Raw genomic sequence first — 72089 nt, 5'->3', positions numbered from 1 at the left:
GGCTCAGAGAGTACACTGACATAACTACATTGATCAGTCTACTTACATGGTCAACATGTGGTCTATACTTTATCCAGTGGGACAAACAAGAACAAAGAGATGTGGAGTGAAAATGTGCACTAAAGGCATATAAAAGTCATGAAGTTTTAATGATAAGCTGTGCTGGGTGAGATTTCTTTGATTGATCTGATTTTTGTTAAGGGTTGATGTCTCCTGATTTTTGCTCTGATGGTTCCTGAGGGGAGGCTGGACATTTCAGGCACTCTAATATTATTACAATATATTTCAGAAATAATGTTAACAGCTTGCTAAGGGCTAGCTGTATTGCAACAAGACAGTCTATAGCCATGTTAGCACTACTGTTATAAAGAAGACATAAAGAATACGGCAAAGATACATTTGGACACACTGGATGACAGCAAACTCCAGGTGGTTGATGACGTGCAAATTGAGCAGTGTTTGGTTTTGCTTTGCCCATTTTCAACAATCAGGGCAGCTCACAAACATTCATTTGAGATGAGAAATAGGCAATACAGTAACAGAATCTTGATTTGTGTCTCATGGTGCTTCTGAATTGGCTGTCCTAAGCCCAGTCATGATTTTGCTGTGAATTAAACTCAGATCTGTATGCCTTTATATTTTGCCTAGCCAGAAGTAGTCAACTTCCTAGTCAGTAGATAGCTACCTAAACATCTGCATAAAAAAAAAACAGGCAGGCAGAAACTACAGAATAAATGGAACTAAAGAATCATCGATACACATGGCTTTGATTGGTTCTTTTGATTGGTTTCTCCCATATGACGCATGAAACTACTAAGATTAGGAAAAAGCCAATAAATGATAGTTGTTAATATATATTAACCACAATTGATGAATATGTTCTATGTTGTACATAGTTTCCTCTTTTATTATAAATTAATATTATTATTATCATCTTTTTTATCTTTGATCATCATGTGAGTGAAGTCGTCGGGTGAGTTGATTGATCAATAAATACACATACATGGAGTTTACAGTTGAGTACAGATGAAAATAGCCATACTCATACAGACAGCATGTTTTCCATAAATATTTTAGCTGTTTTTCTTGTTTTGAATCAGTTCCCACATGTCCTACTAAGACACATCTAAACTCACTGAAACATAAAGCCATCTGGCTCCATCTGATCCACATCAGAACGGACCGATCTGATGCCATTTAGACAGATGTACAATGGTGCAGATCAGACGAGGAACCCAAACAACATGTCAGGGTCATTGCACAGGGAAACACAGCGGGCAGCAGTGGCCTCAGGGATACAGATGCCAGCTTGTGATGGCAAGGTCATGACTTAAATCCTCAGATCCACTGGGGGGAAAAATCTGGACCATGAAAAGTGGATGAGGGAAGCCTCCCCTCCCTGAGAAACTAATGGCATCTTTCCCCTGAGTGAAATATACACAAGAATAACTGGCAGAGCTGTTCTCTGGACAGCAGAACACAACTGTAGGCCGTCAGCTTTTACCTTTTACACATGAAAACAATGAGGATGCCATGGTGGAATATTAGGGCCACTGTTTGGGCAAAATGTATGAGATTTCAAGAATAAATAATTAATCATATTTAGAACTAGAAGAGTGCACTCATCACATTTTTTAGAGCCTAAATGTGCTCGAAAGCTGGCACATACATCAGTCTTGGTGAAAAATTACATATTTTATGAGTCTTGCATATTGACATGACAAAAATGGCTTAGTAGTGCCCCCTAAAAAGTTTCTACAAAGTATACAAAGTAGGTATGAAAATCAGCAGGCACTCGTATCATGTCCAGACATACAAAAAAGTTTCTTGGAACAACAGCCTAATCCCAACAGGAAGTCAACTGTGAATTTACTGTGCAGTTTTTAAACAGTTTTTTTTTTCAGGCATTGTATTTTAACAAACTGATGTTTCAGAATTGATTGGATCAAAATCACTCCTCATCCCACAACAGCAGCTACTGGAGAAAGGAAGTTACGCTGAACTCTTTCCTGTGTTCCAAAACACATAAAAATTCAGAGCCTTGTTGAACAGCTCATGTCCGGTGATGAGGCTGCCGCCATCGAACTTCCTAACACACACATAGGTTTGAGGGCCCAATCATCACTGCTTGCAGCTTTAATTATTATTATATTTTCATATTTTCTCTTGGTAACTGGAACAGATTACAAGTAAATTTATTTTGTAATTTAACTACATATTACCAGTTACTTTCCAACACTACTAATATCCTCTTAGACATTTATGTGAAATTTTGTCATAATTAGCTTATGAAGTCTTGAGTTATGGCCAAAAATGCTTTTTGTGAAGTCGGTGACCTTTTACCAACAAAATCAAATAATTTAATCCTTTTGTCCAATGGACATTTGTGCCCAATTTGAAGAAAGTCCCACAAGGCGTCCTTGAGATTCATGTTCACAAGAATGAGATGGACATAAGGGCATGGTGACCTTCCACCACCAAATCAAATAAGTTTATCTTTGAAGCCAAGTGAACGTTTGTGCCACGTCCGAAGACATGCCCTCATGGTTATGAGGTTGAGCCGTTTGTTGGGGCTGTTATCACCAATTCCAGTAATCTGTCCCCATAACACATAAAATGTAGAAAATCAAACAGGAGTTTGGCAGAATGGCAGAGTTACAAAGAACTTCTGTGTTTGAAGAATAAAGTAACTGGTGAGAACCAGAACATACTGTGCATGAAGGAAAAAAAGGGGACAATGTATTAATTAGTCCAGAGATTCAACAGAGATTCATTTAACTGGAGTTAACTGATCGATAATATCTCAGGTTTCAGGTGTAGAGAGAAGGATGGACATGCCTTCATTTAATCATTTGAAAACAGCCTCTGTCAATTCAAAGCCTTCCATTGATTCAGATATAACAGGATGAGGAAGAGGAGAATAGAGGTAGAGATCAGTTGAAAGAAGTTTTCAGAAAAATCTGTGCTGGTAAAACAAACAAAAGAGAGCAGAGAGGAACTGAGCCAAAGACAAATACTAAACAAAAGAAAAAAGAGCACTCAGAAGACTCAGACGTGAAGTTGAAAGTGGTTGGTGTATTTTAGGCAGCACACCAGAGGACTTCCAGGTCACTGCGTTTGTGAGGTGGCGTGAGTGTGATGAGAGATGAAGGTGAAGTAATAAAGTAGCTTCCCTGCTGCTGTCTGCAGGAGTGATACCTCCAGATTGATGTCAGCGTCCCAGAGAGGTTTCACGTCAGAGGTCAAATGTTGTTCATACACTAGTGTACAGTAAAAGTTCAGCTTAATTCAGTGTCCAAGCTCCAGAGACGCTGTCGCTGCAGAGATTATTTATGTATTAAATCATTCAACAAAACTGCAGGTTTTGTGAGACAAGAACTCTTGCAAACTGTTACAGACATATTGTTCAAAATGAAAGCTTCATGGCTATTACTGGTTTTATAGAGCTACATATCACAGCATAAATACTTGTGAAAACCTGTGTGACGTCTACACTGCCTGCATTTTGTGGTGATACAGTTTGAATTATACAGTACACAAGACATATTACAGATCACTCCACAACCACATGAATATTAGTATATAAAAAATGTGCATTATGCTACAATATATATAAATACATAGTGAAATACAGAAAAAGAAAGAGAAATTTAACAAAATTTAAAAGAAAACACTACAATATAACAACAGTAAATAATAATGCTGAGAAATGGGATCTATAAATGTGTTAAATTTCAAGTATAGTATAGATAACAATATTAGTTGAAAAGTACAGTATTAATGTTTGAGTATACTAGAGTAATACAGTTGAGCTGCAATGATTAGTCGATCAATTGATTATTTGTCAACTATAAAATTAGTCACCAACTATCTTGATAATTAATTACTCGTTTTGAGTCATTTTTGAGGAAAATGTGTTAATTTTTTCTCATTCCAGCTTCTCAGATGTGAATATTTTCTGGTTTCTTTACTCCTTTAACTGAACATGTTTGGGTTGTGGACAAAACAAGAGATTGAGTACATCATCTTGGGCTTTGGGAAACACTGACCAATATTTTTCACCATTTTTTGGCATTTTATGGACCAAACAGCTAATCAATTAGTTGAGAAAATTATCAACTGATTAATTGATAACGACTATAATACTGTAATACTGTTGTTGCAGCCCTGGTTGGATGATTGCACAGAGTTTTACAGTTTGCAATAATAAAGTGATAGTTCCCCCGAAAATGAAAATTCAGTTATTATCTACTCACGCTCACGCTGATTGAAGCCCAGGTTTATGTTTTTAGTCCACAAAAGTCTGCTGGAGTTTCACAGGAAAACAGTGTTGGACAATCTCCCAAACAATGGAAGTGAATGGTGACCAGTTTTCAAATGTAAAAAACATCAGAATAAAAACATAAATGGCCTCCATACTGCTCATCTGGTGTAATCCAAGTCTCCCAACATCCCAACATGCCAAGCTGACACAAAAAAAATATTTACACCATGTTTTTAGTCTGAATCTTCACTGTAGATCCTTAGCTAGATCCTTGCCTGTGGGTGTTATTATGAGAGTGCATGGTTGGTTGTTGTGTCAGCCCTGTAATGAACTGGTGATCTGTCCTGGTTATACACCACCTCTCACCCAATGTCACCTGGGATAGACTCCAACCCCCATGACCCTGCAAAGGATAAGCTGTTATAGATAATGAATGAATGGATAAATTATGGGGTTAGAGCTGCTGACAGGGGTGAAATAAACGGCCAATCTATTGACCCAGAAGGGCCGAAGAACCACCATAATGAGATTTAAAATTTAATACTGTCATATTTTCACTTGAGTATTTCATGTGTTGAGTGTCAAGGTTATGTCAATTTCAACCTGCGCACTTTGGAAAATTATTTCTTTATTATTTGGGCACAGCAGGCGGCCACAAAACAGCCAACATCAGCCAGGTTTTCTGCAGAATACCAAATTATATCAGAAATAGGCCTAACATTATTTAAAGGGATAGTTCACTCAAAAATGAAAATTCAGTCATTATCTACTCATCCTTATACTGACTGAAGGTCAGGTTCAGTTTTTCAGTCCACAAAACTCTGCTGGAGTTTCACAAGAAAACAGTGTTGCAGAATCTTCCAAACAATGGAAGTGAATGGTGACCAGGTTTCTGATGGAAACAAACAACTGGAAAGAACCATAAAACACCTCCATACTGCCCGTCAGGCATAATTCAAGTCCCAACATGCAGTTCAAATGCTCACACACTGTGACACCACACACACATCCAGTTCAGATGGTGTGCATGTGCACATGAACATGGCTCTAAGCTAAGAATCTTCAGTGAAGATTTATGCTAAAAACAAACTGTAAGTGACAACTTTTAAGTCAACTTGGGATGTCAGGGCTTTAGGAGACTTGGATTACACCAGATGAGCAGTATGGAGGCTTTTTTTTCAGTTGTTTATTATGTTTGAAAACTGGTCACCATTCACTTATATTGTTAAGGAGATTCTACAACAATGGGAACAAGGCTCCAGTGTTTTGCTGACTAACCCCGCATTTACACCAGGCACGGCTGCGCCGCGGCACACAGGGAAATAGAACCCATTCTAGTCAATGCTGTAATTTACACCAGAAGCGCCGCAGAGCATCTCAGCAGTGTCCCAGAAGCGGCTCGGCGCTCCGTGGAGAATACGCAGTGAGTCTATTTTCGACAGATGGCGCGTCAATTGGCACAGAGCAGGTCGAATGGGCAGGAAGTCAGGCACGGAAAACAGGGGAGAATCCGCATGATTTTCAAAATAAAAGACCCCATGTAGACTCACGATCATAAAGACAGACAGGAAATAAACAATTTAACTACGTAGCCTGCTTATCCATGGTAGAAGCACAAAGAGCAAGGAAAGAGGACTTAATCAACAAAATCAGAGCAAATAACATAATCAGACGGGCAAAACACTCCGCTGCTGAAACGCTTCTGAAACGCTGCTGGTGTAAATTGAAGTAGTGTGCATGATGGAGCAAAACCGCGGCACAGCCGTTCCGCGGCGCAGGCGCGCCTGGTGTAAATCCTGGGTAACAAAATAAACCTTAAATCAGCATGAGGGTGAGTAGATAATGACTGGATTTTCATTTTTGGGTGAACTCTCCCTTTAATGCATATGTAAAAACTTACAAGTCTTACATGAAGCTATGCTTTGAAGTAAATGCTAATGTAACTGTGCTCAGATGCTCATAATGCTAATGCTAACACGGTGATGTTGAGCAGATAAAATGTTTATACCATGTCCATCGTCTTAGTTTAGCATATTATAATGATTAAAAAATTTGCTAAGTAGCACAAAACACAAACCACAGTTCCAAACTACTGGCTGTATTAAGATTCTGAACCTATGGTAGTACTGGACTGAATGTTGGGACAATTCCTCCTGCACAAGATATGCATGTGTTTCAAATTTAATGGCAATCCATCCAACAGTAGCTGAGACATTTCACTCCAAACTACAAATAACAAACTCATGGTGCTGCTCACTGTAGACCATGAATGCTTGTATGAAGTTGCATGGCTATCCATCCAATAATTTTTGAGACATCTCAGTGTGGACCACAGTAGTCAACTGACCGGCCGACATAAAATTTGGCTCCAAAAACTAATTACTTTGTTCCTTGGCCTGATTCTCCAAAAACATGGACTAAAAACAACCCCCCTCAGTGAAGGTAAAACAGGCTGACCTAATTTTAGCACTGAGTTTTTTAAGTAACAAAAAACTGCTCTAAAGCACATCTATCCATTAGGTTGAATCATTAAATTTAATACTATTTTACATGTAAGATATAAAGGAGGTCTGAGATTCAGCATGATGATAAAGTCCAATAAAATTTATGAAATCCAGGAAAAAATTTCTTTGATAAACACTGGTCATGTCACAGACATATGGACTGAATCACCATGACATCATGTTAACAACAACAGACACTTACAGGTACTAAACTGACAGTGGAAATAAGTAAAATTGACAAACTTGTTTATTTCTGCTGTGCTTATTTGATGTATTGTGTTGCTTTATTAGTGTCTTTGATAACCACTTAACAGAAACAGTCTCATTTCCCGGTTGGATTAACTCAGCCTGAAATATCCAGGTGGACTTCATAGACCAAATGATGGTAGTCTCCCAGTTGTGTCCTCACTTGGTTTATTTCATGTGCAACATCTGGGCCTGGCTGCAGTGTATGTAGCATAGTGACACCAAGTTTCCTTTGGTTTGTGTCTGCCACACACACACACACAATCCTGTTGACATGTAGTTTTGTCTCTATGCTAATTAGAATGTGTGGAGCCCAGCCCTTTATTGGCTCTAGCTGGGGAGGCGTGGCTTCCTTCACCTTCTTCCTCCTGGATATGCCTCCTGCCTATTGATTGGTACAGTCTCAGTCAACTCCACCAATCCCTGGGATGCAGCTGAACAGGAGCACCACTACATATACTCGGTGAGACTGTTACTCAGGGCAACTTATGTACAGCTTGCCAGACGTGCCTCTCGTCATTGTTTTGTGAATCTTAATGAGAGTAATTTTGTGGTAAACGAGGCATTACAAGTCTGGGCCTGATCTTATACCCAGCACAAAGTGAATGGCAGGTGGTGCTGGTGACATTCCAGTGCAGGTCACTTTTGCCACATCTGCAAGGTAGAAAATTAACTTGTGCCTTGTCTATGCACCCACGAGTGGGAGGTTTAAAAATGAAGGCACATTTGGTATCATGTGCATGGCACATTGGAGTCAAAACCACTTGTGCCACAAACCTGCTAAAAACCAACCATAAAGTCTGTGGTGCAATCGGTCTGTCTGCACAAGATAGAAAATGGCACATTTGGTCGAGGTGCACACATGTCTCCAAAATCACCAAACACCTTTCACCTTTATGTTAAACAGCATGTTTGTCTCTAAAATTATTCTTACTAATAAGGAATAAGGAATTATTATTGTAGTTATAAAACCTAATAAATCTCAACAGACTTGCAAAGTGCGCTGTGTGATCATAGCTGTCAGATTGTCTTTAACAGCTCAGTCAGTATGACAGCTGGAGCAGCTGTAGGGTTTATTTGGATCCAGAAAACAAGGATTAAACAATTGTGATCTATAACATACAAAATGAAAGGGACGTTATATCTGAGCATGACACCGGCCCGACCCAGGGAGAAGAAAGTCTGTCTGCGTCTGTCCGAGCCTGATGCTGGTTGGATAACCTGTGCGTAACCCATGTGTAATTCTTCCTTCAAATTTCAGAAACACTTTTGGATAGTTTTCTCCATCCACAGTAGTATTAATGGGATGGAAGAGTGAGGATGGGAGGAGGAGATGAGTGTAGCAGCAGTTGACTGCACTATGAGCCTTCCCAGACTGGCCACGAAGCTGCGCCTCAATTCGGCTCCACCCACTCCTCACTGATGCACTCCAGGCAAGTGTTCTTAAAGGTGATGAGAGCTGACTTTCTGATTGGATTATTGCATGTTCAGACTGTAACATACTCATGAATTAATCAAGACACTTGGTCACAGCTGAAAGGTGTATCATGCTGTGCGCAGGAGTGCAGGGGCGGAAGAGGGCAGGATACCCCTGTGCTCTCGGTGCAAGAAGGCAAAGGTGGATTTGGACACACCTTGAATAAATTAAAACCACTGAGCCTTGCACTTTGAACTTGAGCTTTAGATCAGAGTAAGATAGGGCCCTCTGTGTTGTCTGCTCTACAGCATGGATTCTGCTCAGTTGCTCTGATACACTCTGGGTTTGATGTCATTGTGTTGTGTTGTGATCAATGCAAAAAATTATTAAATACATAGATTGTAATCAGATTTGAGCAGCCACAATCACATTTCAAACCACCTGCAAATGCTTCTTGAATCAAATCTGCCAAAATTTGCTGTCCAAAGTCTCTAAAATCAATCTGGATACAATCTGAGTATGCCAAATACAGATTTGGCAGTAGTAGTATTCTGGCAGTAGTACATGTTCTATGACATCTATGCAACTGCTATGTGCTGGTGTTGCATAAAATCAAAATATTGATGGGAAAGCAGTGTCAGTGTCTTGTAGCTTTCAGTTAGACTGGAACACTCAAATGTAACCTGTCAGTGAAATCCATCAGCTCCAGATAGCATATCTGCTTTGCACATCTGTTTCAGCCCATAAAATGTGGAGAATGTGCTGTTAAATGCTCAGTTTAATGGGTTTTTTTCTGTAGACTGGTGAGTCACAGAGCTGCTGGTGGAGTGGCACTGACATTTATGGCGTGATTCAGGTGGAGAGAGAGCCAGATAGAAAAATCTAAAGCTGGACAGCAGACTGCATTGAGTTAAGTCTCATCTCACATTATGAGATGTTCTAGTGATGGGTGACTAAGGCCTATGCAGACAGACATAAGTGGCATTTTTCTTGTCTGAGTTTATTGAGTTATGTGTTTTCTTGCCTTTTTGTTCCTTTGAGTTTGTTTGCTTGATTCTTACATTTTCTCTATTTGCGTGAGTTTTTAAATATGTGTAGTAGGACTGTGTACATCTGTGTACAAAGCCTATGTGTTTTTGTGTATATTAATCATGGCTACCTGTGTTTCTCTCCACTGGTGTGCAGCCATTTGTGTAAAGATGTTTTGTGTGTGTGCGTCTCAGTGTGTCCATGTATGACCCTGTTGTGTGTGTTTATTTCACTGTGTGCACATGACTGTCAGTTTGCTGGCACTGCAAAACATGTCATGTGTGCCCAGGAAATCAGAGTAATTCTACTGTCTGACTCATTTAACACACATTAGTCAGTAGGTTGTGTTGTCAGCCATGAGAGGAGAGAAGGCAATGCCAGCAGTGAGACAGCTGCACAACTGACTGATTGTTGGTTTCTCCGTCAGACTGGTTCGAAAATACATTTGAGATATGTATTCTGGTAGGTGCGATTCTGATTTAATTAATTATCCATCGTTGTCTATATCCCAGACAGAAAGCTTTCCAGCTAGAATTCAGTGCAGATATCAGGAGACTGAGGAATATGTTGTGTAGTTAGCTAGACTGGCTCTGACCACAGGTAAATAACATATCAGGCTATTAGCACCTCTAAGGCTCATTAATTAAATGAAGTTTACTAAGATTCAGGAACAAGACCACACCACTCTATCACAAACCCAATCACCCAATCATCGTTGCTAAATCAACCACCCGCTCCTCTCTAGCCAACCACCCTTGCATACCTATATGACAGTGGTGGACAAAGTACTGAACCCCAGTACTTGAGTCAAAGTATAGATACTCCTGGTCAAATATTACTCAACTACAAGTGAAAGTTGCTCAGTCAAAATTTTACTTGAGTTAAAGTACTAGAGTACTTGGATTTAAAAATACTTAAGTAATAATAATAATAATAATACTTAATACTTAAGTATTCAGAAGTACATGTTTTTTAAAAATACTTAAGTATTCAAAAGTACAAATTACAAAGTACATTTTCTAATATCAATACATGCTGTATTGTTTTCATGATGCATTTACAGAACCTTGTAACTCTCTGAAACCATCTAATGATGCACTGATGCATGTAGAACCACTCTCCTACACAAAGTCTATAGAAACACATATAAAAACTTCAACAACAATCAAAAACAAAAAGGACAGCTGTTGTCATTTTCTGATGTAACTGTATTAAAATCACATCATGAAAATTAGATTGAAGCCAACTGTAAGGAGTTCTCCAAGTCTGTTAAATAACTGAGATTTCTTTCTGTCTTCAGAGGCAGTATATACATGAATTATGCTGTATTTCCCCCCCGATAAAAACAATCCAACTTTAAAAGCTACCTGGAATAATGAATAATTATAATAACATCTTGAGATTTAATTTTGTCTTTCTCCTGCCGTCACCATTACTGCTTTTTGTTTGAATGAAAGAGCGAGAGCTTGCTTGTGCTTGAGCGCCTGGATATATTTCCATTTTTACATCAGTCCCATTTGAGAGGAGCTACTGTGATTGGTTTCCTTTTGTGAGGAACACAGCATGTGACCAATTGCATTTTAGAAAAGAAAAAAAACACCAACAGCTGACTTCAAAGCTCAGTCGAAAAGTAACAACAACCTTCCTATAAATGTAGTTGAGTCAAAAGTACAATATTTGTCTTTGAAATGTAGTGGAGTGAAAGTAATAAGTTTCCAAAAAAACAAATACTCGAGTAAAGTACAGATACTCAAAAAATTTACTTAAGTACAGTACTCAAGTAAATGTACTTCACTACTGTCCACCACTGCTACACTCTAAAATCTAATAGGTATGCTTACTTAAATCATAATAGTGTACTTTACTTATCTGTCCCTATCCTGCTGATTTAACTCATGGAATGTAAGTATGTACTCATTTTTCCTTAAGGAGGTTTAAAACTAAGTTCATTTGAGTAAACTGGACTTGTAACATTCTGTTCCTGGAATGAACACAGAGGCTCAGCAGAGCACTTGTGCAGTAGAGCAGTACAAGAGAAGTTTCCAGAAAGCCGTGGACAAAAACTTGGGAAGAAAACATTTTCTGGGTCTCTTGGTAAGTTGTTCAAAGTCTTTCAATTGTCAGCTATAATTTCATTACTTACAACTACATTTTTGGCAGGACATTTTTTTCTGAACATAGGTATTACAAGCATATCTGGAGATAACTAGGCTAATGCTATTGTTAGCTAACATTAGCCAAGGCAGCTAACTAAAACCGCCATTATCATGTCATTCACATGATAATTTATAGTTCGCTATAGCACATAAATGATGTGATCATGATGCAAATGCTAATTTGAAGCAAAATTACAAAATAAAAGAGGTTATGGTTATTTGGCGGCAGTAGCATGACACTGTATTTCTCGAGACGTGAAGACCAGACAGGCAGGCTGGCTGACCGACCGATCTCTTCTTGACCGGCAGAGCTGCAAACACCCCGCGGGTGAAAGCGGAGCGGCTGGTTTATGGTCCAGCCCAGTCTCTCCTCTCCTGTCTCACACACTCTCTTCTCTCCTCCAAAGGAGTGAGAAGACAAGAGCAAGAGAAAAGCAGCGAAAGTGAGTCAATGTGCCATAGCTTGTGCTAATATATAAATTGTAATGTACAATTAAATTATAATGTAGCTTAAACATGATGATGCTGCAAATCATAATTGATTACCCCTACCATAACTCTTTCATTTTGTTATTCTGCTTCAAAGTAGCATTTACAAATTTGGTAAATGAATTTGGGCAGAGCATGCAGGGCAGAATGACCACAGCCAGAACCAACTAAGGAACAACCTGACTTACATGTGTATTGCGCAGAACTGTTTAGCTGTGGTCATTCTGGATCTCAGAATGAGCAAAAATGCCAATAAGAGATGCCCTGCTTGCTCTGCCAAAATTCAGTGACCTCAAATGTCTTCAGATAAAGTATTTGAGCCATTTTTGATGGCATTTTTGTGACCTTTTTTTTTTTTTTTTTTTTTTTTACAGCTTGACGACAGACAACCAACACAGTGGACATGTAAGTTTTGCATCTTCACATGTGAAAAGAGAGGGCAATTACTTAAACATTATAGATTGAAACATGGTAGATACACAAGAACATCACCATTACCATGTGTTCATAAAGAGTGCTCCTGCACATTCAAGTCTTTTAATGCTCTTAAGGTACATCTATCAAGAGCACACTCCCAGATTGATGATCATTGTGATGCCACAAAAAAATGTGTTCCGATGTCAGCTTTGTGACTTCAATGAGCCATTTGTAGCCATTTTTCACACTTACGGACACATATCTGGATGCACCAAAAAGTACAGTGCCCTTACAAGGATTGTAATTTTGAAACCTGCGTTTACACTATATTTAATGCCCACAAAGCAGGAACCATGATGGCAGACAGATACAACTACTTTAGTCCAGTTTGAAATCAGGTGGGTCTACACAAGCAATAAGCAATCAGAAAAATTAAGAGGGGTGGCCCAGTTAATAACATAAATAATACCACTGAAATGTCCAGGGTGCCACATATAATTTGCAGAATTTGGTATGTTGAAGGTTTTGCACTATGAAGCCAAAGTTTTCAAATTAGTTTTTAACCTTCCTTTATATCTGCAGGACACTGATACCATTGCAGATGTCACACAAGTTCCTGTTGGGGTATTGACTGTTATACCTGAAGACAGACAGCAGCCATGTCCACATGCCCTGCACCTTGAACCCTCCAGCACTGCTATCATACTGGAAGGTAATATCGTCGTGGATGACATTGGAAGCCACGCAGAAGCTTTTTGTGTTACATTTGGACTAATATACGCTCTTCAGAGACTTCAGATAAAGAACACCTTTGACTTCATTCAGAGGGTGATGCTCAACCTGGGTTTAGGTAACCTGAGACCAAAACTTCACAGCTTGAAAAATGCTCTTTTGCAAGTCTTAAGTAATGTCAGAGCAAGTTTCTACATTTGTTTAGAAAGATTTGCTTATAAAAGATTATTTACATATTTGTTTGTATGGTGAAATTTCATTTGTTTCCACAAACAGTGGCCTTGGCTTAAGATGCACAGAATTACATTTTGTTCAAATAAAAGCCTGCAAACTTATCATTCTTAATTCTGCTTACTTGATTTTTTTAGTGCAATCGGTTTCCTAGATTCTACTGAGTAAACACAACTGTTCAGATAAGTCAGACTAACTTGGCTTACTTGAGTTGGTAACACTTAGAAAAATTAAGCTCATTATACTTGCTATTTTTAAGTTTAAATAACTTCAAAATTAAGTAAATGCAATTAGATTTAAAGTAAACTTAACAAGTAGATATGAAGTAAGCTTAACTTAAGACTATTAGTTATATTTACTTACCTTTTTTAGTGCAATCGGTTTCCTAGATACTTTTAATTAAGCTCAACTTGTCACAATTTAGAGTGTTTCAAGTTAGTTGCAGTGTTTTTCCTATGTTTCTAGAGGCAATGAGGCATAGGCTGTTATTTCACTAAAACTATGCAATATACATGCATATTCACATAATTTTGGATTAATACAGTATAAATACAACAATAACAATAATAATTAGAAGAATTTGAATTGTGACTTTCTCAACCTCTCATTTAAACATATCAGTACTTGTTTATAACATTTGTATATATACACACAAATTCAATACAATATGCATAAATATAAAATATATAACTTTTATAACCTTGCTGTCTTTCACAAACTGGATAGTCAAACTGAATAAAAGCACAAACACATTTAAATAATACATGATTTCTATATCATTTAATTATTTTTTACTTTATTATTATTATTTTTTGGGCTTTTTCCTTTTAGATAGGTACAGCTGAAGATATGACATTCCTGTAATATCTTCAGCTGTAGGGGGTAGAGAGAGGGGGAATGACATGCAGCAAATGGGTCACAGGTGGGAATCGAACCAGCGAGCGCTGCAGAGGACCAATACCCTCAGTACATGGGGTGACATGTACAACTGAGCTATGGGAGCACCCCTATTTTTTACTTTATTATTAGCACTACAAGTAATAAAGGGCAGATTATGAACCAGCACCATGGAGCAAATTCGTGGCCCCCTTTTAACCTTGAGCACCTGCCCCTCCAAAGTTCTCTGCACAGCCCTGCCTATTACATTTTAGAGTGTGAAACTCCAGCAGTGTTTTGTGAACTAAAAACCTAAACCTGATCCTCAGTCAGCATGAGGGAAATGACTGAATCTGAAACATGTCTTTGGACATAACCCAAGAATTCTTACAGCCATTATGAAAATATTTCACACAAATGTCTAATAGGATGCAAGCAGTGCTGGAGAGTAACTACTTACATGTAACTAGTTAGTTAGTGTTGGTAGGTATCTGTACTCTACTGAGTGCATCCTTCTAGTTTATGATAAAACAGCCATCACTCAGTCAGAGTCAGAGTAGCAAAAATGCTGACTTTTGTAGGCAAAACAAACAAATGGCTGCTTAAATAAAAGGCAGTTGGACTAAAGCCCAACTTACCAAAGACACAGTGGTTCATGGACCTTGACATGTGGACAGGAATCAGCTTTCCTGATGTTGATATGGACCTGATGTCAACACTGTGGAAACCCACAAAGTAAAGAAGGCAAACAGAAGTGGTCACTTGGTCACAACATTACTTCAAGTCGGGATCTTCTGGCAAGATTAAATAGCCGAGGACACCAGAGGATATTGTGATTGTATGTAGACAGATCTGTACAGATATTTTTATTTTATGACATTATTGGAGACACATGGTCTCATGCAGCAGCGTTGAGCATGCATAATGCATGATTGTTGCACAGAATATAAATTAAAGATGTTAAATTTTTAATTCATAAGTAACATGAGTCAGTATACTATCTAACTTAAAAATCCAACATACCTGGCGTTGAATGACAACTGCAGATCCACCTGTCAGTGCCTGGAATCCAGTGTCTGTGCTTTTTGTATTTTTTGTGGCATTTAAGCTGAAAGCCAACACTGCCACTCAATTGTCTGTTAGCCACTCAGCAAAAATAAATTGCTTACTTCAGCTTTAAATGTTTCTGACTTTGGTGATTGCTTCTAAGTATAAGCTTTGAGACTTTGTTGCAGTCAGTATGTAATAATCACAATATCAGATTTTGAACAAGAACTTGACATTTTCAGGTGAAACAAATGTGTAAACTAGAATGAGAAATGGATGGTGAGTAGACCAGTAGAGAAAACACGGGTCACAGCAGTCAGATAATAACCCCACTTACTGCTTACAGTTTCTTTGCAGACAACAAATGTTTTTGTTGCCATCAATTGGAAGAGAGGGACTCAATTACCAACCATCTTTGAGATGTTGGGGTGTATGTGGGGATAACTGCAGACAATGATCAACACAACCTCTCAGCTCTCCAGAGTACAAGGTCTTTGCTAAAGTTTCAAAAGTCAATCTTATGGGGGGTAAATAGAACCAGCGCTACAACTGGGCCTGTATTTATTACAATTAATACAATTAATCCTTTCAGTCATTTTTCCAAGTGTCTTAATTGTAAGGATCTACTGCTTTTCTTTGTCATTTTTGATAGTTAATGAAGAGTCTTAGTGTTTTGAGCTGGAGACATTCTTTGTGTTCATGTATGCGTTCACTTCTGAGGATTCGCTCAACCATTGCTCCAAATGGACACAGGATACATGAGGCAGCCATGATGCATATGAATGTGTAGGAGTGCATATGCAAACACGTAGTCATAAGCAAGTTAATGGACAAAAGAAGCACAAAACACCACTTTTTTAAAAAATATTGTTTTGACATTTTATAAATTATTAATCAATTAATCATGAAAATAATCTGCATATTAATTGATAATGAAAATAACTGTTTGTTGAAGCCCTACTTTAGAGAGTTAGGGATAGGGAACTGCCTTTTGGTTAAAGTGACCACATTACTAAAATGAAAAAAAAAAGAAAGAAAAACTTCATGTAGTTTGACTATGGTAACTGCTGTACTGGAATTAACTATGGTACATGCCAACTGTCAGAAAATCACAGTTCATAGTAGCATGGTGAAGTTATGTTAAACGAGGGAGCACTCTAAAGAAAATAGTAAAACTACAATGATTCAACACATATACATACAAGACAGAGAAGACAGACAATTAACACTAACACCATGGACAGCTACAGCTGGAAACAGACCTCCAAAAACAGTGACTGTCCCTGTGAAAAGGGGACATCTGGTTATCCTTTATCCAAATAGCAGATTGTGGCTCTTGCATATGTTTACTATCTAAAAAGTATAGGCCTACTATGAATTACACTCTCATATTGCAATAAAAGTAATAAACTGTTTCACTATATACAGCAGGTGACTCTTTGTAAATTTAGTTTGAGATGAAATAAAATATTTTTTTATTAGTTCCACAATGGGGAAAATTGTTACAGCAACAAAGTGGATAAAAAAATATAAAGAGGGATCAATAATATATATATATATATATATATATATATATATATATATATATATATATATATATATATATATATATATATATACATATATAAAATAAAATATAAAAAATATAAGCAAGAGAAAATATTTTTAAAATGAACAATTTAAACAGAGGAAATGTAAATAGAAAGATAAAATAGGAACAATATAATCAGATGAAATATATAAAAATAAAAACAGTGTAGACAATATAACAAGAGTCAGCAGTTGGATGAACACCTTTGTGTATAGGGCAGATTCATATTGCACATAGAATGATGATAATACACCTGCTTAATCTGTTTAGTTTAGTTTAATTTAGTTAAGTTTACTTAAGTGTACTGTTCACTTTTCCTTGCTCAGAGAAAACTACAGGCTGTACCTGTGTTTTCATTTTTTGGCTTTTGTCGTCATCTAGTGGATATCAAGCATGATAACAAGTGTACACCAAGTGCTCCGTGATTGGCGCGATTTGCGATGTGCTTATCTCTGATTGGCTGGTAAAATTTCCGCCATATATTAAAATCTTCCGTGTGGAAACACACACGTCTTAAAGCTTCCTCTATGTCGTCACATCTGAAGTTTATAAGATAACTGGATTTTTTGTACCGCTAAGATTTTGTACTTTATACATATATTATTTCACAAATACTACAGTGATAAAAATACGTTCTCCTCGGTTCAGGAAGTGTGGTGATACTCGTTGGAATTGTGTTGTTTGAGTCCGGAGGATAATAGTAAACGGACCGGCTCGATTTATGGAGTTCGGAGTAAGAATTTTGTTGTGAGAGTTTCTCTACGAAGCTTTTTGAACAACATGGGGAGTTTTAGAGTATTTGTGAGCACGTCAGTGGTATTCGTGGTGTTGGAGTTGTGTCTGGTGAACTGTGATATAACGGACGGAAACACAGAACATCTGAAGAGAGAACACTCGTTAATGAAACCTTACCAAGGTAACATGGCTCTGTTAGCTCGTTAGCTAACCTGATGTTCTCATCACTCCTTTTATCTTTCAGTGCGTTTAGAAGTTAGTTAGCAACGTTTTCACCTTCTTGGCTAATTAATGTATTTGACTGTGTTATTATTGGCCACTTATACGAACTAATTTATCAGTAGTTGTTAAATGTATTTCCAAATACATGTAATATAAGCAGTCAGGGGTGTGTCACATAAAAAGTTAATGAAATACCTTTTTAGCTAAAACATAGAATCTTAATTTATCCAAAAGTCCAAAAACGTGTATAAATGTGTAAATTCCTTCGTCATAAACGTGCTGCCGGACCTGTTTACATTTCCTGCATGTAATATTAGAAAGCCAATCTTAACTGGGCTAAAATGTCGTTTTTAAGATTTATCTACGACACACACTATTAGACATTGTTTTATGTTTTGTTTTGGACCATACAAGTGAGTTTGCATGTTTCAATTAACTTACTGTGAATTTGTTCGTTTCCATGCACAATAGTATCCTGGCTATGATTGTTTTCAACAGCGATTAATCTGTTGAATATTTTCTCAATTAATTGATTATTAATCGAGCGTTTTGGTCTGTAAAGATATTCAAAGTGGACTAAAGAAACCTGAAATTATTCACATTTGAGAAGCTGAAATCAGAGAATTTGCACATTTTCATTAAAACACGACTCATCAATTATCACGTTAGTTGGTGACTAGTTTAACAGATTAATCATTGTGGCTCTATGGATTTTATTTGTTTTTTGGCATATTCTGTTTAGGGCTGCTTGATAGAGTTAAAAAAAATTATATTGCAATTATTTAGACAGGTACTGAGATTGTGATATGATTGAAAATTATTTTAATTATCAAAACGTTGTGACATTTGTTGGGGTTTGTACCAACCAGACATCTGGAGAACAAGATTTGTAGGTCACAACATCTCTGCAGCTCTACAGTATTTCATTATTATACTGTTTTGTCACATTTTTAGTTTTATGTTATTTGGATATTGTACTTGGTCATATTATTTTGATTACATTTCAATCAGTTGTGCAGACCTAACATAAACATATACTTTTGTCATACTAACATTGCTGGACCTGTTTATATTCCCTGCATGTGATTAGAGCTGCACAATTTGGTAAAAACAACAACAACAAAAAAGATTGTGATTATTTTAACTGAAATTATGATTGTGATACGATTAGTGGAAATAATCAGTTTTGCATTACACTTTTCATGTTCACTAAAACAAATAAAATAAAATCGTGATGATGTGATGGTTATTGAGGTCTGAACCAAAAAAACATGTTTTCTTTCATCCAGAGAACAAGATTTTTGGGCCACTTCATCTCTGCATCACTACAGCACTGCATTATAATGCTGTTTTCTTACACATTTTCCTTTTTCAAAAAATTGTGATTTGATTCTGCGATTTGGTTATTGCACGTGGCCATATTGCAATTTTATTGCAATTCCAATTAATTGTGCAGCCCTATGTGTGATAACTCCAATTCCAAAAATATGGGGATGCTGTGTAAAACATGCATAAAAACAGAATGCAGTCCAATTAAGAATGAGTGTATATGGACAAAAAACTATAAAATATTTCAGTTTAAGAATTTAATATCTTGTCTTTGTTCTGTATTCATTTGAATATAGGTTTAAAAGTATTTGCAAACCATTGCAGTCTGTTTTTATTAATCTTTTACTCAGCACCCCAACTTTTTTTGGAATTGGCATGGTATTAGAAAGTCAAACTTTGATCAGCTAAATGTAAATTTTAAGATTTAGCTACACACACTGTGGGACATTGTTGTGGTTTGCTTTTCAGATTTGGACCATATAAGTGATTTTGCATGTTTCAGGCAATTTACTACAGAAGAGTGTGTTTACATGCCAACTAGTATCCTGGATATAATTTGGGTTTTGGAGTATTATGGTTATGTTTTCTGCATGTTAACAACTTTTAAGATAAGACCATATCCTGGTTGTAAAAACCCGGATATACTACCTGGAGTACTCCAATAAAAACCAGAATACTGTGATATGTAAACATGGATTTCTGAGCCATCTCATAGTGGTTGAGATGGTGAGAAATCAAGATCCACCTGCAGGCAGATCATCAGAAACCTGGATGCTCTTATGATCATTTATACAGGGTCACAGTATGTATAACCAAGTTTTTCATGTTGCATGCAAACACCATATCTTGAGTATGATCAAAAGCAGAACAAGGCCCAAAACCAGGATACTAATGCACATGTTAACACAGTCAAAAACCATTTTGCATACCATATTGTTGTCTTATAGAGATGTGAATGCATTTTCAATGCTCTTTCAGGCATTAGTTGCTTTTCCTCAATTTCCATGTAATTTGACATTGTGCATGCCATTAGACATGGACACACATGTCCACTGTCAGGGATTACACAAGTTAGCTTTAAAAGTAAGGTAAAGGCTTTTCATACTATAGAGAAATGAATGGAATCCAGTGGATGCCTAAACAGTAGGAAATATACACCTGAGCAGCTTTTGCATACATTTAAAAATTCTCATCAAAAACATTAAGTAGCCTGTAGATTATGTGCTGTTAGGGAGCTGCTGGCTACTGGTATGGTCTTTTAATTTCTGATAAATTAATGGATCTATTTTCCCTTTTTTAAGATAATCTAAGCTCACCATGTTAATCACTGATTGTACTCAGTTTTTTGTTGTTAGCAAAACCTTGAAAAATGAATCTGAGACAGAGGTTGCAGAGCCTGTAAAGCAAGTTTATCACTGCACTCAATCAAATTCTGTGCTGCAGGTGCCTCAAGGTGTTACAGTTAAATAGGTCGAGGAATGCAGCATGTACTGCAAGAATGTAATTTGCATTGCATTGAGTTATGAGTCAAATTATCTGTAATTCACGGTGACAAAATGTGCAACATTAAATCAACACACTTGCGAGCCCTCAGGAAAGGAAAGTGTTTGCTCAGGGTGTGAGCAAAACGGTGCAGGTGAAGGAAAATGTCAGGAACTTGCCGGTGTTCATTCTTCAACAAAAGTCAGTAATTGTTGAGTAACTGTCTTGTTCTACAACATGTTTTACAAGGTGTGCCTCTTTGCTCACATGAGCCCACCTGAAATCAAAAAAGGCCAGGTGCTTTGAAAGCAGTTTGGTGTGATAATGTTTACACAAGAAAACAACAGAGCACACTGTGAATGAGCGTTCTCCTGTAAACCTTTCACCTGTTTGTCTTTCAGGTGTTGGCAGCAGCCCTACTAGTCAATGGGACTTCTGGGGAAGCACGTTGGTGACAAGCTCATATGTCCGACTCACTCCAGATGAGAGAAGCAAACAGGGATCCATCTGGAATACTGTGGTAAGGAACAAATGCGAACATAGCTCATATCTCCAGTCTGACTAGGATATAATGTCATTTATACCAAAGTCTTCCATGAGATTCATCTAAAGCCATGTCTACTCTGTCCAGCTGTCTTTAAACTGTTTAGCCTCATGCAGTTAAATTAGGTTGTTTCTCGTTGGTATTTGTTAGTTCTGTGTTGGGGAGAGATTGTCATTATCACAATACGTACATTTTCCCCAGGTCATGTTTAATTTTGATTGATGAATGTGATGAAATGTGTACTTTCATAACTGATAAACTTGTATTTTGTCATTTGCGAAGTATATTCATTCTGCTGGACTGAAATGTCTATGTATGTGGTGTGTAATTATTTCATGATGCTGACATAGAAAATAAATATTTTTCTGTTTCTGTTCTACAGCCTTGTCACCTGAAGGACTGGGAAATGCATGTGCAGTTTAAAGTTCATGGGTCAGGAAAGAAGAATCTCCATGGTGACGGTATTGCTATCTGGTACACAAAGGACAGACTGCATCCAGGTAATGTTGGCTTTGGTTCTTTACTGCTGACTGAATTAGTACCTTTGGAGAATAAACGCACCCAGCTTGATCTCACTTCATACTTCTCCCATCCTACTGTTGAAGTTTAGATTTACCCAGAGAGCAGTACTTTGCTGTAGCTGCTGCTTTTTTCTCTAAACCACTGCTCTCTTGCGACATTTAAATGAACAACAATACAAAATAATAATAATGATAATAATAATAAGGTTGCATTTCCTGCTATTTCATCACAATAAAAGCCTTCCAGTAGTATAGTGGTTGAAATCTTACACATCGAATGCTACAGTGAGGCTGCTGTCTGTTAGATGGATGTAACCACAGCCACTAAAGTCTTGGAACAATGACTGAAAAGCCGTCACTTTCGCCTCGTTCGAGTGAAATCCTGTAGGCACATTTCGTGTAAATGGAAAACAGGGCACGCTTGTCATCATAGAAACAGGTCATAAAATTGTCATTTTTACTGCAACTTGGGGAACACTTGCAGCCCTCTTTTCTCTCACAGCTCACCTCACTGGTGAAGCAGCTCCAGTGTTTGCCTTTGTCAGTACCAAAGCCTTTAGTGTTGATAGTTTATTACTTGTAATATGTAACAAATCTGATTAGAGTTGCAAATTTGTTAAGAAGTGTTTATTAAAATAATTAAAGGGATAGTTCATCCGAAAATGAAAATTCAGTCACTGTTTACTCACTCTCATGCTGATTTAGAGTCCGGTTTATTGTGTTAGTCCACAAAACACTGCTGGAGTTTCACAGGAAAACAGTGTTGCAAAATCTCCCAAACAATGGAAGTGAATGGTGACCAGCTTTCAAATGTAAAAAAAAAACACCTGTAAAAAAAAAAAAAAAGCATAAAATGCCTCCATACTGCTCATCTTGTTTAATCCAAGTCTCCTAAAGTCCCAACACACCATTTGCACACCATCACACCACACACACAGTTCAGACAGAGTGTACATGAACGTGGATCCAAGCTAAAGATCTACAGTGAAGATTCAGACTAAAAACATACTCAGCTTGGCATGCTGGGGCTTTAGGAGACTTGGATATATGTGGATATAATTAAACTATCTCTGCCTCCTCTCTGTCTCTGGGCCAGCCAGGCCTGATGATGCTGTCTCCATCCTCCAGACACAAAGGCTGTAGGAGGAAATGTTTGTACTTTACCTTGAGACCAAACAGTCTGACATAGAATTGGAGTAGAATGATCTAAATGTGACATAGGAAAAGTATACATTACAATATCTATGTTCAATACTCCTCAACAAGAGGATACATTCAGAATTAGGTGGCAGTTGCACAGTGATTCACTTTGTGTTGCTCTTCCATTCTCCTTGATTGAGCTTCAGTAAATGCTTCTGCATAATACATCAGGGTTTCCTGAAACATCTTCAATCACGAATTGAACAGCTCACAAGATTTCCTTCATAGTCATCGCTTGACTCTGAAATAAGACCACAATATGACAGCTCTGGTTTTTCCTGCTGGCAGAGTACTGTCCAAATCCAAAACAAAAAAACAATTAAATTATGAAATCACAAAATCTCCTACAGTTTTAAAATGTATGTATGTATGCGAGCACAAGTGACCTGACTTTGCTTTTTGGTGAAAAAATGTCTTCTTACTTTGTGCCTTTGTAGCTTTTTGCTCCTCACTTCCTGTTTGACACATGGAAAAAAAAGATTAAAAAAATTTGTCTTCTCATAATTGCAAATGTTAGATTATGGTAAATCAGAAAAAATCCACAGATCACTGAAATGCTTAGAAAACGGAGTCTCATGCTCGCTCCATCAGAAAGCTTTGTGCCATCTTGTCCAGATGTTTGTTCACCATCTCAGCTTGCTGTCATCACTGCTGACCACAGAAACATGTCTGGAGTTGTCTGCTCACGTCTCACCTCATCTGCCTCCATCCTAGGCCCTGTGTTTGGAAACCAAGATCAGTTTCTTGGCCTGGCTATTTTTTTGGATACCTTCCGCAATGACCTCCATGGGATGGATGTAAGTGTGTTGTGTGTGTGTGTGTGTGTGGCTCGAGGCGATTGACCAGCTTGTTTCTTTGCAGGGCCTGTGTTTTCCAACAATGCTCTCTTCCACGGGCTGGCCGTGTTTATAGATACTTACTCTAACGATGATGCGACGGATGTGAGTGGTGGCTCAGGTTTTCCTCATCAGCATGCTGTCTCAGTGCAATTTTTTTTTCCTTTTTCTTCACTTTAAATGGGCATGTTGTCAGAACTTCTTAAGTATGTTATCAGTTTAAAAAAACACAGAATTTATTTTGTCATATTTTCTCATTATTTGTTTCTACAGAAAAAAAGTCAGTTAACCACTCAAGTTCATGAGCATGATGGCTCTCTGGCAGTAATTGTGCTGTTTGAACATTTCTAAATGTCTTTAAAGGAGGTTGTTTTATTTAATCAGAACTTGTTTTGTGAAATATGCTACATTCACATTGCAGCTGAAAGTGTTCCAAGCTAAAATCAGGACAACATGGCCTCTAAAAAAAGGACCTTAAAAGCATAGTTCACCCAAAAATGTAAATTCAGTCATTATCTACTCACCGTCACGCCAGTTGAAGGTCGGGTTCAGTTTTGTAGTCCACAAAACACTGCTGGAGTTTCACAGGAAAACAGTGTTGCAGAATCTCCCAAACAGTGGAAGTGAATGGTGACCAGCTTTCAAATGTAAAAAAAACAACTGGGAAAAAAAATATATAAATGCATCCATACTGCATGTCTGGCATAAGCCAAGTCTCTTAAAGCTCCAACATGCCGTTTGCACACTGTCACACTACACACACAGCCAGTTCAGACAGTGTGCATGTAAACGTGGCTCCAAGCTCAGGTTCTACAGTGAAGATTCAGGCTAAAAATATTCTGTAAATAACATTTTTTAGTCAACTTGGCAAGTTAGGCCTTCAGGAAACTTGGATTACACCAGAAGAGCAGTATGGATGCATTTTATGTTTTTATTCTGTTGTTTTTTTACATTTGAAAACTGGTCACCATTTCTGGGTGAACTATCCCTTTAAGTCCAGGCTAAAAAAATTGTTCACCCATACAGGTCTTCTGGGTAGTGTCTGGATAATGATAATGGGGTTTGCAGTGCATGTGTGAAAGGGCTTTAAGTAACTAATGGAAACAGTTTTTGTCAGAGAAAGTGATGCAGCCGGCAGAAGCTAAACTAAACTACAGTGTAGTCCTTTTCAGGCAACAGTGCACCGTCAAAGTAAGATCACTAAAAGTGCCTGTTTTTGTCATTGACAGGCTCAGATTGTTATTCTAAGTGTCTGACAACATTATGAAAAGGATCACTACAGAGATGGACCTTTTTATTGAAGAATAAGATAATGATAACCACATTAGATGTGAAAATATTCTGGCTCCAAACGCCATTTAATCACCGCTGCTTCTCTGATGTCCAACCTCCTTCTTGCTCATCTCCTGATATTTTCACATATTATTTGATGATTAAAGGGTTTATTTCACCAAACCAGAGTTGGTGATTGTCAGAAATAAAGACAAGCAAAGCAAGATTTATTTTGTTTCTGTCGAGTCTGGATGAAGATGAGAATGATGATGATGATGATGATGATGATAAAATTGCTGTTTCTGTCAAGGAAGTAACAATCTGAGCCTGTCTGTGGCAAAAACAAGCACTTGTATGCACATGTATTTTGACTGTGTGCAATGGACCATAAGAATTAGATTGCTGTCTGCTCCTTGTGGAATACTGGACCAATTAAAAAATGCTCTCTCTACTTGTCACAAACATGGAAAAATCCAGGTTAAAAACACAAAACTTACCCTTTAAATTGAATGATTATTATATGCACTGTGACCCACAGTGCAGTTATGTATGGGAAATGTATTGATGTTCAAGTTTTGTTCTCAACATTAATTCAAAACATCCAATATGACCACCAGTTGATCCTAAAAATGCCTGCAGTGTGGAGGTAGCCTTTGTGTGGACAGTAAACATGATATGTATCATGTGGGCTTTTTATTTCATTTTCTGTTTTATTTCGACCATCATTTTTATTTAAGAATATGTGTATGTATATGTGTTTTTTTTTTTTTAAAGATTTATTTATTGATTCTTTGCTTCCTGTAACCAGCGTTCCTTCCCGTACATTTCGGCCATGGTGAACAACGGCTCTGTGAGTTACGACCACGGCAAAGATGGCCGATCATCAGAGCTAGGAGGCTGCTCGGCTGAAATCAGAAACAGAGAGCATGACACGTACCTCGCCATTCGTTACTCCAAAGGAAGACTCACTGTATGTAGAGAAACTCTTCTGTATAATACATGATTTCTCTTAATTTTGCTCAATTGGGTGAAGAATTTCTGAGCTGTTCAGGACCAAACTGACGCACTATACTGTTTAAATATAGACTGCTTGGACAAAAACAAGTCACACACTCACTCACAATATTTCGTTGGACTGCTTTTAGCTTTGATTATGGCACACATTCTCCATGGCATCATTTCTATAATCTTATGCAACGTCACAACATTTATTTCTGTCCAGAGTTGTATTAATTTTTCTCCAATATCTTGTATTGATGATGGGAGAGTTGGACCGCTGTGTAAAATCTTCTCCAGCACATCCCAAAGATTTTCAGTGGGGTTCAGGCCTGGACTCTGTGGTGTCCAAACTTGTATGAAAATGATGTCTCATGCTCCCTGAACCACTCTTTCACTATTTGAGCCCCATGAATCCTGACATTGTCATCTTGGAATATGTCCGTGTCATCAGGGAAGAAAAAAATCCATTGATGTAAAAACCTGTTCATTCAGTATATTCAGGAAGTGAGCTGACATCATTTTTTGGGCTGAACCTTGACCTGAGCAACTGAAGCAACCCCAGATCATAACACTGCCCCCACAGGCTTGTACAGTAGGAACTAGGCATGATGGCAGCATCACTTCATCTGCCTCTCTTCTTACTCTGATGCCTCCATCACTCTGGAACAGGGTAAATCTGGACTCATCAGATCACATGACTTTTTTCCATCACTCCACAGTCCAATCTTTATGTTCTGTAGCAAATTGAAACATTTTTTTGATTACCCTGAGTGATAAGTGGTTTTCTTAAGGCTCCACAGCTGTTAGTCCCAATCCCTTGAGGTCTCTTCACATTGTGTGTGTGGCGAAATAAACCCAATAGTGAAAGTAAGAGCATTTCCAAACATTTAAGTGATCTCTGATCACGATCATTCAAGATTTTTCCTGACCACATTTCTTCCTTGAAGATGATGGTTCACCACTATCCTTCCAGGTTTTAATAATGTGTTGGACAGTTCTTAATCCAACTTTAGTATTTCCATCAGTCTCCTCAGTTCTTTTCTTTGCTTGATGCAGGCCAATAATTTGTTTCTTCTGAAACAGAGTAACATCTTTTCCTCGACCACAGGATGTGTCTTCTGACGTGGTTGTTTAAGAAATGAGAAGCTCCTCACTGCATCAGTTAGGGTTCAATAACTTGTTACCAACTGAAACATATGAATCACTGCAGTAATTATCCAATGGAAAGATCTTAACTGTTTGATTAGTTAAATCCAGGTGGTGACTTATTTTTGACCAGGCAGTATATAACCCAGACATAACTGAGTGATTATAAAATCACTTGTGTTCTTTGGCTTAATACTCAGGATGTAAGAGTCCAACTTGTTGCAGTGCTGTATTGTATTACTCACATCCAGTGTATATACTCCAGGTGATGGTTGATGTGGATGACAAGAATGAGTGGAAGGAGTGCATCGACATTGGAGGTGTTCGTCTTCCTACTGGATATTTCTTCGGTGCCTCAGCAGCTACAGGAGATCTGTCTGGTAGGTCAGAGCTTGAAAGCTGCACACTAAAAAAAACTAAAGTAAAAAAGTCATAATATTCACTTCAGAAGTTTTGAAAAACTGAACAATTTATTTTTTCATATTTGTTGATCTATTTGTTTTAAACTCTATGTAATCAAGTTTAAACCATTTTAAAGTGAAAACGTGTCATTACATTCCTTAACAATGTATTGTATAATGTATTCTTTACAAAGCTTTATATAAAAATATTTAAATATTATTACAGATTATGATCAATTTTCTAATACTTTAAGTTTGTATATTATTTTCCAGATAACCATGACATCATCTCTATGAAGCTCTACCAGCTGATGGTGGAACACACTCCTGAGGAGGAGAACCTGGACTGGACCAAGATCGAGCCCAGTGTCAGCCTCCTCAAGTCCCCTAAAGGTAAATTAAAGTTGCAGGAAATTTGGTTTAGAATTGCTACTCTTTCCACGTCTGCATATAGGAAACGTGATGTACTTTACTGGTGTCACGCTCACCCACGAGACAGATTTTGTTATACCATCATTACTGTGATAAATGTTTCAGTATATAAAATAAACATGCTTTACAGGGACATGCTGGTAAAGGGCTGCTAAGGATTAATATTCTTGACAAAAATGAGACATTTTCAACCTCTGGACCTGAAGGTAAAACCTCAGCTACCGTCAAAACACACTGGTCATATTCCAACACTAAATGCAACAAGGAGAAATGTGGGTTCAGCCTGACATGTAGTGTGTTATATTGTGGTTTTAATAGTTGCTGAGGCAGAAATACAACATTTATGTTAATCAGCTTTAGACTGAACAACTTGAGCTTCACTGCAGCTGCAGAGTTGATCACCTGTGATCTGTCGCTGTCAGACTGAACAGCCTCATGGAAGTCATATTTTACTTGTCTTCATATTATAATGTAACTAAATTGAATAAAGCAGGTTGTTTGATGTTTTCCTTCTGTTAAGCTGAGACAGTCAGAACCAACTGGTGTGCGAGTCCAGCAGTAGTCTGCACCACACATGTCAGATAAAGTCGGCCTAATAAGACCAGTGTTCTTGCAGGATTGCAAGCTGATGTGGGACATGATGTTACTTTTTGTAGAACTTCATTCTGCAGCAGCTCAGCTGATTTTGTTGTTAAAGCCCTTCTGCTGTGTCGGTTCTGTGTATCTGCTGCTGTCGTATGTAAATGTACTTCTAGACCTGCCCTGTGCTACACGACTATTGTACCTATATTTATATACGTAGGGTTTTCTACCAAATAAATGCAGTTGAGATGCCTAATCCAGCCCTTGTCTAACTGGGGGCAGACTGCTCCTCACAGAATACCTCTGGTCTTCTCCTGGTTCTCTGGTCCACACCAGGGTTCACACAAATGAACTGGACTAATTGGGCAAAGGGACTATGGTCTGTTTTAACTGGACCAAATGAAGCAGGTGTGAAAACGCCTCGTCTGATGTTTAAAGTTGCCCTTTAAACATCAGATATAATAACTAAAAATCACAATCATAAAATATGTCTGTGGTTGGAAGGGGAAAATGGAAGAAGTTAAAGAAATACTCCAGCCATAATATCTGTTTTATAAATTCATATTCTCAGCCCTATAGGTTTGAAAGTTTTGTTTTTTTTTTACCATAACTGTCATGCACTGTTGGTATCAGATATTCTTTTTCATCATATTGTTACTCATTAATTTATTTTACTCCGTCACAAGCATGTTCCCTGGAACCTGAGACAAAACTGAAAATGGTATAATAAAATGGCAAATGAGCTGAACAGCAATTCTGAACTGAACTTGAAAGTGAACAAGGACTTTCTTCTCACTTCACAGACAACATTGACGATCCTACTGGAAACTTCCGAGGCACGCCCCTCACTGGCTGGAAGGTCTTCCTGCTCCTGCTGTGTGCACTGCTGGGAATTGTAGTGTGTGCTGTGGTGGGAGCTGTAGTTTTCCAGAAGAGACAGGAGAGAAACAAAAGGTTTTACTGAGGAGAGAAAAGAGAATCTTATCAGAGAGGTGTTTGCTGTGGAATGAACTGTTTCCAGATGACAGATTAAGCACATCCAATGTGAATTTTTTCTAACGATTGTACAAATGTTTATATCTTTGAAGCACTGCGTTGGGAGTGAATTATAGTAACTTGTGATGTTGGTTGGACGGTGCAGAACTAGTGGCAACTGATCAATGCTGTTTTTGTTCTCCTTGTCTCTATGTGATCATTCATCGCAGGGTTAGAATAGGCTGACTGTCTTAAGCAAGCTCTTCTTAGCAAACTGTGGTCAAACAGGTGTCTCCAGTCCTTCTTGCATTTTTTCTGCTGCAGATGTGATGCTACAAAATGGTAAACTTTGGTACCAAATGGTAATTTAGATTTGTATTTTTGTTTTCCACTCTTTTTTTTATCAGATTATTTATTTGAAGACGATAGTAGATTCACACACACAGAAAAACAACATCATGATGTAACTGTGGCCACTACAGGAGCCATCTAAATTAAAATCAAGTGTATTATCCTATGTTTTAAGCCTTGGAAAGAGTGCAGAGTTGTTTTCATTTATTTTATCCTCTGTCACTGTTGCTCTCATCCAGACCTATAGAAAGGCCAATTTTGCCCATGAACAATTTTAAAAACTAATTGAAATTGATTTACATCACTCTCTCCAAGCATATGTTCGAGAAGACAAACTATGGAAAGGGTGTTCTTGTTTGTATACAACAGTATTGAGTAGCTGATTATTCTGCAGTTTGTCACTTTTCTGTCACAGCTCAGCATCAAAGCTCACCTGTTAGTGCTATTATGTGTTTGTCCATGAATTATTTTTATTTTTCTCTTTTGTTTTAATCTGCTGAAACTGAAAATGGTTTCATTTAGCCTGAAACACAGACCACTATGGCCGCAACTGACGACTATTTAATCCATCACGTTGGTTCTGGGTTAATCATTTAGTCAGAAAATTTTGAAAAATACCCAACACAGTTTCCCAAAGCCTAGGTTGACATATATACACATTCACACCCAAGAATATTAATATTTGAGAAGCTGGAAACAGAAAATTGTTGGCATAAATGATATGATGCTAAATTCTTTAGTAATTTTTATTTTTAACTGACTCGTCAACTTACCATTTCAGCTCTACAGTCTACTAACAGAACAGTTTCATACATATTTAAGAAATAAAACCAGGAAAAAGAGCAGAGGCTTTATTTCACAAGATTATTTGGGGGAGGGTTTGCCTTTATTTGATAGGTGATAGTTAAAGATATGACAGGAAAGCTGGTAGAGAGAGAGGAGATGACATTCAGCAACTGGGCCGAGGGTGGGAGTTGAACTGGCAGCTGCTGCACCAACTGAGCTACAGGAAGACTCCTTCACACAGCACATATGATCAGACTGACTCAGTGTGACTGTTGTGAAGGCAGTCATTTACCAGCTGAATTGATCGTGAAATGAGATGCGTGGGGGTCTGGGGGTCTGCTCAACCTGTAACACTTTTTGTTTAATTGAACAAATAATTACTGCAGACCACATGGCCAGGAAATGTAAAACTTTACAAACTGGCAGAATGTTGAATCACTACTGTACATATAGAGTAGCAAATCGATTGGAAAATGTTATAATTACACATTCTTAACTGAAACTGTATTTATTGTCATTTATTATGCCCTCCAAAGCAGAGGTGTGCAACCTGCGGCTCTGGCCCCCATATGGCTTTTTTGACCCTGTGCAGTGGCTCCCTGTGGCTTTGACATAATGAATGGTTCTTATTTTCACTTATCTCTATTGCAGGCCTAAAGTGATTCCTATATTCTCCAACTGTGAAAATGTATCACTGATGCACCGAATGAAAAGAAAGTTATAACATTTTGACAACTGAAATGTGTCTATAGCTCGTCACCTTTTCCTCTAAATTGTGCATGTAGCTAGTCTTACGTCTGTCTGGACTAGCTATAGATGCCAAATCCAAAAAAGACTAAGAAAAAAACAAAATATAACATTTGAGGCTCCAGACAGATTTCTCCCACCTTTTTGGTCTCTTGATACTGAAGGTTACTGACCCCTGCTCTGAAGTCTGATAAATATCAACGGCACTTTGTGAAGCTCTTACTACTTCACATAACTCTTCCATAGTTGAATACAGCGGGATGAAGCCACTTGAAAGACTACAATGCATGAGTGGACGGGTCTTGAAAACTCACCGACCTCAATCCTTTATGCTGAAATGTTTTCTTTATGTTTTTCTCTTTTCCCTGCAGGGAATTTCTTTTGAGCATCATTTTGAAGTTTCATCCAGAATATGCCTTTGTTATTTTTCAAGTGTTTGTTTTTGATTAATGATACTAAACTGTGCTAAAAACTTGATCATTCAAATAAATTCTTCGGTATAATGGATAAGAGAATCATTAATTGCTACATAAAACAAAGTGAGATTTTAATAATGCCGTGCTAATTATGTAGCTCTTTCAAACTTGCAGAAGATTTGAACCTTAAAGTCCATGAATGGATTGTTTGAAGGCACGTTTACACGGGCAATCCTGTCATTAGTTTCTTTCAATATCATGTTTCTTTGTTGTTGGTTTTCTTTTTTCTTTTTTTTCTTTTCTACCTTGATAAACAGCATTGAGGATTTGATGATGCACTTGTACTTTCAACACTGCTCAAATGCAGATTGTCTTTTTTTTTTTTTTTTTTTGGCTTGACTCAGCATTTTTTACTTTTCCTGTGTTCTTGAAACCGTTCTGTTTTTGTTTCTGCCACATCAGTCAGTTGTGTGATGAGACTTGAAACAGCTCCTCTCATCAGAGATAATGTATTAAAATGAAAAGGAAAAAGTTTGACCGAATTGTGGTGTATTAACAAGTTTTAATCACTGTTAAATAAATCTGGTTTCTCAGGAAATACTGTACCTCCAGGTAATCAAGCAGTACATGTCAGTCCCTAAATGTTGGAGCAGCACATAAAGACCTACTGTAAACGGTGTAGTTGTGATTGCACTGCAGATTCTGCACTGCTGACGTCTTCACTTCTCTACGTACCTCAAAATGTCTGAATTCATAAATTGGAGCTATAACAGATTAGAGCAGTCATTCTCAAAGACTGCTTTGTGATGAGGAAAAAAATAATTCTGCCCAAGTGTGCTTATTGAGTCTCATTTATAAAGTAGGCTACAATGTCCTATACTAAAAAAAAAAGTTGAAAAAAATAAAAAGAAAAAAGTTTTACCAGCTAATAATGTTTTGTTGAGATAATTTACTTTTCTTTAAATAAACTTGAGTCTTTGAGTTTTAGAAAACCCAAAAAACCATTTCAACAATTAAAACTTTTAAACTTGTTAAAGAGAAAGTGAATAATGGTTAATATTTAAATTCAATTAAATCAATTAGAACAATATTTTAAATGCTTTTTCTTTAAGGTTCTAAACTTCAGAGACTCAAGTTCAAGTAAATTCTCAACAAAGGATTAAAGGTCAGCAAAACTTAAGAAAAAAACAAGGTGATGTGGAAATGGTAGTAAATGGTCATGAATGTTTATTTATGCACAGATTAACTCACCCAAGCTTCACTGATAAGACCTGTTGTTAATTTGGTCATGATAGTTTGCCATTATTAGAAAGTGGATCATCTGAAAAAAAGTTGGACGCTGGATTAGTGGGTCAAACCCTTGTTTTGGATAACTGAGAAATACTTTATTGTCGAAGGTAAAGTCAGGATGCTGAGTATGTGCCCCCTTTTAGAATCCTATGTGTCTGTGTTTTTGGTATCACTATAATTACATTCAAACTCTATGTTAATGTAGCTTTTGGGTAGGTTAATCAGTAATAATGAGTCATATTTTATAAGATAATTACAGGATTTTGTGTAAAATGATCTGCATAAACGTGGAGAAAAACAAACAGGCCCTCAATATTTCCCTGTGAAGTGTATACTGTACAGCAGGGATTTTTGGACTTTTGGTTATTAAAACGATCCCTGAAGACCACCTTTTCAAATAAATGAGAAAAAAATAACAGGGATTCCCCACATTTAACACACTGCTTTCAGCTCAGCATCACTGTCTGTCATTATGGATCCAAACTAAATGTATTCAGGGTCATATTTCCTCTCCACAAAGCATATGGAGAGGAACTATGACCCAGAAAACATTTTGCTTTGGAGCTTTTACTGTAATGGTGCAGGTTGTCTCCAACATCACCGTTTTGTTTCTGACAGTGGCAAAATACGTTTGTCTCTACCTGATGATGTGTTTGATTGGCATTGGCATGGTGAAATCCAAACTGATCATTGAAATTATGCATTTTAATTTGATATATTTTATTCATGAGAATTCTTGAAAACATTTATATTTAAATAACTGGCTTGGTGAAAGATCATGTTCCTGGACCGCAGCCCAGTGGTTAGCAGCTGCTGTACGGGATAAAAAAAAACAAAAAAACTCTACACTATGTAAATTGTAACTCAAGTTGTTAAAATCAAGTAATTGAGTAATGTACTTGCTGCCTTCAAATGAAACTTACAAACTATTGATTACAACATGTGGAGTCAGGGACATGATTCTTGAACTTGAGCTTTCAGAAAATTTCCACTCATGAGGTTGTGAACACCAGAGATCTGCAGGGTGTTCATATGGACTGTTCTCCTGAGGGTGTTAAATGTTTGAAGGCAGCATTAGTCACATATCACCAGTGGTGGATATTCACTGAAGCTCTGGAGTTAATGTTAGTTAGCTGGCTATGAGGCAAAAATACACACATTCTTTACTCGAGCAGAAATACAGATACTTGTGTGAAAAAAAGTAGAAGTACTGATTAAACTTCTTCACCCAAGTTAAGTGAAAAAGTACAGGATCTGAAATGTACAAATGTGAAAAGTAGCACTATGACGGACATTTTTGCTGACTGTTTTTGTGCAAGTTAACTGAACTTCGCATCATATTATTACAGAATTCAAAGACTTTTAAACTGAGCTTGCCATCCTATCTTAAAAAAAACAATACAAGGAAAGTAATGAACATTAAATTTGTTTTTTAAGTTTTTTGTCTTGTTATGTCTGCCATGCTTATGTATGATATGTACTGACAGATACACCAAGGAATCAATTTTTTGCACAGTGATGCAGAAAAAAATAATTATTACCCTCAGCTGCATTAAACAAAAGCATGGGTAGAAGTAACTAATTTCAAATTCTCAAATTACTGTAATTATATAGTTTTTTGGGGTACTTGTACTTTTCTGAATAGATTTTCAAGTCTGTACTTTTTATTTTAGCATGCATCTTACTTTGTAATCTACTTTTTAAAATCATAAATAAGTACAATTTGAATTAATGTTGAAACCTTTTATCTGAAAACAGAAAAAAAAAATGATAGCCAAAGTTGACAACTATTGGTTAAAAAAAGCACAAAATTTGCAACCCTAGTTTGTAGAGGTGCTTGTGACCACTGAGCAGAAGCATGCAGGAGTTTGACTTAATGCTGCTATTGATAATTCATTAAATGTCAGTCGTTAAAAAGTAACTAATACTCTGAGAAGTTTTTACACTTTGTACTTTTGCTTAAGTAGTTTTCTAACACCAGTACTTTTACTTGTAATTGAGTAACTATTTTAGTAATGTAACTGTACTTGTACTTGAGTAAAGATATTCAGTATTCTTTCCACCACTGAACAAAAGTAACAAGCCTGCTTTAAAACTGTCTGGAGTGGAAAGCACAGATATTTGTGTTAAATGTAGGGAGTAAAAGTAAAAAGTTGTCAGCAAAATAAATATGATAAATACTAGGGGTGTCACAACATGGTCTCGAGCATCGAAATCAAAGAGAGGATTGACGACCCCCCCCCCCCCCCCGAGGTTTACATACATCAGGGAGGTGTGCAAATAATAATAATAACTCATTATACTTGTATAGCACTTTTCAAAATACTCAAAGACGCTTGACAAAAAGAAAAGACAAAGGAAGAAACAACATACAACAATATAGCAAACAACAAAAAGGAAAGAGAAAAAACCAAACAAACAAGGGATGAGGAGAAGAAACTCAATGGTTGAAAGCGGTGTTGAACAGATGAGTCTTGAGCAGTTTTTTGAATATGGGGAGAGAGGGCGAGTCTCGGATGGCTATGGGGAGTGAGTTCCAGAGGGTTGGAGCAGCGACGGAGAAGGCCCTGTCCCCCCAGGATTTGTACTTGGTCCGGATGGGTGGGGACAGGAGATTAGCATCAGCAGAGCGGAGTGCACGGGTGGGAGTGTGTCGGTGAAGAAGGTCAGACAGGTAGGGTGGGGCCAGGTTATTTAGGATTTTGTATGTAATTAGGAGGATTTTGAAATGAATTCTCTGGGGGATGGGCAGCCAGTGGAGTTTGTGGAGGATGGGGGTGATGTGGTCACGGGTGCCGGTATGGGTGAGTAGTCGGGTGGCAGAGTTCTGGATGTACTGGAGCTTATTGAGGGTTTTTGATGGTGAGCCGTAGAGGAGACTGTTGCAGAAGTCCAGACGGGAGGTGATGAAGGCGTGGATGAGGGTTTCTGCAGCTGTGGAGGAGAGGGTTGGACGGAGACGGGTGATGTTCTTGAGGTGGAAGAAAGCTGTTTTGGTGAGTTGTCTGATGTGCTGGTTGAAGGAGAGGGTTTGATCAAAAATGATGCCAAGATTGCTGATATGAGGGAAGGTTGGTACTGAGGTGCCGTCAATGTTGAGAGTGAAGTTATGGGTGGACTTGGTGAGTGCTTTTGGACCAATGATGATTATTTCGGATTTGTCGCAGTTTAGTTTGAGGAAATTGATTTGAAGCCAGGACTTTATTTCAGTGACGCAGTTAGTCAGGGTAGAGTGGGTGGCAGTGGAGATTGTCGTGGTGGAGATGAGGAGCTGGATATCATCGGCGAAGCAGTGGAACTTTTTTTTTTTTATGTTCAACTGTTCAGACTAGTCTAAAAATGGCATAGGCCTCTGTGCTATAAGATAAAGAAAAAAAATCGAGAATCGAATTGAATCGTGACCCTAAAATCGAAAATCAAATCGAATCGAGGATTTGGAGAATCGTGACACCCCTAATAAATACATAATAAGTACAGCTACCTGAAAATTCTATTTATGTGGTGTAACAAAATAATTGCACTTCTTGTAACTTTCTACCTCTGTAGTGAGCTAAATCTAAGACAACATGTCATTCTAGAAGAACTGAGGGTCACTCATTGTCTAACCTCAATGAGAAAATGTTGGAAATTTAGGATCATTCTGAGGCTTTTGTTATTACAGCAGAGCAATTGTTTAAAAGGTTATCATGAATATCGTGTGCAGACTTGTGTACTAAATGAATGTCATGCTGGTAAATCTGATCAAATGGAAAAATTAAAAAATATAAAATGGAACGCTTTGCAACGGTGGGGAAACGGTCACTGGGCAGGGCGGAGCTTAGCGGGGTAGGGGCCAATAGGCTGTATGCACGGCAGCTCATGACATGTTTTCTGGTGAAGCGTAAGGCTGCCCGACAACTTCCGCCATGCATAGAGTCTCATGCTAATATAGGAATGCTCATCATATTGTTGTTGAAAATGGCCTGAAATACATTAATTTAATTTCAATTTGTGTGTATTTTGTTCTGATTTAAGTGTCGATGTTTACCTTATATCATGGCCTCAAAACGAACTAAACTGTCTTTTCAAAGAAGGGAGGATAGCACATCAGGACACCACTGCTGTGTGCCGCAGTGTACAGCTTCGCTAAGTTTAATTCTATTGTTAATTTTCACACATTTCTCAGAAACATTGAACTACAGAAGAGGTGGGTGGTTAAGATCAGACGTGACAACTTCACCATTACGAATCACACCAGAGTCTGCAGCCAAGGAGGAAGGAGGAAGGCATGACGTCTTGAGACAGCGGTCCAAGTGGCTATGTAATATGGTCAGAAGAAGGTAAAAAAAGCTATTTACCCCTCAAAAAACGACCCTGAGGTCTCAACTGTACTTGCCCAGGTGTTGGAAGAACCAAAGAAAACTTAATAGATCTCCGTAACACAAAGAACTAACTCCAGAGGAATGCCGCCTCCACGTGCGATACAAACTTTTTTGCTTTGGGCTGGGATAGAGAAGGAGATTAATAAAACACATCTCTCTGAAGGACATGGACAAAAACCTTCTAAATACAATGCACTCCTATGCACGTGATTGCCTGGACGACCAACTTAAAGTCATGGACAGCCTCATTGATGAGGGAAATGAAACGACTCCGGAGCAATTATATGAAGCTCCTAAAAGGCCAAAATCAAAGAAAACAAAAAAAAAAACGGTGAGTGAAGAGCTGGAGGATTCTGACCTGAACCTGGAGTAGTTGAGCATACTTGAGAGGATTGAGAAGAGGCAAGTTGAGTCTCTCAAGCAATTCCAGTCCCTGGAAGATACAGTTAAAGAAAACACCAAAACGATGAAAAGCGTCACAGATTCTTTGGAGGCTCTGTGGGGACAGGTGGAGGACATGAGTGGCCAGGTGAACACCCTCCAGGCCGAAGCTGCAACCCTGGGGAAAACAAGCACGGAGCTTCAGCACAAATACAATTATATGGATGCCTATTTAAGACGATGGAATCTCCAAGTGGCCAGTATACTCGAGAAGATGGGGGAGAATATTAAGAAAATCACCATTGGCCTGTTTGGCCAAATCTCCCCCGACATTGCGAACCACTTGGCTCTTACGGTGGATATCGTGCACAGACTGGGACCGTGCTCTGTCAACGAGTGCTTCAGTCGCCGCATCATAGTACGCTTTCTGTTTCGATCTCATCGGGATAAGATCTGGAAGGATGCCAGAACCTCCGAGTTCCTCAAGGAGAAGAGAATAAAGATCTTAGAGGACTTGACACAAGAAGCCAAGGGCTCCAGGAATCAGCTGTGGCCGCAGGTGGAGAAAGCAAGAAAGAGGGGAAGAAAGCTAGCTTCAGAGGAGCGTACGCATATATTGACGGTAAAAGAGTCACAGCCAAGGACATGTAAGTTACAGACCACATGCAGGCCAATGAGTATATTGGTTTAGGACTGTCTGACCTGCAAGCCCAGCAGTAAGGACTAAATTTGAATTTGAACTCTTAATTCAGAAAAGGACTCAGTGCTCCAGGACTATTTTCTGGCTGGGACGAATGCTCATTTGATACTTTTTTGGGGTCATTATTGTACTCTTTCTCTTCAATTCTTTGTTTGTGGGGGTCAGATCAAATATTAGTTGTGGAGTGGAGATTGAGAGTGGTGTAACACTGAAATTAAGAGTGGTAGGATTAGTTAAATTTGAATGTGGTCTGATCTGCTACAGTAGCCAGCTACTGCAGTATCTGCTCTCAACCCAGAGAGATTTTTGAGTAGGTGCGTGTGTGCGAGTGTCCAACTTAGTTTATGGCTATTTCTGTTTTTTCTGTCAATGTCAGGGGGATTAAGAATGAGGTGAAAAGGAAGAGTTTATTTTTATTTCTTTAGAATAAAGGTGCAGATTATTATTTCATCCAAGAAAAACCCATTCTTCTGAGGGTGATGTTTCACACTGGAGAAGTCAATGGGGAAGAAATGTGTGGTTTTCTCATGGCAGCAATCGCTCAGCAGGGGTCGCCATCCTACAGGGGAAAGGTGGTGGGCAAATTATAAAGCCTGATACCGATAGAGATGGCAGATGGATCATTCTGGTGGCAAATATTTACCAATCTCTTGTTATTCTGATAAACATATATGCCTCCAATAGTAAATCTCTCAATAACATAATTTTCTTAACAATAGAAAATAAGGTTAAGCAATGGCTGACCTTGTTTCCCTCTGCTGGAATCTTATGGGGAGGAGATTTCAATACAGTATTTGATGAAAGCTTGGACAGATGGCCTCCCAAAACCAAACAGATGATAGAATTGGAAAATATTTGCCACAGAATGAAGTTGATTGACATATGGAGACAAAGACATCCACAGGAAAAAAGATACACTTGGAGCAATAAGGACAGATCCCTCCAATCCCGCATAGACTTTTGGTTAACGTCAGCAGAACTAGAAAATAAGGTAGATCTAATCAAAATAGAAATTTCAATACTGACAGATCACAAGGCTACAACAATTCAATTCCAGCTTGGATCTGATAGGCAGAAGTCGAATGAAGACTATTGGAAATTAGACAAAACGCTGTTGCAAAATGAAGAATTTGTAAAGGAAAGCCAAAAAATCATTGATAAATGCTGGCGACAAGCAAACATGTTAAAAAAAAATTTGGACTACATTGGGAATTAATGAAATAAGAAACTTAGCCATACGATTAAGTAGAAAGATCAGCAGATATAATAAAGAAAAAGAATTACAACTTATCACCCAAATCATTCCATTATCAGAGAAAACAGACCCCACCAGTGATGAAATGGAAGAATTGCCTTACTTGCAGACTGAATTGGACAAAATCTATAAGGAAAAAGCTAGAGGTGCCTTCATGAGATCCAGAAAGAAATAGCTTGAACAAGGGGAAAAGTGCACAAAATATTTCTTCAGTTTAGACAAAAAAAAACAAAAAAAAAAACATGAAATATCTTCCCTGAGCAAACTTAAAATTAATGATGAATGTGAGGATGAGAAATTAGTCTCACAATATGTAGTGAGCCTTTATGAGAAGCTGTATCTGGCTGACCTCCTGAACCAAGATAAGATGACATTATTTCTTTGAACCATACAACCAGATAGTAGAAAAATAGATGGTTTCCAAGTAACGTGATCAGAAAATAAGTATAACAGAGGTGCAAAAATGTATTGACGCCCTTAAGGATAACAAAGCTCCAGGGAATGATGGGTTAATAGGGGAATTTTATAAATGCTTTAAACAATCAATTGCCCCATTTTTAGTTGGACTGTTTGAAGAGATTCTAGAAAAAGAGGAACTCCCTCAAAATCTGAGTTTATTGAATAATGATGCAAAGCTATTTGCTCTCATCTTTGCCAAAAGATTAAAAACAGGACTAGCTGATATTATTGATGACGAACAATCTGGGTTTATGCCAGGAAGGAACATTGTTAATAATATTCGTCTGATATTAGATATGATAGATTATAATGAAATTATACCAGATGAGAGTTTTATTCTAGTTGTTGATTTTTATAAAGCATTTGACACAGCCAATCACCAGTTTATGTTTAAAGTTACTGAAAGCTTTGGCTTTGGGGATAGGTTTCTGAGGGCAGTAAAAACACTTTATAAAGTAAGTAACAGCTCAATTAAGGTAACAAATGGTACAACGCCCAGATTTAATATCAGTCGTGGGATCAGACAAGGATGCCCACTAAGTCCATTTTTGTTCTTGCTGGTCACACAGGTCATGGCAACACATATTAAAAGAAGCAATTTTCAGGGTATAAGGGCTTTAGGAAGAGAATTCAAATTAGCTCAATTAGCGGATGACAACAATTTTTCTGTCCAGTCAAAATGAACTTAACATAGCTGTGCACTGCATCAAGGAATTTTCTGAGGTCTCTGGTTTGACAATGAACCTTAGCAAATCTGTGCTGTTTCCCCTTAAATACTGTGATCTGGTAGAGTTGAGTGAGAGTCCCATTAAACAAACTGTGACTTACCTGGGTGTAGTACTTCACAAAAATGAAAACAGGCGCGCAGATGCAAACTTTGAGCCGATAACTCAACAAATAGAAAGGAAATTCAATATGTGGTTAATGAGGGATCTGTCCCTACAGGGCCAGACGCTGTTATCTAAAGCGGAAGGAATATCAAGATCTGTATATTTGTCTCCAGCACTAGAAATGCCTGCTGCAGACTTCAAGAAATTAGATCAAATATTTAACTTTATCTGGAAGAACAGGTGTCATTACCTTAAAATGATATTTTGTGTAACACCAAGAGGGGTGGTGGCTTGGACATTTTAACTTTTGAAACATTGAACAGTTCTTTTAAGATTAACTGGTTAATTAACATAAGCAGACAAAAAAGAACTTCTGGAACTCTTTTTCCATACATGTATTTAACTTACTAGGCAGAATACAGTTTTTTATTGAAATGCAACTACAAAGTTGAAAAGCTTCCTGTCAAACTGTCAAACTTTCACAAACAAGCACTGCTGGCCTGGAAACTGATCTACAAACATAACTTATCACCAACCAGCTACTACATATGGAATAATGAAGACATCCTTTATAAAAATAAATCACTGCTTTATAAGGATTGGATGGAGAATGGAATTTTATTAGGTAATCAGCTTCTTAATGACCAAAGCCTCTTACTTTCTTATGAAGAATTTTTGTTAAAATTTCAGTTGCCAGTTACCCCGAAGAAATCTGCTGTGATCTTTGATGGACTACCACAGGGTGTGCTGCAGCTTCTGAAGGGGACTGAAAGAAATACTGCTGTTACAGAAAATTACAAATGTGAGATTTTTGTTGGCAAAGTAGACATTACAAAAAAATCCTGCTCTAACAGATATTTGAGAAACTGCTTACATTCTACAACTTTGCCTAGAGGGCAAAGTTACTGGTCTGCACAATTTGGAGAGATTAACTGGCATAAAGTGTGGCTGGCTGATGATCAATTCTGTTTTAATAACAAGGTGAAAGAAGTCTTGTTTAAAATATTACATCAAATCTACCATGCAAAGAAAATGCTTGAAAGATTTAAGATAGAATTTTAAATTTAATATTTGTGCAATTTTTGTGGACTTGAAGATGAAACCATCGCTCACTTATTCTATCAATGCACTTACTGTAGAACTTTTTGGAAAGATGTCCAGCATTTTGTACAAGAAAAAACAGGAGGAACTATCAGTTTCCAGAATAAAAAACATTTTAATTTACTTTCATGACTGGACTGTAAACAAAGACTTGTGTTTTTTCTGTCAATTGATCTTGAGTTTGAGGAGATTTCACATCCATAAAAACAAATGGGCCAGTTCTAAACCAAACATTGTACTCTTTAGAAAAGAACTGCTCTGCTATGCTGCCACAATCAAGGACATTAGAAATGAAGCTCAGCGTAAGTCCAATCAGGAAGACCTTCTATTACGCTGCCTTCATTCATAACTTTCCTTTACTCTGTCTCTCTCCTCCTATTCCCTCTAATCAGCTGTTTGTGGGCGTTCACCTTCGTCTTTTCTATCCAATCAGATTTTGCCACGGTCGCGATAGCCAGTCAATTTGCTGCTGCCAAAACTTTAAATCACCTCTGTCTTTGCTCCATCAGTTGTCATTCAGTCAGTCATGTGACCCTCCTCCACCCCTCTCTCCTCCAGTCATTGGACTCAGGCAGGAGATGACGTTCACCTCGATCCTCCCTGACGCCCTCTCCTCCAATCTTCAGGTCCAGGCAGCAGGAGTCCAGAGCCACTTCACCTCATCTGTCTCTGCTTTGCACCTCTTCACCACCACCACCAGTGTCTAGACCCCGGGGGTTTCTCTTCTCTACAGCTTCATCACCTGCATTTATATATGTGCATATTGTTTCACCTCAATGGGGTCTAACCAAAACCAAAGACTGCCCTGTTTCATATCTCATGCATGTGCCAATAAACCATTTTCTTTTACTCTTAGTCTCTCCTGATTGAAATAAGAAAGCTGCCAAAACACACACTATCATGGAGAAATTTTGTGAAAGTGATCAGTGTTTGTCAGATTTGTATAAAAGTTTTTATTCTAAATCTCAGAAGAACATTGGGGGAAAATAATTGGCCGAATTTGTTCCACTTCTATATGTTTCAAACACTCAGTAATTCAATTTAAAATTGTCCACTGCCTTCACTGGTCTAAGGCAAGACTATGCAAGGTTAAAGCAGATCTTGACCCTACATGTGATCGTTGTCGACGAGAGCCTGCAACCTTAATACACGTTTTGGACCTGTCCAAAATTGAGTAGTTTTTGGGAATCCATCTTTAGCACCCTGTCGAAGGTTTGTAATTCCTCACTGGAACCATGCCCATTTATTGCTGTGTTTGGAGTGACTCTAAGAAATGTCAGCTTGACTAAGCTACAAACCAATATGATAGCTTTTTGTACTATTTTAGCAAGAAGAATGATATTACAAAAATGGAAAGATGCATCACCACCTGTATATACACACTGGATGAGAGAGGTCACATATTACATTCAACTGGAAAAAATTCGGTACACTATAAAAGGGTTAACAGAAATTCTTTATTGCCTGGCAACCCTTCCTGAACTATTTAGAGAATGTGAATGCAGAGGAAATTGAATTAAAGTATGCATGTGTGTACGTATTCAGTATGTATCTAAGTTTTATCTTATTTTATTTTATTTATTTATTTATTTATTTATTTATTCATGGATTTATTGATTTCTTGTTTTTTCCTGTCGTGTGTCTGGCCGCTGTGTTCGGATGTTAGTGTTGTGGGGTGGGGACGGAGGTGGAGGTGGAAAAAGGGAAAATTTGTAAAATGAATATGTTTATGGTCATTTTTTTTCTTAATATGTTAATAAAAAAAAGACCTTGATTCAATGTTTTATGTACTGTCATAATATGTTGTTATAGTAATATAAAGTACAACTATGATGCTATCTATATGCTCTAAATCATCAGAAAGGTTATTGTGCCATTAGGGGCCGTACGAGTCAGCCCTTTAAAGGTACAGTGGGATTTGCAGGTACACCTCACTCTAGAGTAGAACAGTTTGGTGCATAACTACTCTGATATTTGAGTATCAGAGTATTTCTGAGAAACATCTGGCAGGTGAGCCTTCATTGTCTCCTCAGACAGCCAAATGATTACAGCTTCAAGTACAGTATACAGAAAGTTAGCAGAAGTCAACTGTGAGCCGCATAATCAATACTAAGCTCACCTGCCAGATGTTTTTCAGAAGTACTCTGATACTCAAGTGGTGCTGGACTGCGCTGAGCTGCAGTGCCAAACACCAAACTCTCTTCTGCTGCAGAGTGAGGTGTTGTCTTCCTATGAATCCCACTGCACCTTCAAAGGGCTGATTGGTATGGCCCCTCATGGTGCAGTAACCTTTGTGTCATCTCTTTATGAAGGCTCCATCAGTGACAAAGAGATCCTGAAATAGTCTGGCATTGTCTCTCTCCTCAAACCACCAGCAGCCATCATGGTGGACAAGGGTTTCCTTGTGGAGGACTGTGTCCCCTGCAAGGTCTATTTTACAAGCCTTCCTGTCCAAGAGAGAACAACTGTCTGGGGCAGAGGTCAGGGAGACGCAGGGTATTGCAAGATTGAGAGTGCATGTTGAGCGACTCATTCAAAGGGTGAAGGAGCACAAAATATTCAGTACAGTCAGTACAGTACAGCATCAATCACCTGTATGCAGTGGCCTGTGTCTTGGTTAACTACCAAAATGACCCTAAGTCAAAGCGTGGGCATGCAAGTGTTAATTCTGTAGAAGCACAGTGAGGGTTTCTGCCACAACTTCACCTACTTCCTAGATGCATGGAGAAGGAAAAGAAGTGTAAAGAGATCAAAACCCCAGAAACACATGTATATATAGAACAACTTTAATGTTAGACAAACATGTTTCAGTTCTTGTCAAAAATATTACCAAACATTTTTGAGTGAGCAGGCAGTGGGGAAGTAAGTGCTTAGATTATTTACTTCAATGATCAGTGTGTACGACTTAGGGGGACTTACAAGCAGAATATGGCAGAAATTGTACATAATGTTCATAAGTATGTTTTCAGCAGTGGTGGAAAGAGTACTGAATATCTGTACTTAAGTACAAGGGCTGTTACATTACTAAAATATTACTCAGTTACAAGTAAAAGTACTGGTGTTAGAAAATGACTTAAGTAAAAGTACTAAGTATTTCTGTCAAAAACTACTCATAGTATTAGTTACTTTTTAACTGTTGACATTTAATGAATTATCAACAGCAGCATTCAATCAAATCTACAGTCTAAATGACTCCAAACTCTTCCGCAGTCAGTGGTCACGCTCACCTCTCCAAACTAAGGTTGAAAAGTTTGTGCATGAGTTGTAAACCCTCACAATTGATGAATCATTAATAATTAACAATTTATTAGAAACAATATATTAATATCTTATAATATATATTAAATACATTTTAATCCCTTTTAAATATGTGACTGCTGCAGTGTTTTGGTTTCTCATTCGCATGTCCTGGTTTTCATTGGCCTGTTTGTGATCAGATCATCTGATTGGCTACTAAAATGCATACAGAATGTTTGAATATTAATTCAAATTGTACTCAATACTCAATTATGATTTTGAGAGTAACTAAGTAGATTACATAGTATAATGTATACTTAAGTACAAGTTTAAGTACAGACTTGAAAATCTACTCATGAAAGTAAAAGTACTACAAAAACTACTTAATTACAGTAATTAGAGTATTTGTAATTAGTTACTTCTACCCCTGGTTTTCAGTAGTGTATAAATTGCTGTTTTTTTTCCAACCTTAGAATGAACTATTTATATTTACAGAGGGAGCAGATCCTCTTCCACAGAGGCTGTGATGTTGAATTGGCATGTTTCACAGCTCTAGATACTGCCTTTCACTCACTGCTACGTTCCACTAAATCCTACACTGGTCTTTTAATAACACTACCACAACTTAAAAAAAAGACAATGACACAATTAAACATCCTTCTTTCAAAATCTTGCTGATATAAAAGCACAGAAATATTCTCAGTAAATTGTACTCCTGTAAAAAGTGTAACTATGTAACTACAAAGTAACATGGTATAAAAGTACAGAAGTTCTGTCAGCAAAATGTACTCAGGTGCCAAAGTTAAAGTACTTGGTATGCAGAGTAGCTCCTTTCAGTGTTGTACCATTATATTTTTTACATTGTCTAGTGCATTAAGATGTAACCAGTGTATTAATGTTGTGTTTAAGGGTGAAGTTTTGTATCACTGCTTAATTCATTCTTGAGTACTTTAGACCTATTTTAAGTGCATATGTTTGTAACGCAAACATATGTGCTTACATGCAAAGTAACTGGGAACTACAGCTGTCCCTAAAAGCTGAAGCTGTCACCCTTTCCTTCCTCAATGAATGCCACTCAGGTGCTGCACTTTGGCATTGTGTCGCTTCATCAATCTTGTGTGACTGTGACAAAGTCACAGACTGATTTCAGATGGAGCTGTTCTTGGTTTGTTGGCACATAAGTACAGTCTGTTGGCTGTAAGTGATAGTCTTCAAGTGGCAGTTTTGGGAATGGGGGGCATCCTCATGGGTGATAACACTGGCAGAACCTATCTTTATCAGCATCCACCTCCTACAACTGACAGCCTGCACTTTACCAAAGATGGAGTCCACCAGCAGTTTGTCGGCTAAGATATTCATTGTACAGATTAGTGGAAGACAGTCAGGGTTGAAGTCGGTATAGGCAACTTTAGGGTCAAGGGTTGCTCGGTCTGGCAGCTCACTGCTGTAGCCTTTGTAAAGTACTGATCTGGAATAACATTATTGGGGCATCAATAACCATTTTTAGAACACAGTGTAGTGTAGTGTGCCTGTTAACACTGACTTTGCTTACCTAAATGCACTTGTTGAAGTAGCACCTGGTTTGGGCTTTACCTCCACCATGGCATCCACTGGTCCTGGCTTCATTCCCTATTTACAGTGTTAGATGACATTAATTAAGAGATTATAGTAATAAAATATAATGTCAGGTATTTAAATAATACTAACCATTGTTCGAGGTTTATGTCACTTCTATTCTGTCTCGGTGCATGAAAGGACAGGAGGGACGACAGACATACCACACTCAGAATAATGGGCTGTCTGATATAGCAAAGCAACCAAATAGTTGCACCAACCACTCCCAGCCACACAGGAGCATGAGCTGTTAACCAGCACAACTGGATTTGAATCACATAAAGTTATCTGAAATACACACAAACAAAAACTGTGAATGAACTGAAAAAAACTGTGTCATCAAGTACATCTGCTACTGTACAATAAAGTTGGAAAAGGTAAAGATGACAGGACAGTATTGAGGTGGAACATAAGCAGCTTTAAAGATAGCTGAGTGAGTGAACTGTCACTGTTCTTCTGAATTGGCAAACATTTTACGTAAAACAGAATTACATAAAAATCTTATTCTGATTTGACAGCTATGATAGTACACATTTGTTTACAGTTTCACAAACTGATTTGAATCTATTTCAACTTCCACACTTAGCTACCCTATAATTACATAATCAGTTTCAGCTGGAATTTTGTTATTTTGCTCAGGTCCACCATGAATATCACTGTATTACATTTATATTCTTCTTCCCTATGTATAATCATTACCAATATTAGCTAAGATACACTATTTACCTGTATTTTGGGCAGAGCAGAAACATGGTACAACAGTAAAAATCCAGAACGTGTTCAACAGAACTTTGAACCTGACACTTTTCAATACTCATCCTACTCTCAGCTGGTGTGGTGCCTCTGCTTTCTTCATTGAACGACAGCAGTGAGCCCTGACAGAGATCTCACTTGAGGCCCTGTTTTTCCCCGACACTTGTAAACAAAAATACAAACAATTACATTAACTGGTGGACATTATTATTAAGGTGATTACAGTGACAGTTCAAGATATGGGAAGCCCCAATTTAGCAAGCTGTGGACAGCTGGAGAGAACAGCCTGACATTGGCCCAACTAGCTAAGATTAGCTAGCGACTTACCTTCATAATTGCACAGGTCTTGCGGACCGGAAGTTGGGGCGTGGCCTTATTTCAAACGTGGAAATGATGCTTGCATAGAGCCTATTAGTTGGTAGATGATGCCCCGCCCACTCGGTTACAGAAAATTGCATAGTTAATTAGACTACCTTGTCAGCTGCTGCTTCTGCTTGTCACTTAGCATTTAGGCTAGTAAGTTAGCTAGCTTGTTATCATTCTGAAATACAGCTTCATAAAGGATTTGTAGGGGAAATAATTGTGTTTACAGTGCTGTTCTTCATATCACCACCTGAAGGCTCCAGACGTTCTTTCAGTGGGAGTTTGTTGTCCTGTTGGTGGCGGCAGTGTGTGTCCTCTGTCTGGTCACTCTTCCAAACTGTCCACTCAGACGCTGACCATCCTTCACTTCACAAGCTAAGTATTTTCTATTTGCTAACATGCTAATTAATCACAAACTTTCTTCTTATTTCTTGTCTCTGTTCAGTTGTTGCTTTTCTGCCTAGTCATATCAAATAAACTTAACAAGGCTACTGTTTGTTTTCTTGGCTGCTGTTTTCTCAATTTCTGCCCACGTGAGGCTGCATGTCACTTGTTAGCTCTCTAGTTGTGGGCAGCAGGACTTTGCTTGCTTGTGATGTTTTTGTGCTGTTTATTTATATGATGATGAAATACATACTCATTTTTTAGGAATGTGTTGTTGACTCAGTAACTAAGTGTAAAGTTCAAGCTGAGAGGGTTCAAGTATGTTAATATGGCTGTTGTCTTGCAGATATAGCTACAGTTAGTATTGTCTTCATGGGAAACTCAAAACAGTGGAGGTATTTGTCTGCTTGATTGACAAATTTCTATTGGTTACATCTGCTAAGCTCAGGCTTAGGAGTATCAGGTTTGGACTTATCCATCTCACTTCTCTATGTCTTATTTCGTTGGGACAAAATGTGGGATCAGTGCATTCATGATTTGTATTCATCAGTTCTACATGTGTTGGCTCACTAAAAGCAGTTTAAAGGGATAGTTAACCCAAAAATAAAAATCCAGTCATTATTTATTTACCCTTATACCAATTGAAGGTTGGGTTTCGTTTTTCTTGGTCGACAAAACAATGCTGGAGTTTCACAGGAAAACAGTGTTCCAGAATCTCCCAAACAACAGAAGTGAATGATGGCCAGGTTTCAAACAGACAAAACAACAGAAAAAGAAAAAACATAAACTGCCTCCATACTGCTCATCTGCTATAATCCAAGTCTCCTAAAGCCCTGTAGATCCTCAGCTTGGAGCCATGTTCATACACACATTGTCTGAACTGGTTGTGTGTGTGGACTTTAGGAGACTTGGATTACACCAGACATTATGGAGCCATTTTATGATTTTTTTTTTTTTTTGCCAGTTGTCTTTTACATTTGAAAACTGGCCACCGTTCACTCCCATTGTTTGGGAGATTCTGCAACACTGTTTTCCTGTGAAACTCCAGCAGTGTTTTGTGGACTAACGACATAACCTGATCTTGGATCGGCATGAGGGTGAGAAGATAATGACTGAATTTTCATTTTTGTGAGAACTGTCCCTTTAAGTAAAGCAGGGGCACCGCCGGGGGGAAAAGTTAGGACAATTCTAAGGGCCTGGGCCTGACAGGGGGCCCTTTGAGGGCTATCAATATTATTTTAATAGTATTATCTATCATAGGTTTTTGAAATGAAATATTTCATTTCATCTGTTAAAGTAAGCAAATTATATATGGTTGTGATTTGCTATTAAAAACAACATCCTTGAATTATGTATAATTATCATTTCCCCTCTCTCTTTTTACGGAATGGTATGGTCTGATTCTGGCAGGGGGGCACGTGAAATGTGCATGCTCCATAGATGCCAGTAAATGCACAGCGTTGGCTACTCAGTTGAAATGCGATCAGGTGCATAGGCAACATATTAGAAGTTGATAAGCATGAAGTCTGGATACCAGAAAGGAGGGTCAGCAGAAGGCAGAACGAGAGAAGAAAGGTCGACAGTTAGTGACCCAGTTTTTCCAAAAGAAAGGTATTATTCACTGACACTCGATGCCATGATACAACACACTAGATGCTAATGAGAGAGACTAGCCTATTTCGTCTTAACCTGGTTGGAATATCAAGGCAACAATTTTCAATAAGTGCCGTGTCATTTTATTTACATACTCCACGTGTATTGCCATCTGAGATTATATATTGTGCACATTATGGACACTTCAGAACCAGGGGCCTCTTCAGGCCATGATGCAGAAGCCAGAGACAAGACCAGAGGTGTTGCATCACAGGAAGAGGAGAGGGCAAGTAGAATCCCAGATGATGATGATGAGGAGGAGGAAGCAGCAGTGAAGGAACAGGCTGAGTGGCCTAACAATATCTTATAATATTTGCTCACAAAAGAAAACCAATATGTGGGGGTGAGGGGGTGGGGCCCTAAATTGTAATCTTTCAGGGGGCCCAAGATTTCTGCTGGTGCCCTTGAAGTAAAGTATTATTATGCAGGTGGAAGCAACTTGTGTGCACCACTGAAAAGCAGCAGTTTGTCCTCAGGACAAAATAGGTTATAGTTTTTCAATTAGGTGTCCTATGTTGGGCCTCCCTCTGGGGCTTTTTTATCTTTCAGGCATGCGCAGTTTGTAGAATCGATGTTATCTTCCACTCGATACATAATGCTTGTGACCTTGTGACATAGTTTTGACAGTAATTTTACGGTTGTCAGATTCGTATCCATAATGAAGAAAACCCACCCATAAAACTGCAATCCGTATTCCTAATTTAGTAAAGTTGTAACTTTATGAGTTGTATTCTCACAGAGAAAATATACACTACATAATTTGTGCATGAAGAATTTACAAAATTTTTATTTATGCACAACTATAGACTAACATGCACACATTTTATTACATGCATGAATTTCTATGTGTGCACGCACAAATCTTTTGGCAGTGACCTTACCCCATAGGAATAGCTCACCCAAAAATGAAAATTCAGTTTCACAGGAAATGGTGTAACAGAATCTCCCAAACAATGAAAATGAATGGTGATCAGTTTTTAAATGTTGAAAACAAAAAAACAAAACACAAACAGGAAAAAACACAAAATGCCTCTGGTGTAATCCAAGTCTCCAAAAGCCCCAACATGCTATTTGCACGCCAGCACCCCACACACGTCCAGTTCAGATGGTGTGCACATATGTTGAACGTGGCCCCAAGCGAAGGATCTACAGTGAAGATTCAGGATAAAAACATGATGTAACATTTTTTTAGGCGACTTTGAATGTTGGGGCTTTAGGAGACTTGGATTGCACCAGACGAGCAGTATGGAGGCATTTTCTGTTTTTTGGTTTTCATTTGAAAACTGGTGATTCGCTGTTTTCCTGTGAAACTCCAGCGGTGTTTTGTGGACTAAAAAACTAAACCTGACCTTCAAATGACCTTCATGAGGATGAACTGAATTTTCATTTTTGGGTGAACTATCCCTTTAAAGATATGGTTCAGAGATACACTAATTAAGGGGGCTCTTACTGGTTTCCCCACTTTTCTAGAGTCAGAAACTAATTGGACAGACCTTTTATGTGTGTTAGGAGAGCCTGATATTTGGCATTTTTGAGGCTGATATAGTGCATTTCTGAGCTGGAATTAAAAAAAAGACCTCATCTATGTGGATTGTGGATCATTTATGTGGATTTCGCTCTGATATTACCTTGCAAAGCTATGGGATATTTTATTTAACATGTTAAGCAATTTAACATATATGCCAAGCAAGTTGAAAGCAATGCTGAGGAAAATAAAGAATAAATCAATAGCTACATAAACATCAGTACTGCTAAGAATCAGTCAAGTGCTGAATATTTTCATACTGCTAGTCAATTTTGCAGCAGGTTGTAAAACAAGAAGCAGCTTCTCAGTATTTACAACTGCCAGGGACCTCCTCTTGTCCTCATGAATGTCCCCCGTTATTCTAAATCTGAATACCCCCAAGCATTGTTTTCTGAATTATATGTTTTGTAAAAATAGTTTTCATGTCAGTGCCTAGACATATATGCTGACAAAATGTCTCCATACCATATCAGGCCAACATTTGGTCAATCTGTCAGCCAACTGGTTGGGCTGTAGTGTTTGGTTAAGTTAGATGTGCACCATGATGTAGGTATTGTTGTCAAATTATAAACTGTCTGAACTTTAATAATTTTTTATTCAGTCAGTTCTATCACCATTATTTATTGACTTTATGATTAAAGCTCAGCATAATTATCGAAGGTGGTTGATTCTGGTTCTTCAGGTATCATCTTGCATTGAACTCAGTTTAGTAGCATATTTCATTGACTTGTACTTACATTTCATAATGGTATATCAACAGGATTCCCATAACATTTGTATCATATTTGTCCATCTCATGTATAAATATGCAGCAGTCATCTAAATCAGATTATGAATGATGTTCTATCTTTTTTTTTAACCACAAGATGGTGATATAGTATTGAGTTCCATCCCATCAGACTAGTGCGACACAGCTGTGTGTCTTTGTGTGTGTGTATGTGTGCTTCTATCCTGACTGATATAAAGTCGACAATGGATAATTTTCCTAACAGGTTAATGTGAATATAGATATGTAGATACAATAACAAATCTTAAGTACTTGTGATTGCATATGTCCATTACATTGCACTTAATGTCCCATGAAGAAGACATACTTTAGTTATCCGTGGGGGAAATTACATATTTTTAGTCTGTTATCTTAGAATCTTAGGCCCAAAATACACACACATGCCCAAACAGGACCTATAGACAGGCATTAATGGAGAGATGCCAGAGCGAGGGGGCTGCACACATACATACGGTCAGGCGCTCCCAGCAGTGCTTCCTTTGAGCCTTGCACAAAGGAACCTCAGCAGTGCCCAGGAGGGGAACTGGTACTTCTCCATCTATCTGTACTGACTGGTCGGTGCTGGACTTGAGCCCACAACCCTCCAGTTCCTAAGCCAAGTTCTAACAGGTTGAGCTACTGCCGCCCATTATGCCCTATTGTGTCCCTTAAGTCAGAGACTTGTGGTGATTGTAGTCCACAGATTGAGAGAACAAACAAATAGATATGGAGGCACCCCATGCCTCTGCTGTGCATCTCTCAGCACCAGGAGGATGAGTTCTAAACTTTGTTTGCCACAGTGTGGCTTTCTGTGGTGCCTCATTGTGGTAAAACTTACTAACATGGCCAGCAGATGTTCTACCTTGTGGAACACTTGGGGCCGAAAATTATATCATTTTTTCAAAACACATCTGTCAGAATCAATTAATTTAACATTACAAATGTATGTTTTCAGCCTGCATTACCTCTCTCTCTCACATACACTTAGTCACTTAAAGATCCTCTGGTGACCTCCAGGGTTGAGTTGCACAGATCATGAAAAACTCTGTCTTCTATCAGCATCCCCCATCACTCTCTGCGTGACACTGAAAGAGTATTCAAACACTTCATTGAATTTTCATTACCCAGCGCGGCTGCACACTGTGGTAGCCCACAGGCTCCGCATGCACAGACTATCAATCCAGTCTACCATTCATTGGCTGAATAGGTATTCTTCTGTGTGTGTGTGTGTGTGTGCGTGTGCAAGAAACACAGGGCCAGCAGTTTAAATAGCCCACGGTTTATACCTTCCACTTCCACACCTGGAAGCTGTGATTGACTGGAAACCTGACTGACAGAGCAAGCTATTGCCTCAGGGTCGATAGCCTACGTCTTAGAACACCTTCCCACCTGGGACTGACTGTCATGTTAGTCACCGCACAGAGGGGAGACATGTTAGATTCAGGGCCAAAAGGATTATTTTAATTATTTATTGATCTATTGAGATTTTCTTTATGAATAATGGCCATTTTATACAACAGTTTATTATAAGAGAAAACAAAATACACTTGAAAACATTAGGACAGATTTTGACTTCTCATGGCCCAAAGTCTTGTCTTCCAATGACTTATATGCTTTTGGAACCTAATGTATGATTGTGATTAATTTTCTTGAAACTTAATCAATTAAGTGCCAAGGAGACAAGTTGATTTAGTCAACTCTGGATTGCAGATGGTTGGTCTAACAAACAAACTTAATATATATGAAGACTCACCTTGGGCTTTCTGAACGTGTGGACATTTTTTACTCTCTTCTGCCATTTTAAATACTAAATGTTCAAACAAATGGGCGTAAAAATAATTGTCAATAAAAATGAACTTGACGTTGGGTAAAGATTCAAAACAAAGTAGGAGTGAGGAATTCAGTTGGGTGATGTTTAGGGATATCAGAAAATATTGATACATTTCCGACTTGTGTGGTATCTTTTTCATACTGTCATACGTTCCTGATGGGTTAGGTTTATGGTATATGGTATTTTGGCGGTATTTGTGTAAAATCGCTCAACTCGATTGTGCTCCACGATACTGTAGCTCTCCCTGAAAGGGACAGTCAACCTCAAAATCCAAAATACATACTTTCCCCTATTTACCCATGTAGATTTGTTGGTGCAATATAATGGGACTAAATGGCTCTTGTACTCAAATTAGGGATGCACCGATCGACCAGCCAGAGACCAGAACCAGACAGGTTTCAGCATGACTGGCCCTGACTGGTGACCAGCCAGTCAGCGTCACATATCCGATTCTGTGCCCATCATTGTCACACACGTGTTCTGCACGATGATCATGTCAATGAAGCAGCAGACAAACTGACTGTGATATCAAACGCACCACAGCGCTGATCACACCTACACACACTCAGTTGGTGTTAGCGACAGATTCCAAGGATAGGATAGGATAAAGAGAAGACAGACAGTCTGCAACAAGGCAGAGCAGCTGACAATGTAAACTTTGTAGCTCTTCAGGTTAATGTTAGCCAGCAGCAGACTGCTGTTCACAGAGGAACAGTTAAAATCTCACCTCCTGTTTTGGCTGAAGAATAAAAAGCCTGCACTCTTAAAACAGATGTGTTAATATCAACACAAATTGTGTCAATCCCCAACACACTAATGTGTCTATATAAGGACAACACTTTTTGTGTTACTTTTAACATAATTACTAGGGATGCACCGATACTGATACCAGCATCGGGTATTGGTCCGATACTGTCCTCACATACTGGTACTACTACTACTCCGATACCCCATCACAAAAAGTAGCTGCTTAACATAAGTAAACATCTAAAGAATTGCCACGACGCAGAGTTCAAGATGTTTGCTGATGCTTACCCTCTTTCTTTGGACGTGCCGTCATTATCAGCGAGGGACTCACTGTCCTCAACATGATCATGTCCGTAAAATTCCATGTCAGTTGATGTAAAACTGTAATAAAAGCACAGAGTGCAGCTGTAGACCGCAGCCAGCTGCTGTCCAATAAGTCCTGGCGGGTGTAAAACAGTTGAATGTCTCAGCAAATTAATCTAAAGATGAATAAAAAACACCACCACCACCAGTCTGTTCTTCATAATAAGCTGCTACAACTTTTCTTTGTGTACTTATTCTTCATCAAACAGCCTGACAGCACAGTACACACAACTTCACTCTTTGTGGTTCACAGCAGGGTCAATTAAACTGTTGCACACATGGCGTCACACTCATACCTGTCCTCCCTAAACAATGACAGGTAGGAACTAATTAGCTCTTAGACAAGAGGGACATGAAGAAGAAACTGAAATCCTACACATGTAAATGTATAATTAAAATACTAGTTAAAATGCTGTAAATGATAATGAAATAATCATCATATATAACACCATTTATAACAGTAAACTTAATTCTGTAAGTCCATAATAATTAATTAATTAATATAATAAATTATTATACTGAAATATATCATATACACAGTAAACTGCACAGCTTAATAAGGAACACAAAATCAGTAAAGTAACTTATTGCAAATAACCTAAAAATGTAATGTTTATAGTAACCATGGTTACACTTGTAGCAAGAAATAGCAACAGTGATTTGTTACATTTAGAAAGTGACCATCTAATGAAAATAAAACATGTTTTAAAAGTTATTGCAAGAATTTTAATGGCATTAAGTACTTGTATTGGTACTTGGTATCAGCAAGCACCCAAATTGTACTCAGTGCATCCCTAATACTACTATTACTGTGTTGAGAGTTTTAACACAATATTTTTGTTGGATTTTCAAACACAGTGACTGTGTTGAATATAACACAAAATGTATTGTCCGTATAGACACATTATTGTGTTAAAAATGTGTTCATTCGAATTCCTATTAACATGAAGTTAGATAAGTAGACATCCAACTGTAGTAAAACATTTAACTTTTTATTTAACTTTTTGCAGCAAATGCACTTTTCCAGATTGTGACAGCAACAGTTCAGAATGACTTCAAACAATTTTATACCTGGGAATTAAGTCTGTCTCCCTGGAAACATGACAACAGGCTTAATGGCCTGACATCTGCAAGGTCATTTATGCTCACCATTTCAAACACATCTGTTCTGTTCACCACATAAGCATAGTAATGATCATCAAAACTTTCAACTGCTAAAATTCTGACAAACATCAATACTTCCTCCTCACATTCTGGAAGGATGTGAACTATTTCACCAAACAGATGTTCACCTCTTGCATCATCGTTAAGAGGTACTACACTTCCTGTTCTGACCAAACACCCTAACTGTGTGTGCAACATGGATAGTGCTTAAAATGTCAAGATCTTCATTCTTTGTACGCAACTTTTCAAGCAGCAGTTCACTGAGTTCTAAAGATCCTACAATGACAGAAAAAACATTTGGAACTGATAGTTCTCTTTCAAGTGGCTTCCCAAATTTTCAGCAGTATAAACTCTGTATTTGGTTCTTGTAAGCCAGTGTTTTAGATATGTTTTTAAAGTTACAGGCAACATAAGCTTGACAATTCAAAGGACAGTGTTTACTTTCAAACCTCATGCATCATAACTTGACAAGTGGTCCAGACATTACAATCATTCTGCCATAATGAACCATGAAATGGTGCTTGGGCAAAAGAGGCCTGTCTGGGTAGAGTGTCTTAAACATGTTATGATGATCTATTATCAACTTCTTTAAGAACACACCGAGTCCCATTGTGACTATAGGTGTATACTGCATATTTCTCTCAGCAGAAGAAACAGTTTCCAGTGTGGACTATCTTCCCTATAAGTCTCCTAGCATGAGTGGTAAAAAGAGGAGGAGACATCACATTTGGCTGGCTGGCTGTTTTATTTCTGAGATTCAAAATCACAGATGGCCTATTCTTCTCGTTCATGTAGGCATAATCAAAGCTTGATATTCTATTGTTGAGCTGCTCCAGTGTGAACAGTTTGTTCTCATATATGAACTGTCGCAGCATCAGCATTACTTCCAAAGGGGCAACACCTTCTAATACATCATGGATAATGTCAACACAAATGCCCTCCTCACATGAAAGTGTTTTCAGAGAATTCAAACAGAAGTCCTGCTTGACACCTGTGGAAGAGGGATCATTCAGCATTACACGATGTTGATAATTGTCCTTAGTTCACTTCAAGCTCATCTTCTTCAAAGACATGTTGAGCAGTTTTTTGTCAGCTATGCAGAAGTGGGAAAACATGTTAGCTGAGAAACTCCAAATACCTACAAAGGGAATGACAAGCCAGGTTGTCAGCTGTCAAAAGGCAAATGGTACCATAAAGCAGATGAGGTTGACCTTTGATGTCAACTACTATACCCTGATTTTCGAGACATTTTAGGGCCCTATGTGTTGTGTAAATGTAAAATAGTATTTAATGAATATTTAATAGTCAGTGTTTTATTATGAACATCCAATTTAATTTTTACAAGAAAAGTTGCAAAAATGTTTGTGAATATCAATCAATTACAGGTCTTAGAAAGACTGAAATTTGGAATTGGCCAAAATTGGAATTGGCAGGTTAGACCCTTAAAAAATCGGAAATTGGAATCAGCCAAGAAAATTTAAATCACTCCATCTCTAGCTCAAAGCACCAAAAAACAAAACAAAAACAAAAAAAACAGTGTCTCTGTTGTACAGAGTAGCGACACGAGTGTTTCACTAATTTTTTTACTTTGGGAGGGGGGGGTGCCTGTGCTGGAATGAGCGTGGTCTGTCATTGGGGTCCTTGCAGGACCCTCTCGCCATAGGACCCCATTACCATGATTATAGAGCCTTTAGACCTGAATAATCAGTTAACACTGATTTGTGTTTACATTTTTTTATTTTAGCAATGGAACACTGTTTGTATTCATTTATTCAGTCACTTACTTATTTATGCATCTATCCATCCATCCATCAGGTGCAGCATTATGGGTGGGCCTAACGGGCCTGGGCCCACCCACTTCTACAACTGGCCCACCTTAAATGACTGGGAGAACATCTATTTTCTTAACTTTTATTTTTAATGATTAAAATCAGCATTTTAATACACCCTTAAGACAAAAAAGTTTCCATTTGACAAAAAGACAACATTTATTATCACATGTGAGGTCTGGACCATGTCTGCATGTCACAATATGGCGGTTGTTGAAGTGATGACCGGTGTACTGAGGAAAGCTTATCATTGTCTTATTTTATACTTGCAAATGCATTTTTCATCAAAACTAGAACGTCTATAAAATGTAGACAATACAGGAGGTAGAGCTGAATATTGCTGCCTGACTTGATGTCTTCACATTTCCGCGCTCTCTCTCCTGTTAAAAGTCATTGTAGCTCACCCATCATTCTGATCACTTCGTTTCTCTCTCCTTACATTCAATTTAAAGAGTAATCCAGCCAGATCAAATGAAAATGCATTAAAAGGAATAAAATGAACTGATATACTGATCTACTTGATCCATAGAGAAAAAATAGATAAGGAGATATCCTGTGCCATTTGAAATAAATATAAACTGCAGATTGAAACTGTTCAAAAGATTTTAAGTGTCATAATCAACTGGAAGTGCTCGTCACCATCCACAGTATGATACCAGTGATTTTTGTTAAAGTGAGATTACCAGTTGGAAACAGAGTTAACTTTTGTAATTAAAAGGCCATCCATCCATCTATTTATCCATCTATCCATCCATCCATCCATCCATCCATCCATCCATCCATCCATCCATCTTCATTAATCAATTCACTCACCAAGTTCGCTCTTGTACAGCCATGCGGAGTATCTACAGTCTGACAGCCATGTTGGATCAAAGCCAGACTGACGGTGGTGACCCGTCTGCAGCTTTTTACTGTGTGCTTCGGTGGGGGGGCTGAACAGGTGTGTTTGGGTGTAGTCGTGGCGACGTTAACAGGGGCAGGAGATTGACAAGCGCTGTGGTCGGGGCTGGGAGAGATGCTCTCAGCTGATAATTTTGCTCGGCGGGGCAAACAGTTGGGGAACCTCCATTTATAATTTTTGTCTGTTTGTTGTTTTTTACCGTAACGATTGGAAACTCTCTCTCCTCTGCCCTGCCAAATACACTATAGGGGAAACACTGGACACCATTCCTGCTGTTGGGAAACAACAGACAGGAGCTCTGCTTTGGTCTTGGGAAGCCACACTTTTTAGCCTGCGCTGACAAATTGCAACCTACTGCCAGACCAACTACTTCACTGCTCACCTTTACCTCCGCTCAGCATGCATTCACTGTCACTCTCTTCCATTACAGACAGTAATTAGTCTGTCACAAACTCTTACAAGTTAAAAAGTTACAAACACTGTAACCAATTTCTGTAATTTCTACAGTAAAAAACTACCGTATCTACTTGTTTTATCATTTTACAAGGTATAACTGTATATTGCAATGCATTATGGGTCAGAAATAATTACAGTAACTTAAAGCAGAAGTTTACAATAGCACATTGTACAATTACAGGATGGTTTTGTTTTTACTTGGTTCTGACTGTAAAGGATACATATTACAGTTAAATACTGTTAGTATTAAGGCGGTTTGATAGAGGACATGTTATGGCGGTCGCAGGAGAGAAAACCTCCACATCTACTCAATAAAGTGTAAGTAAGACATTTTTACCCTGCAAAATTAAAATGTGACTCAAGTACTAGGCCTAACTTCATGCAATTTAGTTACTCAGTAACGCATGTCCTGTCGCATCATGTTGCTGACAGGAACGAAGAAAGTAACGTGAGAGGAGGGGGAGAGAAAACTGCAAAACCAGCATTTCGGTAAGAATGATGTTTATTTCTTTGGGTGAGTGACTGTATTTGACATTATTTTGTTCATCTTGCTCGTGTTTTATACGTGTTTTATACTGTGGGACTCAGACTGCACATGTCTAGCGAAAAATACTTTAAGTTAAGCTAGCGCGAACTTCATGCATTAGCCTCGTCACCGGCATGCGAGGAAATTACTGGGTGGTCGGGTGGAGGGCTCCAACTGTTTTGGGATAGTCAGACCAACAGAGAGAGAGAGAGAGAGAGTGAGTGAGTGAGTGTGTGTGTGTGAGAGAGAGAGAGAGAGGGAGAGAGAGACGAGGGGGAGCACCGCCCGTCACAGAGATGAGGAGAAATGTAGCCTAATAAATGTAATGAAATGATAGCGGGGGGGGGGGCATGTATGTTTTACTGTTGAACTGATGAATCCTCTCGCTACAGGTGCAGAGGAAAACCACAGGCAGTGAGCTCTACTGGGCACAGTGATTGTCATGATTTTCAGGTAAAAAAAATGTCAGTAACATTTAGATTGCTGGCCATGTTATCCTTTCCTGTGAGATTTTAAAATTTCACATAGTGGAGATTCAGCACAACCTTTGTGCTACCTAAGCAGTTTTGCTTCCTCATGTAAGCTAAGGTTTTCTATTCTTGCTGCATTAAGTAGATAGCGAAATATTGGTCTTTACATTATGACACCAATGATGGCACAGTCAAATATGGTTAGTTGAAGCTGTGGTTACTTAAAGCTGTGCCTGTTGTATTTGTGTTGTTGTTTTTGGACATACTTTTTTTCTATTTTCTCTTTTTTGTTCTTCCTAGTCCAGAGATGTACCAGTGCAAACAGTGTGCCCATGAGAGTAAAACTACAGTAGGATTTACTCGTCATATGAAACTTCACAGTAATGCTCCAAACTGCTCTTTTGCCTGTGGTGTCCCTGAATGTTCTTGTTCATTTAAAAAATTTGCAGCCCCCGGGGATGAATAAAGTATTTTTCTTCCTTTCCTTCTTTCTTAGGTGATGTTCTCACGGCAACAAGTTGGATGCTGAGCATTGAGGGGCAAGTGGTTGTGGGTCCACACCTGAATTTTGTGTCTGGATTGGCAGCACTTTTCGCATGCTACTACATTTTCAACCTGGTGTACCAAACAGAGGCTGCAAGCACGCTGGAATTCATCCAAAGGTATGTGCTTGAAGGTGATGCTAGTGGAGTATTATTTTGTTACATTTTCCATTATGAATAACATATGGTCGGTGTTCTTTTTATTCAACTCCCTGCATTTCCATTGTATTGCATTGCAAAGCCACTTTCTGCTTCAGTTTCATCAGCCCCTACTAACATTTCTATGATTCCATATTCTGTCTTATAAATTGTTTTGTCTGTATACAACATTTATTGCACTTCTGCCCGTCCTGGGTGAGGGATCCCTCCTTTTTTCTCTGGTAAAAAGGTTTCCGGGAGTTTTTCCTCAGTCAATGTGAGGGTCTAAGGGCAGAGGATGATGTTATGATGCTATGTAAAGCCCTTTGAGAAAACTGTTTGTAAAAATGGGCTGTACTAATCAATTGCCTTGCCTTGCACATCTGCAATCAAAGCAAATGTTGGTTTTGCAGTTTTGCATATTTGGAAAAATGATGAGCTTGTCTCCACAACTTGATGGGTTCTACTGTCTCTTGTAAACAATGTATTTCATTAAGTGTCCTTTTCTCTGATTTTGTGACTTCAGATGCTTCATTGGGATCAACCCAACCTCTGGCACCAAGACAATCAAGTGGATCGATCCGAGAAGCAGGAAGGTAAACGAGAAGAGGAACAAAGGGGTCAGCCCTCATGTTTCTGCACTTCTCAAAAGATTAATGGACTTTGAATGGCTTTGAGCCTGTCACAAAAGAAAGGGCAATGGCACACTGTATTTCATTACCAAAAGTAGTTCCAAAATATGGTTAGTTTTTACATGTTACACATGTTTGACTGTGTTACTACACATTACAGTAGTATAAGTTACTGTACAACGAGTGGCTGCAATAGTCTTGTGCAGTCTGTCTCATCTTTATGCCTTCTATGCCTATTTAAGGTTGTTTAAAATATAGATGTGTTGAGGTCACCTCTTTACTTTAATACATTTCATACACATCTACTGTATTAAATCTTAATAAAAGGTTTTGTTTTTGCAGCACTGACTCTTGATTTATTTAACAGCAGAAGATAATCTAATGTAGTGTTGATACATTTTGGATTATCAGCAATCACAGTGCTTAATTTGCTAAACAAAGATCAACTGTAAAAACATTCTACAATAAAATATGGTATTATGAAAACACAGCTATTTACTGGCAAATTTAATTGCCAGGTAACACATGTAATTTGAATGGAATACAAGATAATGTTGTAAACTAAAAGTACAATTAATGGTTGTTTCTAATATAAAATAACAATACATTACTGTAATTTATATACGGCAAAAACCTGTAAACAGTATCCAATAATATACTGTAATTATTTTTTACAGTAATTGACAACAATTTTACAGCACTTTATTGGCAACTTTTTTGCCTGTTATTTACTGTAAATTCTACAGGAAATTTGTTACAGTGAACTGTACACTGTCTGTCTCTACAGTGCTGCATCAGCGCTGCTTGAGGTGGAGCTTGTTTTGACTACTTTATAAGTTTATAGCAACTGCAGCTTTATAGTACCCTTATTGTTCATTTTTAGATATAAATATGTATAAAAGTTGTAGTAGTACTGTATAGTAGTAGTACTATACCTGGGCTGTTCTGTCTGCTGCTCTACTGTTCTTCCATCTCTCCCTTCCTCCTGTCTCCCTCTCAGCTGTCTCTCAGCCCATGTCTGCAAGTCAGAGCTTGATGTGCTGTGTCTGCTCTCAGTGGCAGTGCTGCTGTCTGGCTCATTGAGTTGTTCACAACACAACTGGGGGCACAACGTGATTTTCCTCTGATCACAGGGAGTTTGTCCACAACATCCAGAAGTTGTCGTTGAGTGGGATATCAGGGTTAAAATTGTATAATGTGACCTGGTGCTTTTGTGAGACATGACAGCCAAGGCAAGTTAGGTTATTGCAAAACTGACTACCGCAGCGGATCATGTTTTAAAAAACTTGCAGCCGTTCACTGCATGCTAGTGTGATTGCTCTTCAACAGAAGGGGACTGAACTGAGTACATGGCACCACACCAACATGGTGTGTTGAAGGCATTATTCAATCACTGCTAGGGGATGCGTGATATGGGTTTTTTTTGAGCCAGTACCAATAATTATTTGCTTCACATGGTCGATTCAAAGTTCATATAACCTGTACTTTATTCACACCTGAGGGTAAGAAAGGTGAGGATGTAGTGAAAAAAGATGGATGATTTAATATTCCACAGCTCTGGCAGAACCAAATCAACCTGGCATCACTGTTGCAACCAAACAGAGAACAGTTTTGACTCCTCAAATATTTGTTTATTTTTTTAACTAAAATTTTTTCAAATGTACTTTGGCTTTTATAGAGCATTTTGTCTACAAATCAAATGCTTTGAAGTTATCTGACAAATCCAGTATTATTATAGCTGGTATTTATTGGCTATAATTTCATTATTGGAATAATAAATAATATAAATTTCCAGTTGTGAGCCAAAAATATATTGACCTCAGTATTTTTGTGCATGCCTAATACCGCTAGGAAATTATACAATTATATTTATTGGGGCAAGAAAAAAATTTACATCGACATTAACAGTAATGTAAAACCCTTAAGTTGCAGCACTAAATTAATCATTGTTTGTTTGTTTGTCATTAATTAATCTACTACCATCCAATTGATTAACTGCCTTAACATTTCACCAGACTTATAAGCAGTGGTGGAAAGAGTACTAAAATCTGCACACAAGTACAAGTACTATTACATTGCTAAAATATTACTCAATTACAAGTAAAAGTGTTAGAAAAATACTTAGGTAAAAGTACAAAGTATTTGTATAAAAAACTACTTAGAGTAGGGCTGGCGGTATGACAAAATTTTCATATCATGGTTTTTTGGTTTCACGGTATTTGACTTTTTTTTTTTCATGCAACAGTGTTCTTACCCACATTTTCTTCTAATGAGAAAAGAATTACTGCAGTTGATTGTCTTTAAATAGCCCATTTTACTGTCATGAGGACTGTATCAAGTTTTTTTTTTTTTTTTTTTTTCATGTCCAGACACAGGTAAAAGCATGACCCCTTCAAAGTATGGTTACCATCACATGGCAGAGACGACTATACGATTAAATGTCCCCACACACGGTAGTTGGCACCAGAAATACTAATAGTTTAAAATATTTATCAACATTTCATTCATGCATGATGTCAGTTATCTGTTGCATCTAAGATTTTATGCAGCTGCACGCCACTTTTCAGGGCTACGGCACTGTCAGACGGCAGCCCCTCTCGCCCAGCACATATGAACTGATTGCCATGGCAACACCAGATGTTTATATCAGCAAAGTCGGACAGATTAGTGTAAACTGTGACAGAATAAGCTGATATATATTCACTCGACTGGAGAAACATGACCACATTAAGCAGCTAGCACTGCTAACGTTAGCCACACTGTGTGTCAGGCTGGCAGCTAACGTTAGCTCTGTGTTCTCTACCTGCAGACACTGTGACCCTCTTCAGTCTGAAAAGGTGAAGCGTTTATTGAGTTGTTGTCATGTTTTGTACATTAATGTGTAAGGCTTGTATTGCACAGGGCAAAGTAGTGCGCATCTCAGCTGCATTTAAAGTATGATTTGGCCATTGTAGACCGTGATTAATGTCTTCAATTGGCTCTTAATAGACAGTATTTTTTTCGAACAGTGTTTAACATTGTAAATTAATAAATTCTGCTAAATTTTAACTGCTTTATGAGTGTTTTCTTAGTGTTAGACTAGTCTACTAGTCTAAATCGACAGGGAAATTAGTCACCAAGAACAGAACAACAACAGTGAATTGGTTCTCCGCTGAAATACTTTCCTGCCGCTCACATTCTGGACGTTGTCTGGGCTATTCACCAGTATGGCGGTATATGAAAAATTCATATCATAATGAAAATAAAGACCGGTTTTCGGTACGAACAGTATACCACACAGGCCTAACTCAGAGTATTAGTTACTTTTAACTAGAGATCCACCGATCGACCGGCCAGAGACCGGAACCAGCCGGTTTTCAGTGTGACTGGCCCTGACCGGTGACCGGCCGGTCAGCGTCAGGTATTCAATTCTGTGCCCGTCATTGTCACACACATGTTCTGCACGATGGTCATGTCATGCGTGCTGCATACAAACTGACCATGATATCACCACAGCGCTGATAACAACTACACACTCAGACACGTCTGCTTGAAGCTGGTGTCAGAGACAGATTCCAAGAACAAGATAAAGAGAAGACAGACAGTCTACAACGAGACAGAGCAGCTGACAGTGTCGCAAAACAGCCGTAAAGTATGTAGCTCTTCAGGCTAATGTTAGCCAGCAGCAGACTGCTGTTCACAGAGGGACAGTTAAAATCTCACCTCCTGTTCTGGCTGAAGAATAAACAACCTGTGTTGATGTGTCTCCTCAAATATTTTCTCATCCAGACTCCTTTAACTTCTGCTTCTGTTTTTCTCATGGCAGAGTTTTACCGCAGCAAACTGTTGCATGGCGTCCTTCTCCGATTTGTTTACATCTGCTTCCACAGGAGATCACGTGAAATCGCATCCCGTGAAATCACATTCAGCTGATTCATAATCTTAATATAAAACTATAATAAGCCCTGGCTGTAAACTGGAGGACTTTAGAGAAAATTTAAATAGTATTTAATGAATATTTAATAGTCAGTGTCATATTATGAACATCTAATTTAAATTTTACAAGAAAAGTTGCAAAAATGTTTGTGAACACTGTCAATTACAGTTCTTAGAAAGACTGAAAATCGGAATCGGTCAAAATCGGAATCAGCAGGTCTGACCCTTATAAAAGAGAATCGGAATCAGCTAAAAAAATTGCAATCGGTGCATCTCTACTTTTAACTGATGATGTCACCATCACCTCTCCAGACTAGGGCTCTAAATTTTCACTGTTTTGCTTTACCAATTGTTAAAACACTAACAATCAATTAAATATTAATAATCTGTTTGATACAAAATAAGTGTCCCCCCCCCCCCTCATTTTGATTGGCTGTTTTTTCATCTTTTTTTTTCTCTTATTCCAAGTTTTTATTTCCTTAATCATCAAATGTCTCCAGCAGACAAAACAAAGCTAGATGAGGTGCAGTTACTGCCACGACTATTGGTTAAATATCCATGAATACATTTTTAACTGGTTAAATTCGTAATGAAAAATCAATTAAAGATCAGTCATTAAATATACTTTTTTTTGTTTTGTTTTGTTTTTTGTCCTCATGTCCTAGTTTTCATTGGCTTTTTTTTTTGCTATCAAATCACTTTATTGGCTACAAAAATGCAGATAAAAGGTCTGGATATGAATTCAAAGTGTACTCAGTACTCAACTATGATTTTAAAAGTAACTAAGTAGATTACATGGCATAATGAATACTTAAGTATTAGTAAAAGTACAGACTTGAAAATCTACTCATTAAAGTACAAGTACCCCAAAAAACTACTTAATTGCAGTAATTTGAGTATTTGTAATTAATTACTTCCATCCTTGCTTGTAAGTGCATGTGCATTTTTTTCTTGTTTGTTTTATTTATCCAGTTTTCTCAAGATATATCTCATTCGAAGGATGTTCTGTCAAGGAATCATCATCCAGCCTACACAAAAACTGTTGCAGATACACAGTGAATGCAGAGCAATGCATACAGAGCATATGAATGTAAAGAGAAAATACAATACATGAAGTTGGCACTGAAATGGCTGAGAAGGTTGTTACACATTTTAAAGGCTTTTACATATTATGCACTCAGCTTTGTGCTCTGTATGCTCTGTAGCTGTAAACTTTCTGTGTCCTTGAAGAAAAAGGAAAAATCCTTTCAGCATCAGTGCTTTATTAGTAAATGGTTTTATAATTCACTGGATAGCAAGGCACTGACAGACAGGTGGGTGTCAATGTCTCTACAGCTCCAAAACTTTGGGTAGCATAGAGTTTTGAAAAGAGTTGGTGAATTTGCTTGAGGAGGAATATTAAATCCTTCACCTGAAGTTTGCCCAAGATGTATTGTGTTAAATTCCAGGTAGGGAGCATTGACAACAAGGTTGTTTTTCAGTCTTCCTGAAAAAGGTGCTGTGTGAGAGATCAGACTCACATCAACTGTGACAAATTGTTAACATAGGTGATGTGTCAGGTACACGAGTCTTCCAAAAAAGATGAACTAATGCAGCCTGGTGTTTCATACTGAGGCTGCAATGTCCATTACACTCCACAGTAGAGCTGCAGTGATTAGTCAGTGATGTGTGATTGATGTGTAGTTAATCAAAAGAAAATTAGTTTCCAAATATTTTGATAATCATTTTCAAGCAAAAATGTCAAATATTTGCTGATTCCAGCTACTTTTCTTATCATTTAAGATCGTATATGAGTCTTTGATTTTAGATTATCGGTTGTACAAAAAAAGCTTTGGGCTCTGGGAAATTGTGATGATCAGTATTCAAAATTGATTTAGATTTTATAGACTAAATGATTAATCGATTAATTGTGAAAATAATTGGCAGATTTTCATGATATTGGAATTTGTTAGTTGCAGCCCTAATGCAGTGTCCTGGGCAGATTCAAAAATGTATTGATCATTTAGTTATTCTTATCCTGTGGAAAAGAAACACTGCTGCCACCAGTGTAACTGAACGTCTTGGCCTCATATAACAGCTTGGGCTTAATAAGAAAATAATAAATGGGACATGAAGATTTAGAGAATGTTAGAGTAAATGACCAGCAGCTTCTTTTACTTTTCTCCTCCATATGTCAGAAACAGAGTTTCACCAACAGCTCCTACCTCACAGCAACTGTGAGGGGATACAGAAGGCTTTAAAATCACACATGCAGGAGTTTCAGTTTAATACCCAGGTATACTGTAATACACCGATCAGGCATAACATTATGACCACCTGCCTTATAGGGCTGAACGATTAATTGCATTTGCGATAATGTCGCAATATGATAAAATGAGATTTTCTACAATGTACAATGTGGCCACGTAAAAAAAAAAAAAAAGAGAGAGAGAGAGAGAGGCAATGGACCACTCAACTGCATCAATTTTTTATGCTGCACCTTAACCTGTTGAGCAATGGCCTCTGGCTCGACGGAACAGTCAGGAACTGACTCAACTGAGACTTTAGTCTTGAAGAGGAACAGTACATCAGCGGTGTGGAATTATTTTGGTTTTAAAAAGGAAGATGCTGTGCAGTGTCAGGTGTTGTGAAGAACATGCTGTGCTACTGTTGCTACTTCACAGGGCAACACTACAAACCTCTTCCAGCACTTAAAAAAACACCACAAAGCCATTTATGACAGTTGCATGGCTAAAATGCCGAGCACCAATGCGCCACACCCAAGACCGGCATCATTGACATGTGTGAAAGTGTCACTCCATATAAGCGTAGTTCTAAATGGCACCGGGAAATCACTCGGGCAATAACCGAGTTAATTGCTAAAGATTTGGTGCCTCTCAGCACAGTGACCAAGTCTGGGGTCACAGCATTGATTAATACGCTTGATAAACGGTATAGTATACCCTCCTGTACATACTTCAGTCAGACTGCCATACCAGAGATGTACAAAAAGTGCAAAGAGCAAGTCGCCTCTGAGCTAAAATCGGTGGAGTTTTTTGCGAGTACAAGTGATATGTGGTCAAGCCGCACAGCAGAACCTTATCAGAGTCTGACTGTTCATTTTATCGATGAAGAATTCAACCTGAAAGCTCACTGCCTGCAAGCTACATACTTCCCTGACAACCACACAGGGGAAAATATTGCAGCCGGCCTGAGAGAGGGGCTTGCCAGCTGGGATCTCCACGAGGAGAACCACGTCTGCATCACGACCGACAACGCCTCAAATATGGTGCTTGAACATTTGGGGGTGCAAAAAATGTCGGCCTATATAATGTTAAGGAGTAATGAGGTTAGGGATAGGGGTTAATTTTTTTTTGAAAATGACACGTTTTGACCACATGATCACTTTAGTCTGGTGGTATTTATAATTATTATTGAGGCAGAAGAACATCATTTCAACATTAATCAACATTATTATGAACATAATATAAACTGTGCAGGCTGCGTACAGCTCGACCTTTGCTGTGGCTGCATCTGAGGATGAAATGCCAAGTTCATCCTCATTGAAGTGATATTTTATATTCTTCATATTTTAAACAATGATATTGAGCCGAAACAGATTCTACATTCCCTTCGTATTCAGAGGCTGCAGCTGAGCGCAGCAGACGACTCCCACTGTGCGCGCTTCAATGTTCAACATAGAAGGCTTAATAAAGCAAATGATAACTCAACATTAAAAAGTAAAACTCTAAAACAGTTCTCACTCACTTGGTGTGAGGCTTCAGATGGATTCTTAGGCAGTTTTTGGCTTCTTCAGTGAGGTGCTTTTTGCCACAGCCAGCTGCTGACGTTAAATCCATCGGATGCTGCAGTATTTTATCCAGATGTGTTTTGGATATACTATTAACTATAAATACAGTGTTCTTGAAACTTTAGGCTTTCACCTAGAATTTTGTCTGATATTCCAAATGTCACAGCAAACCTCAGTCCAGCGGATTTTATCCCTCCAGCGCAGCACACAATTTACACATTTTCATTGTTTAATCTATTATTTCCACACAAAGTTGGTGGCAGACATTGTATTGTGTGTCTAATTCAGATGGTAGAGCAAAAAGTTTTCTGTATTAAATGCATTAATGATCGGAGGTGCTGGAATTCATGGCACTTTCTGCTTGTTAACAAATGAATTAATGCGCTTGGTGTAACATGGAAGAGCAACAAAACACACACCAGCCCGCATGAAAATCAAATACCAAGAATAATATAGCAACATGCTATGATTTTATTTTCCTTTCCTGTCAAATGCCAATTAAACATATTAGACTATGGCTATCTTACAACTGCATTTTTTTCCTGTTTTGTCTCAAGACTGCCCCCCCCCCCCAACTTCAACTTTGGGGGGACATAAAACCCAATGCCCCCTGTAGATGTTGCCTATGAATTGCCTTGTGTCACAAAACTCAAATTGTATTGTAATACACTTCTTTCTTATTTCTTTCAGAAAATGCACTCAAAGATGGCAACGTGTCCAGGGCATCAGCCCTGTGCAGGAAGCTGGTGGGGCACTTTTCCCACAGCTGGAAGAAGAAGGCAGCACTGACTCAGGCACAGAGGGAGCTCAAACTCCCTGAGCACTACCTCATAACTGAGTGCCCAACAAGATGGGGATCAAAAGAAATGATGATTGCCAGAGTTCTGGAACAGACGAAAGCCATTTCTCAGGTGTTGTCTGGTGATCGATATGCACGCTCCCTCATCACAACCTGGCAGGATATTGACGTGTTGGAGTCAATCCACAAGGCACCGCATCCTCTATGGAATTTACAGATGCTCTTTCTGGAGAGGAATATGTGAACATCTCCTACCTCAAGCCAGTTCTCCACCTTTTTGCCACATCAGTCCTGGCTGAAGATCCTGAGGACACTGACCTGACTAAATCAATAAAAACCAAAGTCCTAGCATACCTCAGTGACAAATATGGGGACCCAAACATCCAGGAGCTCTTGGATCTTGTTTCTTTCCTGGACCCGAGGTTCAAAACACAATACAGTGCCGACAACATCCCTGCCATCAAGACCCGACTGAAGACGGAGATGGTAGAATCAGCACAACGTACACATCACAGGGTAAATGATAATTATGTATTTAACAAAAACACAGTATTTCTGTAAAAAAAGCAAAACTAATGGCTGTTTTTCATCCAATAGGAGAAGAGATCACGCACTGGAGCTGTTCAGACACCTCAAAGTGCACAGCCCTTAGGTGAAAAGGCGAAGAGGTCTCTTGGCAGTTTTTTCAAGACCAGTGCTGCCTCTTCTTCGCTGTCTGTTAGACTTGAAGATGTCGCAGAGGCAGAGGTAAACAGTTACCTGATGATTCCTGCCATTGATGGAGAAGAGGATCCCTTGGCTTGGTGGAGGGTGCACAAGATCAGCTACCCACAACTGTGCGGGATGGCCTGCTAGTATTTTTGTATACCTGCAACAAGTTCTCGCTCAGAGCGTCTGTTTAGCACAGGAGGGAATATTGTGACCTGCACTCGCTCATCCTTGAAGCCAGAAAAAGTCAATATGCAGATTTTCTTAGCAAAAAACCTGTGAGCTACTGAGAACAAAACTGCTGGATCATTATTGCTGGCAGTGCCATACTCATTGTGCACTTTAGTCTGAGTGGTGTATCACTGTTGTTTACATATATAATGGGGTTTACAGGGTATACATATATAATGTTCAAATTGTTTGTTTTTATTTAATTTAAAAGTGTATTTGTCCATCTTTTTATTTATAACTTTATTTACTTTGATTTTGCAAATACTTTCAAAGTAGTAGAGGCAAATTGTGTGTTTCAGTTTGTGTGAGATGTTACTGACTTGGGAGCAGTAAGATAGATATCATTTAAAATTATCTTTATTTTGCAGAATGTTTAAAAAGTGCATGCTATTAAACAGTA

The 72089-nt window shown here is 38.2% G+C and overlaps 1 protein-coding gene and 1 pseudogene across 2 annotated transcripts; one reads left to right on the top strand and one right to left on the bottom strand.

Annotated features, from left to right (window-relative positions):
* Positions 1–17522: 17522 nt before the first annotated feature.
* lman2 (lectin, mannose-binding 2) lies at positions 17523–31553 on the top strand. 2 transcript variants are annotated; one of them, XM_084719821.1, is made up of 8 exons: positions 17523–17915; positions 21169–21287; positions 21694–21811; positions 23894–23973; positions 25949–26110; positions 27551–27665; positions 27960–28079; positions 29504–31553. In XM_084719821.1, the coding sequence occupies exons 1-8, from the start codon at positions 17780–17782 to the stop codon at positions 29662–29664; spliced, it is 1011 nt and encodes a 336-aa protein (XP_084575947.1). In that variant the 5' UTR covers positions 17523–17779; the 3' UTR covers positions 29665–31553. The 2 variants fall into 2 exon arrangements, with proteins under 2 accessions (XP_084575947.1, XP_084575946.1); XM_084719820.1 differs by lacking the exon at positions 23894–23973 and adding an exon at positions 23747–23829 and having other exon boundaries at positions 17525–17915.
* Positions 31554–46585: 15032 nt separating this feature from the next.
* On the bottom strand, positions 46586–48289 carry LOC146327295 (uncharacterized; annotated as a pseudogene).
* Between the last annotated feature and the right edge of the window lie 23800 nt (positions 48290–72089).

The sequence above is a fragment of the Lutjanus erythropterus genome, chromosome 5, assembly GCF_056507025.1.
Source record: "Lutjanus erythropterus isolate fLutEry1 chromosome 5, fLutEry1.hap2, whole genome shotgun sequence".
Classification (NCBI taxonomy): domain Eukaryota; kingdom Metazoa; phylum Chordata; class Actinopteri; order Lutjaniformes; family Lutjanidae; genus Lutjanus; species Lutjanus erythropterus.
This window is presented reverse-complemented; position numbering and strand designations above follow the sequence as displayed.

Excerpts from the sequence above, each read along its gene's own strand:
- lman2 (XM_084719820.1), top strand. The coding sequence starts at position 17,780 with ATGGGGAGTTTTAGAGTATTTGTGAGCACGTCAGTGGTATTCGTGGTG. Across the intron at positions 26,111-27,550 it reads ACTCCAAAGGAAGACTCACT|GTGATGGTTGATGTGGATGA; the intron begins GTATGTAGAGAA and ends TATATACTCCAG. Across the intron at positions 27,666-27,959 it reads AGCTACAGGAGATCTGTCTG|ATAACCATGACATCATCTCT; the intron begins GTAGGTCAGAGC and ends ATTATTTTCCAG.